The sequence below is a fragment of the Zonotrichia leucophrys genome, chromosome Z (genome assembly GCF_028769735.1).
Source record: "Zonotrichia leucophrys gambelii isolate GWCS_2022_RI chromosome Z, RI_Zleu_2.0, whole genome shotgun sequence".
NCBI classification, from domain to species: Eukaryota; Metazoa; Chordata; class Aves; order Passeriformes; family Passerellidae; genus Zonotrichia; species Zonotrichia leucophrys.
In genome coordinates, this window is record NC_088200.1 from 32,774,199 (window position 1) to 32,835,146 (window position 60,948).

General features: G+C 36.4%; 2 protein-coding genes across 6 annotated transcripts; one reads left to right on the forward strand and one right to left on the reverse strand.

Moving 5' to 3' along the window:
* Positions 1–2,939: 2,939 nt before the first annotated feature.
* SGTB (small glutamine rich tetratricopeptide repeat co-chaperone beta) lies at positions 2,940–24,346 on the reverse strand. 2 transcript variants are annotated; one of them, XM_064735568.1, is made up of 11 exons: positions 24,212–24,346; positions 22,618–22,740; positions 17,451–17,554; positions 16,956–17,025; positions 13,207–13,306; positions 10,785–10,889; positions 7,645–7,783; positions 7,497–7,559; positions 5,433–5,470; positions 5,093–5,176; positions 2,940–3,221 (listed from the first exon to the last, which is right to left on the reverse strand). In XM_064735568.1, the coding sequence occupies exons 2-11, from the start codon at positions 22,715–22,717 to the stop codon at positions 3,110–3,112; spliced, it is 915 nt and encodes a 304-aa protein (XP_064591638.1). In that variant the 5' UTR covers positions 22,718–22,740; positions 24,212–24,346; the 3' UTR covers positions 2,940–3,109. The 2 variants fall into 2 exon arrangements, with proteins under 2 accessions (XP_064591638.1, XP_064591639.1); XM_064735569.1 differs by lacking the exon at positions 7,497–7,559 and having other exon boundaries at positions 2,951–3,221.
* NLN (neurolysin) lies at positions 24,220–60,663 on the forward strand. 4 transcript variants are annotated; one of them, XM_064735560.1, is made up of 13 exons: positions 24,220–24,560; positions 35,732–35,988; positions 38,259–38,407; positions 41,579–41,686; positions 43,875–43,977; positions 44,665–44,825; positions 46,066–46,201; positions 48,293–48,659; positions 50,015–50,216; positions 53,953–54,139; positions 55,127–55,255; positions 55,743–55,879; positions 60,139–60,413. In XM_064735560.1, exons 1-13 carry the CDS (start codon positions 24,220–24,222, stop codon positions 60,271–60,273), a joined length of 2,412 nt encoding a protein of 803 aa, XP_064591630.1. In that variant the 3' UTR covers positions 60,274–60,413. The 4 variants fall into 4 exon arrangements, with proteins under 4 accessions (XP_064591630.1, XP_064591633.1, XP_064591632.1 ...); XM_064735563.1 differs by lacking the exon at positions 24,220–24,560 and adding an exon at positions 24,594–24,610; XM_064735562.1 differs by lacking the exon at positions 24,220–24,560 and adding an exon at positions 25,024–25,095.
* Positions 60,664–60,948: the final 285 nt, after the last annotated feature.

Genomic DNA, 60,948 nt, shown 5'->3' on the forward strand with positions numbered 1-60,948 from the left:
ACAATCTATTCAAAGTTACAGAGCTAGTTCTATCTCAGTATGCATGAGTGATTTTATTTTGCACTTATTACAAAACCAAGAGTGCAACTGAAACAATTTCTAAGCTGAATATTTCATTAAGTGTCTTTATGATTATAGTCAGAATATACTCCCATGCAAGCAGGTTACAGCAGTTCACAACTGATTGCAAAATACTTTCTTCTCTAACAAATTATTGTACTTATGCACTGATGGAACAGTAATGATACAAAACCAATTAGGTGTAAATGCAGATTTGCTCACTTGAATGATAAACTGCAATTGATCTTAAAGCAATATTTACAGGGATTGTGGTTTACCACTTTATCTAGCAGGATGAAAAATTTTAGCGCAAGATACAGTGCAGTTACTACACGGGAAAAGCTTCCTTCCACACCCTGTGATTAAGACATATTGCATGATTGAAACAGTCTAGGCAATTCAAAGAAAAGCAGACTTTAGCATAAATGATCTCTCTGTTCATGGTTTTAGTGGAAAAGCATGTAATGACAGTTCCTGTTACTGGTTTCACTGTTTTTTGTTCAGGCTATAAAGCCCTTTCTGTTAATACATAACAAACAGAGCGTGTTTACTAGTAAAGTATTGTGCCAGTCAGTTGTACCACATTCCTGAAGGCTTAGCTAATGCTGTTAACATTTTAATATATACTCTGGTATTATCTGAAGTAAAACCTAAACACAACAATATTACAGCATGTGAAGTGAAAGTTACAACTCCATGAAGATCACTTCAAGAGTAGTTTTCTCGTAACTAACCAATGCTTCATTCCATTTAACCTTGGGGACTGTTCTCTCATAAATCCAGTTAGCTATGGAGCTTGTACTTAACAGTGAAAGTACACAATTTCTTCTGCCCTCTTTGGATCTTAACATACTTTGTAGTTCTTACACAACATTCTTGACAGTATCTCAAAGCAGAAAAGTAACTGCATGAGGATTGCTCTTGCAAAGTGATAATAATTTGAGTTTCTACAGAGATATTGGCAGCGCTGCCCCCTCCACCATGGATTTTATATTCCCCTTATCATAGTTAGTGAAACACTCTTTGGGCAGTTGAAGATATGAAAGAGAATTAAAAGGAACTGTGAAGTTTAACATACTAGGTACAACGCTTCTCTCCTGACACAACACAGTATTCCAAGTAATACCTGTACAGTTTTTGTAGCCCACCCAAAGCCTCCATAAAGCTTCCTTCTAAATGGTATTCCTGTCCTACTCAGTGTAATTAAACTGAAGTTTCCTTGAATGAATAATGTCCAGGATCTGAGCTACCTCTGACAAAAGATCCCTTTAGGAATTCTCTTTCTTGTCATCAGATGTTGAGTCAGAAGCTGTTACTTGAAAATGTATTTAATGTAAAGCTTAAGGATCTCTACAACCTGGAGAAAACAGTTACACCAACTTAAAGAGAGAATTTTCAAAAGCATTTTAATGCTGTACATAGGCAAGCTAGTCAATAAAGTGTGAAATGTCTTAAAATTGTTCATGTATTAAGCTTTTACCTCTTTATTCAACAGATGATAATATGGATATCCTAGATTTGTGTTTTCTTCAATTCCTTTCATTTCTCCTTGGATCAGCATTTTTCTCTCTGGTTTACTAGCGTAAGATTCATACCACAGATGTACAATGATAATTTGTTAGAATCAAGTTTATTACTTACCCCCAAATTTTGCATTTGCTTCTGCTGGAGGAGCTCTTTTATGAGCACAAGATCAATTGGATATAAAGTGTAAGGTTGAGGACACTTTCTGTGTATTTCTCCGTTTGGGAATCTGTTGTTATTCCTCCAGACTAACTGGCCATGAGAGATCACTTTGCCTAAAAATTCAAAGCAGGCTCCTCAAATTAGATATAGGAAGAGGAAGGCGTGTTGAGAAGGTCCCTGGGCTAAGAACAAGTGTACTTTGTATCTCAAAGCAGTGTGAACAGTAAACACAGTAAAAAAAGTTAACGTACTAGACATACAGAAGAGCAGCAGTCTTGCAAGAGTAATATTAACTGAGCAAGAAACAAATACTATAGAGTTGAAAAATCTTTAACTTGACTATATAATCATCATTTTAGATAGATATGTGTAATTAAAAAAAATCCCCAATTGTTTAAGCCAGTGATTTATCACACAAGAATAGAAAAAGAATCCTTCTAAGGCAGTTCTTTTTTAAAATTTTCAGTACTAGTTATTTGTACAGTCACAGGCTCAGTTTTAGCTTATTACAGTTAAGAATTTTAAGTTCATATTAAATACTGCATACATACGGAATGTAATACAGCTTGCCATGCCTAGGAACATAGTGCCATAATTGTGACCTCCAGGGCTACCATCATGATGAGGGTACATGGCAGTAGAAAACACTACAACTTTTCTTTCCTTTTCCAAGCAAAGTTTCATTTTGATTTCTGTGCATTATCCTGCCCAGAATTATTGTCTTCTCTTTCTCCACAAAGTGTGCTACTCCTTCATATGCAGTCACCTTCCTCTCTTCTGCCCAATGAAAAGTTGAAATGTATTTCCTGTTACTCATGAAACCCCCTCCACAGGATTAAGGAAACAGACTTCTCAAGCATGAATTTTAAGTACTCTCTTTACCAACACTACTTAATGCTCATTATAAAAGGGCACATCAGATGGGCCCATTGTATCAATATTTCAGTATTTCAATACTGTTTAAAGGAGTACAGCCATCGTGATTCTCAGCATATGATTAACACATCTTTTACACTATCATTTTAGAAGTAGCTCTTAGGCAAGATCAGCGCCCTACAAAACTCCTCCCTACTCAGCAGCCCCGGAGGTCAATCTGATGCACATACTGAAATGACTTTGACTTGGGGATTTTGATGAACCACCTATTCAGTGTATTGATTTTCAGAGGAGTAACTATACATAAACGCTATGTTCCAAGTTATGTGCAAGAGATCTGTTTACCAGATTTATTCTTGTTTGCAAACACACACAAAGAATTTTCTGTCTTCTATTCAAGCAGAAGAGTTACAATGGTGCTTTTGCTACTAACTATGGTATGCATTTTGGGGTTATACATCATTCCAATTCATGTGACTTGTTGAAGTCAGGAATGTTCTTCAGTACTGCCACTCAAATACCGGCTCCGGATATGATTTCTCAGTTGCTCTATGAGCTCAGGATTCTGCTGCTGTATCTGCTGTGCAAACTGCTGCCCCCTGTATTGAACAGTGTTAAGTGAGCTCAGCAAGTGAAAGCAGCATTCGTAAGAAAACAGGATATCACAATACAGCTGAAAGGTGCATTACATTAAAATTAAGATTAAAGATACCTTAATTTCCAGTTTAAGGTATTTGCAGTATTATGAATTTATCTGATTGAAGTGTCTCCAAACAGGATCACTGTCATAAATTTATTTTCATTTTTTAGTACTATTACTTCTACTTGATAACATGGAGGAGAAAAGTATCACTTTACAAAATATATTGCCTTTTATGGTAAAATAACACATCTGCTACAGTGATTTACTACCTTCTTTTTGACAGGATCCACTCTTAACTGTTTAAAGTAACTACACTTAAAGTTGGCATGCAAACTTATGTTAATGGTTCCAGAAATAGATTATGCAGCTGCTGACTTGTACTTGTGAACACAATGTCATTAATTGAAAGCAAGCATACTATCAAATTTTTGTATCGTTCATGACTGAAGTAATAACAGATCTATCTATAACAGTTGTAGCTTAAGAATTAAATTAATAGCAGAGACTAATTCCATGTATAAGAGAAGCATAACACTTGCTTACTAATAAAAAAATAATAAGTAAAAAATATAATGTCACAAAAAGCCTAGCTTGTTGTCTCTGTTACTTCTGCATTTTGTGCATGTAGCAAACTATCAAGACCCCTTCAAACTACAGTGCAGGTTGAAGGAAAGCAACATTTTTATAGATGTCTGCAAAGAACAGTTTTTTATGAAAATAGCCCTAAATTTTTGCAGCAAGACATTTCTATGTGTGATGTAAATCATAAATTACTTTTGCCCTCAAGAGGTGAAACTTAAAAATAGTTTGGAATTGGCTAGAATGCTGGAATAAAGTAAATTTGTATGTATGTACATATGTTATGTATGTATGTATATTAGAGATCTTGGGATATAAGCAAATGGCATGGTTTTTTGCAGACACTTCCAGATGGATATCATCATTACAGTATAAAAACCTTGTGTCCTGGGTTTTGTAAAGGTATTCTTCATTATCCTGAGTTCCCTGAAACATTCCTCATCTAAATGAAGGGACTTGTGCTAAGTAAATCTGTAGCTTTTCTAAATAGTATCTGAGATATTAGGTAGTTATCCATACAATCTGAAAGCACAAGTAGGAGTACTTGAAAGGTTTAAAGGAATTTAGTAAGTGGCATTAGAAAACGCCACTTACTAAATGTGAGAGTATGAGAACGTATGAGAACCAGAAAGTGAAGCTGAGCACACAGCAGTTCAGGGATTCCAGTTGATGGCAATGTATGGAGCAAACAAATGCAGTCCTGGAAAATAAGTCTTATAGTTCCTGGTTTTAATAACAAACAGTGGGAACAGACCACTGTTGCAGACATTTTTTCATAGAAATCCTTTCTTTCATATTTGTCCATCTTCTGGGAAGCAGAGCCCCAGAAGATGAATGTAAACAATTGTTATCAGCTGCTGTGGAATGCAATAGGATGCACCTGTGCTTGGCCCATCTTCCATGTGTACAGTTGGGGGCCAATCACAGGAGCAAGCTCAGGGACAGATTCCCTGGAGACAGAACTTTGTTATTCATTCTTTTCTATGTTATTCTTGGCTTAGCAAGCCTCTGCAACTTCTCTCCTTATTCTTTTTTAGTATAGTTATAATGTATTATATATCATGTATCAATAAATCCAGCCTTCTGATCAAGAAACAAGATTCTCGTCCTTCTCTCACCATGGAGACCTCCTCAGGTCGCTGTAATAGACCACACTATAATTCCCTTGACAGTGCTTCTTTTTAAACAGATGTTGCACAGTTACCCTGGTACAAATGTGATAGTTAAAACCATGCAGTTCTTACTTACGCATGGATCAGGCTGGACAAATCCGAAAGGCCGCCAACCCCAGCAGCAGGGCCACCAATGGCATTTGACATCATCCCTGACATCCTGGAACAGTTAGCACAGTGTTTGCATTGGGGTGTGCAGGGACCTTTACTGTAAGCAATAAGCCCCACTCATTTTTTGAATTGCTAAGAGGAACTAACTTGCAAGAAGAAGCTACACTTCTACAGTAAGCAAAATAAAATTACATTTTCAACAATGTATCTACATTTCAAAAATATAGCTGTAAGTACAATGCATCTTTTATTAATTCAAACATCTTAACACATTTGTTTTTATGGTAACCCAATTTAATACTTACAGTTGTTGAATTTGAGGATTTTGCATTAAGCTTGCTGCCTAGAATAGACAACATACAGCTGAAATTATAAAACATTTACTACTTGGCTATCACTGAGAAAATCATGCAGAAGAAACCCACATGCTCTGTTCTATTACAAAATTAAGTTTACATGCAGAGCAAAAAGAATCACTACAGCAACATATTTCATGAATGAAGCTGAAACAATTTGTTATGTGTTAAAGAAAAAATAGTGATTATAGATTTAGACATGAAAAACATGACAAGCCATTTAACATAAAAATCCCCGCCACAGAAAACTAAACAAACAAATGAAACATTGAAGAATTGCAAGGATAAATGTTTTCAACTGGACTTTTTGGACAAAAGTCTGTATTTTGTTGCTTCTCAGCCTGATAAATTAATTTTGTAACTACTATTAGTACCAGGCATTAACAGTTAAGATTATGGCCACAAAATATTTCAAACCAAACTGGAGTGTGGACTTACTTTGTAGTATGGTTTTGTGGTAACATATCTTCTCTGATAACTGAGTATCTTCTTATTTTGTAGTAAGCATGAGGCTACTTAAATTTCTCATTCATTAGATACCTCTAAAATTATATTGCTTTTACCATAGTGTAAGGGTGTCTGTGGACTGATATTATAGAAAAAAATGTGATTTTTCAGTGTTAGTAATGTAATTCCTACAGAAATCAGTGTCTGTATGAATGCACCACCAGTAGACAAAACACAGTATGTGCTTTTAACTGTCCTATTAAAGATATTACAAAAATCAGATATATCCAATATTCATTTTATTGATCAATACATCAACATATATAGATAACTCAAAAGTAAATAAACTTTTTTCTCTAGTTAGTAGTTCGATATAAAATGGATAAAATGTCACATGCAGGTCTATTCTGTGCTCAATATAGGGTTAGTGTCTTCCATCAGTAACAACCCTTCTCTAGTTTAGAAGCCAAAAACTGAGGCTAATACCAATTTTCTCAAGGTCAGACAGTGAGGCAATTTTTTCACCTTAACAAAAAAATCCAAGTAATTACACCTTGGGAAAATAACTCATTCATTCCTAAATAAATGCTCTGTGTCCTATCTAGTTCACCAGGCATCTTCTGGAAACAATGTAAAAGATCATTTCCCCAAAGCCAGCTCCATACATCATTGATTTCAAACAGACAGAGGTTGTTTAAGTACATCATGTGGCTAGTGAAGTAGTACACATAGATGCAGTGCTATTTAATCGTGAATGCCATCAGAGAACTTGCTCCCTCTTTGCTTGCCTACTGTCTCTATTATTTGGACCATGTTACCACACCAGATATGGATCTCTTTTGAATACAGTGCACTTCCACACAAAAGCACTGGCTGAAATGTGCTGTTCCATTGAAGCTACCAGAGTGCTTGTAAAGTTTTAGTTGCTTTCTTAAAGGAAGTAAGTAAGTTTGGGGGTTGTTTTTTGTGGGGACTTTTTAGTTTATTTCACTCGAAATTCCATTCTACACAGTTAATTAATTCTGTTTTGTTAAGAAAGCCATACGGATAAAAAAGACAATGCTGAGGGAGAAGTACGCAATTTGTTATTGTACTGAACATTATAAGAATGCAATATATGCTATTTATATTGATTTTTTTAAGTCTTAAGGTTACTAGGGATAATTTGAAAGAGCAAGAACAGAAAGGTCTCTTGAATAGTTCTCCTAAAAGAGAGTTACTTTAGTCCTTGTATCATTGTTAACTGTTCCATGGAGAATTGAAGAAATTTTTATCATGTTGTTGACAAGAGCTTTCTGTCATAGCATACATAAAACCAGCATAGCTAACCTATATGTGTTTTTTTCTATAAGTAATGGAATCAACTGGAAATAAGACAGGCTTTATTGGAGATACTTGCTTCACTTCTTGTTTTGTGTCTAAAATGATGTAGAAAAGTTTAAATTCAGTGTAATAAAACCATTGTTATAATACTACTCATTAAAATTGCTTGTATTATTGAACAACAGTTTTTCTTAAAAGTTCAGTTTTTAAAACGGGATAATGCAAACCTTGAGATATACTCACCATGCTAATGAAGGCAGGATTGTTTATCAAACTTGCCATGTCAAAACTCAGTCCAGTTCCAGTCTACAAACAAATTGCAATTGAAGCTAAGTTTCCTACAAAATCCCAGTTTAAACTATTGCAAATAAAAGATACAGAGCAAACTTACAGGACTGGACACATCTCTTAGTTTCTGTTCTGCTATTTTCAAATTTGACTTGTAAGAGTCATTCTCTGGATCAAGATCCAGTGCTTTTTGATAACTGGTAACTGCTTCTTCATATTTATTCACGGAGGTCAGAGCCAACCTAATATGAAATAAAGAAATCCTGGTTAGAACATAAATGATCATCAAAAGCTAATGATATATTTTCTGTCCTAAGTAAAATAGTATCTCACAAGTGATTTTTAGCTTGACCATTTAATTAAAACAGGTACTACTGCTTAGTGTTAACACTTTTTTTTAGAGAAGGGGATCCCTCAAGAACACATTTTGCATTGTCTGTTTCATATATATGCAAGTTTCATTAAAAACTCTTTGGTATCATCAAGTGACTTAGTCACTTTAAGACCAGGAGCTGTATCTGGCATCTGTGCCTTTTTGCATAAGCTCCAAGTGTTTTTTCCAGTTCTTTTGACCTAAGAGATTATTTAGAAATTTACATGGGTAGGTAGGGCAAAGATACTCTTAATATGAGTTATGCAATGTTAAGAAACTAGACCTACAAATGCATTGCTTATTTTTATATATATCAAAACTCCATACTTTTAATATTATAATTACTGTATTAAATATTTGAATAGAGAAGATGTTTTATGATTATATTGTTGTCTTTATATGTTCATATAAAATGATTTTTATTATTAACATTTTCATTATTTTAAAATACTGGACCTGCAGGTTTCAGCATTTTTGTCTCAGGATCAATGTAAAGGTTCTCCTTTTGGATCTTGTACTTCAACATCTTGACAAATGAGTTATACAGCATAGTAGTAATATATGTAAATTGCTGTAAGAAACCCTATTTAATGTTTTGAAAAAGACTCTGCTTCAGCAGCTAATGAGAGCACAGGATAGACTTACTACTTTTAAGCAGTATTTTACTTCAAATTTGGTTAGCCACTATGCTTAAAATATCATCTTTCTTTGAACTATTCCAGAAGTCCATCTGGCTGCAGTTTCAATTCTATCTCCCACTGTATTTTCAATTTATACTGACCAAAAAACTAATCTGATCTTTTCCACATTTTGTAGAAGATTTGTGTAACCCACATTCAGATATTTAGTACTTCAGTTCACCTTCTGATGCTGAACTACACACCCTGGTTTGATAAGCCTGTGCTTATGTCCACTAACAGACCTTGGTCTTTCATCTCATGCAAAACAAGTTCAGTGTTTTAGATACATCCGTGATTGTCATGGCTCTCACTAAGAGTATAAAACTCTAGGAATTTCCCATATAGCTCCTGGAGGAATCCACACAGTATTAGTGTTGTCTCTCTTAACTCATTTACCCCCATAAAACACAGTCTCTCCCTTTTGGCCCATTAACTTGCCAAAATAGTTTCTGCCCAGACAAGAAATGCAATCCATTATTTCTGTGATGCAATAGTGCTTCTTGCAGAAAAAGTATTTAATAGAGAAAGTTTCTTGGAGCACAGTACAAGTCAGAACAGCAGACAATTTCTTTCCTCACGCCTCCTACCCAGACAAGTGGTCTTTCAGGATCATGCTGGAAATATCACCTTTAACTGACATTCCCACTTTAAAACGTCTCCCATCTCTGAATATTTGTGGCATTTCTGCATCTTTCTGTGACATACAAAGAATTTCTGTAAGATTCTGAGAAAAACTGGTATGTCTCCATAATGTTGTCAGAGAGCACATCTTTTTCATAAGGACTTTTTGTTGAGAAGGTGTTTTCCACACTGGGGGCATGGGGGTAGGATTTTCACTTATTACTAAACAAGCACAGTTTCCTCAATCAGCCTATGCCAAATGTTTACTCATCTGCTGGGTTAAGCAATGGCTTGCAGCTCAAAATATGTCCTCTATTTAAACAACCAGACAATAAAATAAAGAGAAGCTTGATTGGCTGAGGATGGTCCCACTTTCAGTGTGTATCAAAGAAACACTGGTCTGACACCCAAAACTCTAAAATAATCTCCAGTTAAATCAGCCTGTAGCATCTCTCCCTATCAGTGAAATCAAGGGAGGTTGGATGGTGCTATATGAAGAAACAATCTAAGGAGACTTAAATGAAACAAAACCAATTCAACAACCAATTCAACCTAAAATTTTGAAATCAATTCATCATTTCAAAAGCTCCTTAGTCTAGGTTGGTATTAGTAAATCACCTGTATTGTGGAAAGTTTTTTAGTGATACAATTCCACCATATTTTATCTTAAAATAAATGTCTCCTGCATGGTTTTGACCCAAGCCAACAAGAATTATCATAGACAATTTCAGGGCAAGGGTCAGAATTTAATACAGACCAATGCAATTTAGCAGTAGGTTGTTTGAATGCTGTTTGGCCACTCGATACTGCAAAGTAAATTTTATTAACATGGACATAAGCCATTTTGGGCCAACTGACTCAACAAACAATCCCAAGCATTTTTTAATTTACTGGTATAAATATAACCTCAAAAGATATAATGCAGCATTAAGTCCACTATTACAATGTGCTTGATTATTGAAAATGCAAAGCTAGACATCTTGGAAGAATGGCTTTTCACTCAAACCAACAGCCTGTTAGAGCATTCCTGACATTGTTTTCAGTTAACACTGAAATCCACCCTCAAGAGCCTATACAGTTAATCTCTCAGACATTGCTGAGAAAATCTGCCAAAGAGACACAGCTTATTCTTGCTAATATATCTGCTTCCAAAGAATTATTGAAAGAAAAACTGAGGCTTTATTCTTGCTAGTGTGAAGCCCCAATGCTGTTCTCTAACAGCATCATTAACAAATTCAGTGTACCAACAGCAGAAATTTGATTCCTTTTAACTAAATAGGAGGTAGGGAAAAACTATCATTACTTCCTAAACTAAATCCAGCAAGTTGAGAAATTTAAAGATAAAAACTGCAAACTGATGAAATCTGATGAAAATGCTGGTATCAACCACATAGAAAAAGAGCTGACAGTCTGATAGGGTCACCTTTAGAAAATTGTTATACTTGCACAGCAACAATGTTCTGTAAGTGAATTACAGTGAATTCTGTAAGTGTCTCCACATATTTCAGAAAATCTATGGTAATGTACACATGGGTCTTTAGTGTTTACCTCAGATTTCTATTAGCTTACCCCATTCTTCCATATGCTTTGCTGTACTTCGGATCTATTGCTATGGCACTCTCACAGTCCTTTATTGCTTCCCTGAAGTTGTTGAGCTTACTTTGAGCAGCAGCCCTAAGAGAAAGATGGTAAAGAAATGAAGCTTTGTCAAAAAAGCCAACCAACCAAAAAAACGCAAAAAAACCAAAACCAAACCAAACCAAAGAAACCCAAAACAAAACAACCGAAGCCCAAGCCTAGATATTCAACATTTATGACTTATTTAATCTTACTGACTTTTCATTCGCTATTTTGGCTATGCTTAACTTGCTTTACTGAAGTAGGACAAGCAAATGTTACGAGTTAAGTATGTGCCTAAGTGCATTGCTGGACTATGGTTTTGGAGAACATGTACTCACCTCTGAGGACACAAAGGACAAACAATTCTAAGGAACTGTCTAGGATCTAGTACATGACTACGCACAGAATAAATCATAAAACCTATTATAAGAAGTGATACTGTCAAGTAGTAGTTTATATAAGATCACTGTTAAGGAGAAATACTTTATGTAATTGGCGTTTTCCAGAAGTATAGTTTTACAGCCATTCAAAGGAATACTGTGATTTTTCCCTGCTTGGGATTTTATAATTCATCTCAATAACCTCTGCATTACTAAATTACAGTTACATCTCTATATTGGAGAAATACTAAATGTTGCAGATATTAACACAATAAGATTAAAGACTTGACCAAATTAAAAAGGACGCATTAAATGAAATGAATGTGACACAATTAAAATGAAACACACTAATAAGCAAAACCTCACCAGTTTGGAAGGTTACAAACCACTCTCATTTATTTTTCCTTGGTTAAAAAATTATAGTAAAAATTAATATATTTTCATTGCATAAAGAATATCTCTTTGTTATTAAGAATCCTTTGTCCTGTGACTAGCTCCAAATTGCTTGGGGTTTTCTGACTTTGATTAAAATGTCTTCTGAAAGGGACTACTTATCTGTTTTGGGCTGTTAAGCAGTAGTGGAACTCCACAGATGCCAGTGAAGATTTATATATAAAAGCTGGGGGCAATGCTTGTTCTCACGTGTTTGAACAGAAAACATTTTTCCATGTTCACAAGAAGATTTACACAGCCAGTTAAAATTTTGAGGGCATATCAGTCCGCTCTTTTTTGCACTGCTATGGATAAAAAGCAATCCCACTGAATGCAGTATGTCCCCATGACTCCCTAACAAGCTTAAGATAAGAATAAGGTATACACTTATTGAAATACTCTTATCATCCACAAAGCACCAAACAACTCCTGTTTTCTTTTAAATCATTACATACAATACTGTACTGACTGACACTGAGATTCATTTTGGTTCTCATAAATGTGGTATGTGATGATGTAACACAAAACTTATTTCTGCTTTTGCTAATTAAAACTTTGACATTTAAGCCTGTACTGAGGAAACTTACAGTGATTTCAGGAAGCTTTTGAATCTGGTCTGATATTTCCATTTTGTACATAAAGTGACTATGTGATCAGTTTTCACAAGGAATATAGATTATTTACACTTTTGAACTGCCATCCTAAATATGTAAAATGTTAGCAAACTGCATAATTTCCTTTCTCTTTAAACTTGCCTTTAAACACTGAATCTCTCATTTCTATTTATCACAAACTAAACTCTGGAGCAATGGATGCAGAGCTTCAAAAATAGCACAATCCAGTGGGTACATTGCCACAAGGCCAGATTTATAGCACTTCAGTTAATATATCCTATATCCTTAAATTAATAAAGGAGGCACTCTAGAGGTGGGCTCGTTCCAGTAGGCCCTAAAGTTGGGGCTGCCTTTGCTCTTTGGCTGCTCTTCCAAGCAGTGTTCCGCAAGAGCAGACAGCTGTGACTAGGTTACCATGCCCTTCCAAGCTTACCTGCTGCCAAATCACTAGGTCTTCTTCATTCATGACGGTAAAGAACAGATTAGATAACAAAACTGTAACAGCAGCATTGTTATTTTTCAACAGGTCACACATGAAAATACTATTTGCAAAATGCTTGAAATCTCCAAAATGGTATTCCTGCATTGATGGTTTTTTTTTGCCAGTGGTAGTTAGTACTCAAGGAGACAGAGAGAGCAGCTGAGTCACTAGAACACTAGAGAAAAAGGCTTTTACTACTCTCAGCAGGCTAGAAATCACAGCCTATGTTATGATTTAATACAGACAACCTGACACACACAATACCTTATCTGAAGAGTTGTAAGTAATTTTAAAGTCCATTTTAACTGATATAGACATGCTGAATGAGCCCATTTTTACCCTAATTTTACAAATCCAGCAATAAATTTCTAAATATTTCGAGCTTTTGACCTCCTTCACAACTTATTTTTACAGTAATGTTAACAAAGTCCAGGAGTGAAAGGTGTGTATCATATTGGGTTTACCTGTTGCAGTAATACACTGCATTGTTTGGATCCAGTTCTATAGCCCTAGTGTAACAATCCACTGCAGCACCATAATTTTCTTCCTTCATATGATTATTACCTGAAATGGATTATAAAAACTGTTAAGTAATTAGATGAGACAGTATGTAGTTAGATGAGACAGCTCTGTATGAAAGAAACAGAGCGGCTACCTTTTAGCATCTACAGAAGTGAGTTACGACTGCACTTCTTTGAGATACATACTTTTAAACAGAAAAGTCACAGAACAATGCAAATAAAAATAACTACTATGTCTGTGAAGTTTACTATGTACGCTGCAGTACAACACAGAAACCTTCCTCTTTTCATTTTGGTATTTCAGACTTTCCAGCTAGTTTCTGCTATTAAGGAAAGATCACTTCACTGATTAGTGTAATTGTAATTGCAGTTCCTCTCTAGTAAACTATCTTTGCAAGCCCAATATGCTATTTTAATTTTTTAATCTCATTTTCTTATATGTCCCAACAACTTGCTAGTAACTATCTAAGTAACACAACCCAAAAAAAATCAAACTAAAGTAAAACTAAGTACATAAGCCCCATTTTTGTGACACTAAATAATTAACTCATTAAGATAATAAAAAGTATGTATAGTGTAAGCAATCCAAAAGGATTCAGAAGTAAAATTTCTCACCAAGGGAGCTTAGAACTTCTACTTTGTAGCAAAGTTTCACATTTCATGTATTTTAAGTCCAGTGGAAAAAAACCCAGAAACATTTATGTAACTTTTTTATGGACAGAAAATTCTGGACTAAGGTCTTTCAAAGCAAAAGACACCTTTAACATTCTTTTGTCCCCAACACAAGGCAATCCTGGTAGTTTTCCTCTTCCCTGATGACACAGTAGTAAAAAACCCTAGTTCAGTGCCCACAGTTGTCTGTGGTTCTGCTACCAATTTTTGGCCAGCTAAATCCTACAGGAGCCTTGATTTCCTAGAAATGTCAGGAAAAATATAGACTTCCACTGACTTCTTGTATTTCAGCCAAATATTTAAACCTTCTCCTAAAATAAACAAGTCAAGGGATAGGTCAATAAGTTACTACTGATGTAGGTAACTGCGTAAGCAAAGGCTAGAAAAGTTCAGTCAGTGCAACAGTTTATCTCTGAGAGAAAGCAAGACCGGAGCAAGTCCTCCGTGCTTGCACTAACTGAAGCAACTGTACTTGCATTTATTCGTGAACACAAAGAGCTCTGTGAACAAAACCAGATTTAAGAAACGAAGTATCATCAAAGTAATACAAAATCCCATCCTCTAATATTGCTACATTAGACTGTAATTATAGTAAGCGGTCCCTTCCATGAGAACTCAAACAAACTGTACTTGCATGTATACCTTCAAAATACATGCAGAATGTAGCAACATCTTTCTTGTTTCTAGAGGCCCACTGTTTATGCAGCTTTCCTTTGTTCAAAGGTAGAGATCTGTACACTAAATTATGTTGTCAGACAAAAAAATGTTGCAAGTCAGCTGCACTCAGCAAGATTGCAGCAGTTAGTGTTCCTTTAAAACAAAAATGCCATCAATGTCTATCAACATTAGAATTTCCAATACTGGTCTGAATATGACCCAGTGTACAAGGCTAAGTTGGAGATAGTATCAGTGCATACCCTTCTTGTTATCTCTCTCTCCAGCTGCAACCTTGCTACAGGAAAACAGAAAAAATAGCTAGATCTACTAATTCTGCTGAGATAAGGAAAAACAACTGTATTATTCTATTTTAATGTTATGCAAAATCCTTAGGACAAAAAAATTATAAATGGTTATACTTCTGAGCGTGTATCCTCTACAGTGTAAATACTACCTATTGTTATGATTATGCTGTGGTAATAAAACACAGATCTTCTTACAATCAAGCCACCATTACACTATACAAACCTTCACATAATCTGTGCTCTTACCCATCTTACACTAAGCTGAAGTGTCAAATGATATACAAGGTTAGGAGTCTAAATTCAAGTATTGAGTAGCCTGGAGTGTGTATTACTTCCTGGTTACCAAGAAAGAAAATTTAGCTCCCTGATTTTGTTTTGCCATTCATTAGTGAAAATCTCCAAAGATTAGGGCTGGTTTGAAACTAGAGGAGCAGGCTAGTGGCCACAAATGTGAGGCAAGTTGTTTGTTCCATTGTTGAGGGTATACAGATAGAAATGAGAAAAATCACAGTTATAGAATTATTATATTATATAAGATACACATCAAGTAGAGTTGTCCAGGTTATATAATTTATTTCCTAACTCGGGCTAGAAAATACTCATAACTGAAAAGCACAATAGCGGTGATAGAGAGTATGTGTGTGAATATGCGTAGGATCAAAACAGAGAAAGCAGGACACAAAGTTTTAATTTTATTATGGGAAATTACCAGAGGCATTTCAAGCAGTTCAGAACTGCTTACTAATGCCCCGACAGATGACACTGTAATCGGTCCTTTGTTACCAAGTTTAGACCCTTCTACTTTTTTTCAGCAGAGCTGTGGTATTACTTTGGTAAAACCACACAAACACTAACACGTAGTACACACTAATTTCATTTCCTCAGTCTATTTCACAGATCCTTGTGGACTGAAAGATAGCAAGACTGAAATCACAGATTTAAAAGAGCTGCAACACCCACACCTGAAAAGTGCTGACTATTCCTACGGTTCAATAACCATACTGAAACCAAGAGGTAGTCTTCACTTTCCATGAATTGGTAGTAACAGCAAAACAAAAAGCCAGCACGCACAGCAGGTAGGTTACAACTTACTAACACATTTTCACTTGTGACCTAACCGTGTTTTGAGCTCTCATTCTCAGAATTAAAAAGCTAATGAGCAACTCCAACAATTAGGAAAATTATTTCAGAGGCAGTAGTGAACTGCATTTATGATTACATATGGCCAGTTTTAAGTTAAGAGAGACATGGAATTCATTTGGAAAAACAACAGGACTTCTTCCACATTATTACAGAAATTTTGAGAGGATTATATCTGCCTTGCAATTAGAAGTTTACTTGTTTTTCCTATAAAACTCAGCTACCTGAAAATCTAACAGGTCATAAACAATGGGATTCATAAAGCATCAATCCATAACAATTCATAGCAGTTACCCATGCTACATGCTTTTTATAATTTCTCTCCCCTTCTTTCTGAGGGGAAGTAATATGGATTCCTTCTTGGGCAGCATTAGTGACTTCTGTGGTACAGCTGCTTTTCATCACAGAACAGCAATAAGAGCTGCCAGAAGGAAAATAAACAACTGGCTTGTCTGCAATTTTTATAAAGCACACATAATTTCACATATGTGAAATATTAACCCTAGCAAGTCGACAAGAACTTTTCCACTGGCTTCTGTTGGGTCAGTTTTTAACCAGTGTTTGACATCACATACCTATTTCAATGAGTAGAAACTTGTATGCACAATGCACAAACAGCCAAACAATAGCTGCTCATTCTTTAAAGTTTCTGCTGCCTAGGAGTATTTCTAACTTTACATGTTCTCCCATAGATTTGAAGCAACCTCTAGAGCCAGGAAGAGAATAAACATTATTTCCTTTGCTCCCAGATGGAACAAATTACCTAGCCCTCTTAGGGCATAGCAGTCACCAGAGAATCTAGAAGCTGAAGTTTTTTTGTGGGGTGTGTGGTACCTAGCTGCTGTACTATCACTACCCACAATAATGCAAAAATATAATAAGAGCATAAGTAAATTTATTTCTGTTTTTATTACAAACCTTCATCCTTCAGTTGGTCAGCCTTTACAACACCTTCTGGTAAAGAACGTGAGAGAGGCAGCATGTCACTCTGTATGGGAAAAAAACAAGACTTTTTCCTTTAATATATAAGCCCTGATTTTATCAAAAAACTTTCAGAAAGAAGTGAGAAACATCTGCAAACTATGAATAACCTTAGGCACATCAGGCATTTATCTCTGGGAATTGCAAAATGCTTAAATGAAGAATAAAAAACTTCAAGTGAGAATGAGGCATCCACTCTTTAGTGATTCTCTAAATGGAATTTTCCATGTCTAGCTGAAATTAATTCCTCCCACTGCCCCCAAAGATTCACATTATCCTAGCTTTTATGGAAATGTAGGTTTTTCCATATTTTCCTTAAATTTTCACATCATTTTGACCTATACAGAACTTTAATATTGTTGTATTCATATACAATATGAAACCTTAGTGCATACTAGAAGAGTAACTCTAGAATCTAAATTAAATTCTTACCTTTTGAATAGAATTTGTGAACATTTCTATCAAATGCTGTGAGGATGCAAGATGAGTATCTTCCAGGGAAATCTTAAACACAGTCTCCAGACACTGAATTGCAACTTACAGGAAAAAAAATTAATAACAGAGGTCACCAGTTTCTCAATATAAACATAATTTCACTAATTTATTTATAAAGTTGTGACTCACTTCCTTATTCAGCTAGTAAAAGCAGCTCCTTGGAACATAAAAAAAAATAAAGAGAGGCCACCTGATCCCCACAGAATGAAAAAGATCTAAGATATACACAATCCACACATAGTTTGGCCGTTATATTTAAACCAATTTAAAATTTTATTTTAATTCTTTTACTCTTTTAAAGTTTTTTGGGTTTTTTTTGGCCAGCTAGATCCTACAGAATATATATAATGTAAAATATAATGATTTAAGAAGAGCACCACAACTCATAACATGACTAGAAATGTCCATGTGTCACACACCCCACCTCAAGGCACACAACTAGCATCTATTTCTGTGCCATGACAGCTAGAAGAAAATGGTACATCTTTACTGTACAGAATAAAGGCAAAATACTTATTAGTCTTATCTTTTTTTGGAAAAAAAGTATATTTATTTGAAGATACTTTATTAATCAAATGCTGCATTAATCACAAAACTTGGTCCTGTAAAAAAATATCTGCAATATCCTTTCACATGTTCTGTGTGTAAGGATTAGCCTGCAAGAATATAAATACACTCACCTAAAAATGAAAACTTAAAAATGCAGAGCCATATCCCTAGCTGAAGTTTTAAATATGCTCATAGTTTTAGACAAAAGAAGATTAGTGGCAATTACTATACACAATTCTGTCTATATACATATATATATATATGTACTTACACACAGTTAAACTATTGCAAATGATGTAATTATTTTCCTTATAATCTTAAGAACCTAGTACAATGTTTTCATTAACATACATCGTCTAAATGTTTTAGACTGAAAACTGAGGAGGAACAAAGAAAGGTCTTTGTAAAGCCTAGCTTCAAAAGAAAAATGGGTATTTTTGTACATATTAGGGATAATCACAAGTATCTGAATTCAAATTAAATATCAGTGAAAGCAGATTCTTACTGTTTAAACTTACCCTCAATCCAATGTTAACATAATAAATGTAATTTGAATTATGTTTTGCATTATGATAAAACTGAACACTGATCCAAAATTAGAAAAGTAAAATTACTGAACATTAAAAAATATAAGGCCAATTTTTATCTTATTCATCAAAGCCAGCAGGAAGGGGTCGGAGGGGAGGGGGAAGAGATTTGTAAAACAGGCAGTAAAACCTGGAGAATGTAATTTTTTTAGAAAATTATACAATAGAAATTTCTTACAAACAGTATGGCAAAGTTAGGGTTGATAGCATGTAACAATTGAATACACTGCTAAATATGCATTATACAAATTGGTCCTATAATCTATAAATCAATTGACCAGGTTCTAAATCACCCAGTAAGAGCACTGAGGGATTCAGGTTCAGCTCATTTGTCTCACGCTATGTGAAAAACTTAATTCTTGTAAAGATTATGAATTTTGAAATATATATAAGCCTTTAATAGTACTTTTTATTACCAGGCTGATTATAAAATCAGTGAAACACATATAATTTTTCCTTATATGGTTTAATAGGAAGCCACTTGCAATAGTTTTTTTTGCAATAGTCTTACTAATTTTCCCTGCCAGTTTTTTTTACTGAAATCACTCCCTTTTTTTAATGCCTCTCCTCATTTGTAATTTTGCATAAATTTAAAATACAACCCTATCCCTTATCTTTCTTAAAGCATTAAATCTATGACACCAAATCTCTATGATACAGAAGAGTTTGACAAAATGCAGCAGTGCACATTATGTGTAAACAGAATTACTCTCACTACAGTATTATTACTACTCAGCATTTTCATCAAATAATTAGTTAGTGCTGTAAATTCCCATATTTCTCCTTCAAGTGGAAAATGGAATTTATAATCCTTCTATCTATCACTTATAGTACATGTGATATATATAGATACAATAAAATTAGGACCTCTTACAGGATGAATCAATAGGTTAGAATAACCACTGGCTAAATGCAAGCCAACAACAGAAACCCACATAGAAAGAAACATTGCTAAACAGAAACATTTTCAAATCAGAAAATAAAATAGGTTGTGACAATGTCTGTAACTGTTTCAACACTATACAAAAACATAACTCCAGTAAAGTCAAAGGAGTGGAAACTTGGTTTTTGCCTGAAAAGTTTTTCAGGAGGCCAGACTGCCAGCACCTTGATATCCCATTTATCCAAGTAAGGCACTGTCAAATTTTGCAAACTCAATAATTTCAGGGAAGGACTTGAAGCACCACATGAGCTATTCACCTGAGATTTTTCCTATGTCTGATATCAAAGGCCAAACTTACCTGTGCTCCCAGTTAGCTCTACCATCAATCCACCTAGGTGGCTGAAGCTTGAAGTGGCCACCTGGCAAACCACTTCCCTGCTGAAGAGCTGGGGCTCACCAACACCCACTGTCTGACAATACCAGCACTGGGCTGTGCTGGAACCCAGAGCCACAGAGCTCCAGGACTTCCGCTGTCCAAACACAAGTCTGCATTACCAAGCAACACAAAGGCCAAGACAGCCTGCATCACAGCCAGCTTGCAGGCTGAATAATGAGCATTAATTGGGCTGCTACGGCCCCCTTAGTACTTGCTGTCATCTTGCTTCATCTTACACATAGCCGTACCCGTGTCAAGTATTACATGCATCCACTGCCTTCCTGTTTTGGAAACAATGCCCTACAGAAAATAGTTGTGGTATATCAATCACAGAAGTAAGAAGAAAATCACAGCTTTGAGTATTTTGTAGAGAGTTTTTGCTTTAATTGAACAGAAACAGGTGATATAGAAAAGAAGAAAGGGAGAACGAGATAAAAACCCCTACCCAGTAAAGAGGAAAGAAATGACTGCAATTTAAACAGAGTCTAAAATATAACTTGGAAGAAGGGAAGTTTCTAGTTCATACAAAAGAGTTGAGCACTAAGCACGGGGGATCTGTATCACTGCTCTAGATGCTAGGGGAATATATTTCTCTGGTCTACCTTCCAGTAACTCTGCTTTCTCAAAATAAGACATTTTTACTCATCAAGCAATAACAAATTCCTAAAGGAAATTCACACTCTCATTGACATGTCTGTAGAATTCAAACATGAAATATGCAAGTTATCACTCAGTATGAATACATGCTAGACTTGTATTTTATAAAGGCTCAACTTTTTTTGTGATGTTCTATCTCTTTTTTTTTTGTTGTTTTATGGAAAATGGGAACTGTTTGAATTACTTCTTGGCACAGTCACTTAATCATAGTCTTTTCACAGACACCACGTAGGTACATAAGGTACCAACAAAAATTATCAGTCAATTCTTTTCATCCCTTATGTCTCCACATAACATTAAATACTTCAGTGAGTAAGACTTGGCTATTGCTACTGTACATGCACTAAAGATATTTTGCACAACTAAAATGAGTCTATTTTTCAAAATGCCTGCCTCTTATCCTCTAACACATAGCATATGGTACCATGCTTGTGGCAGAGCACAAATCTAAAAATAGGATTTCACATCTATATTAAAATGGTAACTTTTGCCTTGGCTTTTAAGCACAACTGAAGTTTTGTAATATCTTTTATTTAGAAAAGTGAATCTTAAAATTGATTCTTTCATAAACACATTGGCTAAGGCTGCTCTAAGACATGTTATTGGGTAAATTTTCAACCATAACCCAATTTTTACCAGTTTCAATATAAAAGCAAAAGTATATCTCCTCATTTCTATTATATATGACTTCCAAAAACATTTTTTTTAAATCAAATTAACATTATCATTATCTGACAGGTCAAATTTTTTGATGGCTGCTGCTTTTCAAATGTACAAAATGCTCCAGATTTTGATATAACCAAATCTTTTAGGCTTTTATTCCTTTGGGACTATCCTTTGAATACAATGACACAAAGCTTTCTTTCTTGTTTAATTTGGTGAACAACTAAACTGGACAACCAATAGATAATAGAAAGAAGCACACTCCAGGTTTATCTTTTAATTTACACCTCTGAGAAGCAGGATTTGCTTTGCATCTCAGCAAAGTCTCTCCATGCCTAAGATTTCACAGAAATCAATGATCAACTGCACTGCTGTTCGTAGACTTCTCTCTCCAAATTCCTCCTCTAGCTAACAGACACAACCAAAGACTGCTTGAAACAGTAGAGAGATCTTTTTAAAAGATGCTATGAAAAACTTACTGCAGTATTAAGACTTAAGTCTTCTCTCAATTCCATATTCTGATAGCACCTGATATGATGTCTTCAGTAATTAGGGAAAAGGAATAAGAGCAGTGTGAAGGAGAACATCAAATACTATAAGGTTACAAAAACCTAATGAGCATCTGTCAATTGAGAAATACAGAGAGAATATGTCTACAGATAAATGAACTTGGGTGTAGAGTAGAAGCTACATCATACTGAAAATATCCACTACCACATATTCTTTGGAGCCAGTACCCAAGTGAAAAAGAAAAGCAGAGCATTTATCTTATTTTCTTAGGATGTCTTTTTCCTCACAAATAACATCGAATCTTTGAAAGTAGGAAACAGTTCTTCTCATAAACCAAAACAAAGATAGTAATTGTTTTACTTCCTCTGTAACCAGCAGAGCTACTAACAGAAATTAAATGAAGAAAGAAAGCAAACATAAAAGAGAGAAAGAAGCAGCAAAAATTTGTGGTACACATACACAAGTCATTACCATAGCCTGCATTATGGCACTGCTTAACTTAGAATCATAGAATTGTTCAGATTGGAAAGACCTCTGCAACTGTAAAGTACCTGTTGCTCAAATTAAGGCACTACACATTTGTAGCTTTATAATACTTTATAAATGAGAGATGTCTTACAATTAATAATCTCAGAAACATTAGGATCACAATCTTATTTGCATATAATATTTGGTTTTTATACATACAAAACAAATTTTTTTTGTTATTATACATAAAGGAATTTAACATCTGTGAGGCATTATATACATACACACACATATATAAATAAAAATACACATATATAAATAAAAACAAATGAAAGTACATTTGTTGCTTACCTTCCAAGCTTTCTTGTTCATCTGGAGTGAAAGTATCCATCTGACTCTGTTCTCTCAAGAAATGGATGACTGCATAAACCAAGCGCTTGACTGATGACATGTTGGAATTGTTTTCTGTTACGTCTTAAAAACAACAGAATCTCTTATTTTAGAAAATTAATCCCTACAGTATTCCAACCTCCTAGTAACCTCAGTAAGAAGTACACACGATACATAAAACCTAATCCTTCACCAGAAAGCCCAATAACTAAAGTGTTGAAAATAGTGGTGAATTTGCATGGATTAGGAAAAGCTGCTACAATCATGTAGTCTAGCTATCAGCAGAACAGCACATGTTTCCTCCAGTTCATTCCTGGAAGGAAAGTTCACCAAGGCTAAAATAACTTAGCAACTTATTTTTTCATTTATAGGTTTCTTTTAATGGTTTGCACTTTATTTACGTATATACTTGCAAGTAGGACCACATGCTAAAGTCAAAACCAATAAAAAGTCACTGTGATAAATGCAATGACATAAAGAAACACACTCCAGTAGAAGTTGTTTTATGATATGACTTGGTGTTACCCTTTGATAAAAGATGTTCTGCAGTGTGACATGCACAGTGTTATCCTTCAATGTAAGATGTTCTATGGTGTGACACAGTGTTATCCTTTCATAAAAGGTGTTCTCTGGTGTGACACACTATTATCCTTTAATAAAAGGTGTTCTATGATGTGACATGGTGCTATCCTTTCATAAAAGGTGTTCTCTGGTGTGACACACTATTATCCTTTAATAAAAGGTGTTCTATGGTGTGACACGCTATTATTCTTTCATAAAAGGTGTTCTATGGTGTGACATGGTGTTATCCTTTCATAAAAGGTGTTCTCTGGTGTGACATGGTGCTCTGAGCAGTTTATTGTCACTTTGGACAAAGAAATGGAACACGGTGACCTCAGTGCATACTTGTGATTAGTGACACTACTGGCTCAGTCTGATTTCCATTCAGCATCATCTGAGAGTTATATAACTAGGAGGACAATTTTTAGTCACAACTTTCCTTTCACAACTTATTTTTCCTTAAACCATTTTGATTTAAAAGGACACAATCTTATCCAGTTCTCCAAGCAAAGCGGGTTTAAAATACAGCATTAAATGAATGGCAAGATCAGCACCTGCTCTTCCTACCTTATTTTTTCTACAACCCGCGACCAAATCGGTGTGCGGTCAAACCCACACCAGGCAAATCCCATCGTGGAGACGGGGGAAGCCGGGAAGACCACCGGCCGGGAATGCACAGAAGGGAGCGCTGGGGTCCGCTATCCGCCCCCATGAGGGACAGCGCGGGACCCACTGGCCGGGCCGCGCTCCCTCCCCACGCCCACCTTTCGGTCCCTCCCAGGCTCGGGTCCGCTCTCTCGGGCCCCAAGGACAACTCTGCACCACCCGCGGCGCGGGCCCCTCCCGACACCGCACGGACCGCGGCCGCACCGCCCGGGGCCCGACCCGCCCCACCGGCCCCGAGCTCCACGGACCGGGGGCTGCGTGGAACCGGCGCCCAGCCTTCCCACCCCCGAGGAGCTGCGCTCGCCGAAGGGACGGGCATCGCCCTTACCGTGCGAGATGCGGCGAGTCCGCGCTGCCTCCAGCTGCGAGACACCAGGGACGCGGGGGCGTGAGGGGGCGGCGGAAGCGGATGCGCAGGACCGCGGCGGAGCGGCGCTGAGCGCTGAGCACTGCGCCCGCGGGCGGCGGGAGGGCGGTGAGAGGGCGGCGCGGCAGCAGGCGCGGGAGCAAAGCCGCTACTTCTTCTTCTTCCTCCTGTCCTGCCTCCTCCTCTTCTCTGCAGCCCGTCCTTCCTCCTCCGGTCTTTTCTCCTCCTTCTTTTCTCCTCCTCCCGCTCCGCCGCCGCCGCCCCCCGCGCCGCCCCCCATGCTGTCGCTGTGCGCGGGCGCGGCTCGCAGGTAGGCGCGCAGGGCAGGTGGCGGCGCCGGGAGCCGTGTCCGGCGCGGGGGTGGGTGCGGGCATGGGTGGGGGAGGGCCTGCGGTGTGGGGGAGGGCGGGGGGGGGCAGCAGGGGCCGCCCGGCCCGGCTGGGAGCCGGGTCAGCCCGGAGCCGCCCGCAGAAGGTTCTCGCTCCTCGCTCAGGCCTGAGCCCCGGGCCGAGGCGGAGCTGCCGCGGGCGTGCGGGGCGCGCTCCGAGGGGCCAGGCAGACAGTGGGGCAGGAAACCTGACTGCCTGTGGCGCTTATTGCCTCAGCTCCTGGAGCCATTCCCGCAGCCTGCCCTCCCTGCCGTGGGCTCCGTTATGGCCAGGTGGGCCGGGTGGGCGCGGCGAGGTCTCCTCTTGGTACTCTTTGCACAGAGTCAGAATCACTGCAAGAGAAATTGGACAGAGCACAATGGATTGAGGGATACTGCTGTAGCAGCGGGGCTCTGCAGCAGGGTGTACGTGAAGCAAGACCGGCTCACAGTGTGCTCATAGTAGCTTTATAAAAAGGTGTGTCACTACTACACATTGTAGGACAGGTGAATCAGGTACCAATGTACCGTAAAAAAGCTTAAAAATAGGAGATTACTTATTTTCTTATAATGAACACTAGCTCTAAATCCCAGAAAACCGGTGTGAAAGAAGGCTTGTAGTCAATTCTAGGCAGACTAGACAAATGAACATAATTGCTTTTATTTTGGCCTCTCAGATTTTCTAAAGGACTGCATTTGATACGAAGCACTGAAATAGTAGGAGAGTACATTGTGGTAAGGAGAATGGAGCTGAATTTCAGCATGACATGGAAAAGATGGTTGCCTCACATGGTCTTTTGAGAAATTATAGTCATGTGCTTACTGCACAGACTGTACAGTTTTTGTCCTATTTCACAGCCTTTGTTCATTTCAAATTAGGATTGAGGGGTATTAGCAGATAGAAAATAAGAATCAGAATATTTTCTGTTCTGCTCCTGCTGCTGTTGAAAATCAAGTGATTTATTTTCTGGTGCTAAATAAAGTGCACTTCTATTTTCTTTTTCTAATTTACATTTACATTCCTTTTTTTGTACAGTCATTTTCACTCTTCTCCTTGACCATCTTTGTCTAACAGATTTTTCCATCAAAAAGAACACAAGAAGGTTTTTTTAATTTTTTTCATACAAAAGGTTTATCTTTGGTTGCAGTTTACATTTGGACAATGAGGATACCTCCTTCTTAAGTAAAAATCAGTAAAATGGGGAATGGTTGCTGCACTTCATTAATTGTGATTTTTTTTTTCTCAAGTCATCATTTCAGTGTGCCAAATAATTGTTTCATGAAAGACAGTATTCTTGACTGTGCCATAGTGACCTCCCAACTTTCCAAAGTTAAGGAGCTGGTCACAGCAATCTTGAATAGGTTCTGTCCCAACTTCTATTTTTCCTGAGGGCATCTTAACATGAGATAAAAATGACCGTTCTTAGCAAGTGTCAAGTACTGTGCCTTACATTAAATAAAATGATGTTAGGGTTTGATTCTTTTGGTTAAAATAGGCGGCTTTGCAGAAGGAGGCTTTTTCCAATTTTTTTTTTTTCCCATTCACATTGAAAAGATTTAAAGAGGTACATTTAATGTGATAAAATACATGGGGAAAAACTGGCTAGAAAATTAAGCTAGATAATTAAGCATAATCCTCATTAGTTTATGAGGATACTCCTATATATGAAAAAAATAAAAGAAAACACACTGATTTAAGTAATTTTATTGTTCTAAAAAAATTCTTGAGTTCATCAGTTCTGGGGTGTTTCTTTGAAAATCTTCAAAATGAGGTTTTGAGTATGAAAATCCATGTACATGAGTGAGACAGGTACCAACAAACTGCACTATATACACAATCTAATGAAAGAAAGTGGAAGGATACTGTGAACACTGTCCTTTCTCTTGCTGAGGAAGAAAACCAGCAAGAAACTAAGGCTGGGAAAAGACAGAAGGAGGAATGACACTGGAGGACAAAGAAATGGGAAGAACTTCCGTTGTAATTTTCTTATTTCATACTTACAACAATAATATATCCGTTTCTTTCATTGAAGTATCAGGTCCAACACCTCAGAAATGGCAAAGGCCAAACAAGGTATTTGGGACATTTTTTGCCTTTCCCTGTGATCTGTGGGCTGCATAAACTCTTCTGTATATTGCAGCAGCAATTTTTCCTGTGGTCAAAAGCAACAGCTACCACCTTTCTAACCACAGCAGGCTTCTGAGGAGCAGTTTGTCTATTAGATGGAATTTACAGAACAAAATTATTTCCTGGACTGGGTGAGACATAGCTGTTGAACTGGCAAGCATTTGTGACCATTTATTTGACCCATGGAGCACCAGTTAGTCCATGCTAAAAAATGTTGTTAATGTATTTTGAGGACATACCTGTTCTGTCATTCTCACTATAAAGAAAGAAATGCCTGGCTTGGAAGGATTTCTTTAGAATAGTTTGAAAGTCTCACCATTGTTCAGCAGGAGTCAGGATAAGGTACCTTAGAAAACATGTGAAATTATATGTACATCTAGTATTATCTTTTCAGAACAGTCTAGGAATTAGGGACTTCTAGCAAAAAAACTGTTTTTTCATATGATCTTGTGTAAAAATCTGTCCAGGAATACCTTTTTATATTGAAACTGCCTCCTAAAACTCTTGCTGGTTATGTTGAAAGTTACAGATTAAAAATTGATCCTTGTTCTTTCTATCCATCCTCCTTATGATCATTTAGATCTTTGGAGTATTTCTTCAATTGTGCTTTATTCTGTGATTTTTTTTTTCCCACTCCAAAGAATCCCACTCTAGTTAGTATTTGTACTTTGAGTGGAGTCCATTGCTCAATGCAGCTGATTGTTTCTAAGCCTTCATTATTTCTAAGTCATCATGACTTGGTAGAACAGAAAAAGGTTTTGGGAGAACAGAAGATGAGAGAGTTTAACTGTTCAGATGATCAGAAATGCATGTATTATGCACGTAGCATGAATTTCTGTGCTTTGTTCTACTCCATCTCTACTAAATCCTATCATTTCTTTCTTTGCAGCTGCTGCTTTGTTGTTGTTTCTGTTGAACTGTTTTGTCTCCAGAATGATTAGTTGTCTCACAACTCCTCCTGTGTATGTAAAGTCAGAAGTGTGTGACTTTTATTAAGATTAAAATTCACTTTGTGTTAGTGGTTTTAAACTTTTCTGTGTTGAGACATTCTTTTTCATCTCTTTGTGGCTGCCTTTAGTACACTGCATTGTTGTGGGTAAATAATCATTGGTAAATTTTGTGACTTTATTAATCCCAGCTTTTTGTAGATGATGTATAAAGACATGAAAGAATACAGAACCCTGCATGGAACCTTCCAGGCTTCTGCAAGTCACACAGTTCCATTCAGAAAAATAAGCAGCCATTTTTACCAGCCTAATTTTTATAACCATTTACCTGCAAGAGGACCTACCTTCTCATCCCACAACAACATAGTTTCTTTAGGACCTTTTGGTCAGTGATCTGTAGAAATAAAATAGATTATATTAACTGAACTATAGATTTTTGAGTCTGAATTTTTCTCTGAAGCAGAGACTCTTTTTTGGTAAATGTTGTCTATGTTTAGAGAAGGTGAGGTAGGAATGGTGGTGATTTTACTTGTTTCTGAGCAAAATATTACTGGGCATTTGTGTTTTTCATACCATCTCTAACAGACACTATTTATTTCTTCAGTGGAAAGTTAAATAAGCGAAGTTCTTTGCCATATTGATTATGGTGAAACAATATTTCACATGGCCTGTAACCAGCCTGCGAAGCACAGTGTTACTGAATCACTTTTCACTCAAAAGCCAGAAAAGAAAGCAGGTTTCATTTCCTTTCTTAATTTGTGGTGTTGAGCAGGCTGTTTGGGAGCCTGCTCAAGGAGATAGGAAGACTGAATTAAGGTGGTAAACAGGTAAGGCAGAGTAGGTAATTATCTGCTGTGAAGACACAGAGTTTTTCGTCTTACTAGTGATGGCAAGGAAACATTTCTCATTGCTTTAACTGTACGAGACAAGATTAGTGAGAAGCCAAAGCATATTTCCATGGAAGAGGCTGTACTGATTAGCCCTGGCTATCAATCAGAGAAAGCGTTTACAAACTCCCAGTATTTTTCTCTGTCCTGCAGTACCAGCTGTTTTTCAGATAGAGTCAACAAGCTGTTTCTCATGCGTTAGCTGGTTGCATTCCTCTACTGAGCTATCCTGGGAGTGTGTTGTTTGTACTAAACAGCCCCCATTTGCTGTTTATGGCTCTCATGATGGAAATAGACATGCTTATGCAGCAGCATCTGAGAGAGCTGTAGGACCTTAAAAACAATATTTTTCCCACTGTGTTTCCACAGTTGACCTGACAGTAGAACCAAACAATAAGACAACCTCAGTGAATGCCTTGTCCCTCAGTATAGTGCAATTACTGTGTGCAAGCGTTGGTAAGAATATTCTTTCCTGAGATCCTGCAAGGGAATTATTTTGGTGGAGGTTTGCTGTGACACGCAATGGATACAGTTCACAGAATGCTGTGTAACCTAAATTAGTAGTACTAGTAATTTGTGGTTTGTGTTTTAGGGTATGTTGTTTTTTTTGTATTTGGTTCTTTGGTTGTTGGGTTTTGTTCTGTTTTTTTCCCTAAAACCTTGTGTACCATAATGTTAGAGATCAGGCACTGCAGAAACCATACCCTAGCATTTCTGTGTGTTCTACTGCAGACTACTGTGTGGAAATCACCTCCTTATATGAAAGCCAATCAGACCAGTTTCCAAATTCATTTTGTTTAAAGACTGTTGGAGGAAAAGGGGAGAAGAAATAAGTAAGTTGTGTCATGTTAGAGTACACTGGTTTAGTTCCTACTGAAGGTCTGGGCTTTTTGTTAGCTGCCATAGAGCACTTTTTCAGTTAGTTTTCTCATGTTAATTCTGTTGGAAAACCAGTAAACATTTGTCAGATAGTAAAGTCATGAGCACTGAGGGTAATGTATCAATAAAGGATTTTAAATGTTTGTATGACTTATAGGTTTTGTTGACTTGCTCATTTAGATTGGAAGGGCTAAAAGTATAGTTAATGTTGACTGTACAGTGAACTCAGGTGCAGAGAATTTCTTTTTTCTGAAAGGTGTGACAAAATTAAGGTTTAGTGTCAAAAGCTTCTAGGTTTTCTGTTTCTTCTAATGCAGCTTTAAAAATCAGTTTCTAATGATCATTATGGGACTTTAAATTAGGAAGTACTAAACATGCTATCATTTTGCTACAGTAAGATATGTCTGTGCCAAACACAGTTATGAAACAGAGCCAAATACTTTTCCAAGGAAAATGGCCCAGGAATTCAAGGCATGTATTCACTGTTCCATATACTGTTAAGAGCCAGACAGATGAGAGGACTGAGAAGTGAAATGGAAAAAGGATTTCGTATGTGTTTGTCTGGCAGGAAGAAGCCATATATTGAAGGGTTTTAGTTTCATTCCTTTGGCTTAGCTGAAATAATGTTGCCCTGTGATCACCTTTGAGCCATTTAACTCTGCTGGTTCTGTCTTGGATTTTTTTTATTTTCTGTTCTTGTTTTACCCTGTACTACCCAGTTATCTTATTTTGGTTGATTTTGTCATTGCTTTTCTATTAGATACACAGTCATCACTGTCAGTTCTTGTCTGAAGTTGTGCATCATAACTGAAAGTAATATAAAAGTATATTTTAAATTCAAGCAAAAACTAAGGATCTCTAAATAATATGAATATTTTAACCCATTAAACTTTTCATAAAGCACATCCTGTGAGACAGACCAATGGTACTGTACGTTTTATTAGATGCTGTTGAATTGAGATTTGGTTTTGAAATCCTTTTTAATTTCATTTAATTTTTTTTAAATTCCATTGCATGTGAGGCTTGCCTGTTAAAAACTTTACTTAAACCAGCCTGTCTGCTGGTTTATATATATATAAATATATATATATAAATATATATTTCTATATATTTGGTACTACTTGACTCTGACTTCCAGGGAAATACTGATATATGGCATGGTACTCAAGTACCAAATAGCTTGTCCTGAGGCAAGCTGTCAGGTTTTTTTATTGCCTTAGTAGGGTGTATCTGGTTTTTTGTTTTGTTTTTCGTTTTGGTGAGGCCGCTAGGTGGAGTCAGAACCTTGAGTCCCTGTGGATATTGATTTGCAGGTATCTAGTGGGAACAGTCTTCAGATACACAGTGCTGCTTTCCAGCATGCAGCACTGCATCTCCTGCAGCCTGGAAGACCAGCAAGTGTTGTTTAACTAAGATATGCTGTTTCAAAAAATAGAAAGACCAAAATGTTTCTCTTGAATTTGAACTCCAGCATTTTTCATACTGAATGTTACTGATTGAAATAGCTGTTTATGGCACTAGTTGTGATTTGCAAATCCGATCTTACTCATATCCATAGAAATGTCCTCTGAAGGTCCAGCAAGAAAGACTTAATTGTGTTTATTTGTATTAGAATATTCAAGAACTTGATGACTAAATTACCTGAATTTGTTCTCCCTCTCTCTCTCTCTCACACACACAGCCCTCTGTCTTTCTCTCTTTTTGAAATCTTGGCTCTCACTTCACTTTCCGAAGCTGTTATTCTCTTTTGTCAGGAGAGAATACAGTTTTCCATCCTGTATGAATCCAATATACCCTGACTTTTGTGTGGCTATATGGAACTGTCAAATGTATTTGCAAGTACAATGAATTGGTCTGTATATATTTTTCCCAGAAATACATTAGTTCATTTACTTCACTCTGTAAAATTATACTTGTCATTTTAACTAATACTGTTCAGATGAAGATTAATTTGAAAACTGAAAGTGCCATTAAAAAGTCTTTGATGGAATTAAAATTATCATTTTGTAATCAGACTTATAAATGAGATAGCAGGCTTAAATTTTGACTGTATTATATAATGATTCTCACTAGTGGGAGCCTCTTGGCTTTTGTCTGTATTTTCTAAAGCTGGTGCTATGCCTCCCTGCTGCTTTTTCACAGATTGTGGCTTTCTTGTTTTATTTTAATAGTGTTAATGGAACATGCCAACAAAAGGCTGCTTGACTCACATTTCAATCACAGAAAATGTTTCTAAGCAAAACCAGACTTACATAAATGTTTAAGATATTGCTCAAGTTAAAAATCAAGTCTGTAAATTCAATTGCATTGTTTGTCTTTGCAGCAGTTATGGTGGCCACTGTATTGCTGTAATGGAGTATTATAAAGGTTCTCCTTTGTAAAATCAAATCAAATTTCTGTTGTCCAGAAGCAGCAAGTAATCAAATTGTAGATTTTTTGGTGAAAGAAATTACCTGGCATTCTGCAATTATTGCAGCCTGCAATTTAGAAGCTTTGCTTTCTTCTTTTAAAATCTTTTTTAGAAGTAACTACTAAAGTTTTAAGTGTTATTCAACTTACTCTGCTTTTGGTAGAAAATACCATTCTTACTGCTTTTGGGCTTGGCAGATTAGCTGGTTTCACAAATTATGTTTTCACCATAATTTGTGAAAACAGCTGTGTCTGTAATAATCTGTGTTATAACTGAAAGTCCAAATGAAGTCTTTGTTCTGATGTTCTCCTAAATGGATGAAGCACTGCACAAATGCATAAAATATTTCAGTCAGCCCTGTATGTCATTCCATTAGCATTATTAGATGCCATGGGGCTCACCCCAGAAAAAAGCTGGTGCAAGTTGTCAATAGAGACCAGTTAGATATTTACTATAAAAATGCAATATAAATAAAGTTGTGTTAATTTTGAAGGACCTGAAATGCAGGAACTGGAAGGGGCATTTGGGGTGATCAAATCTAGTCCCATGCTACCTTAGGTAACAAAGTAACCTAATACATTTTATAAGCCAGTCAAGCACCATGTTATAAATAGACTTGCTGGGACTTACTGGACATCTCTTTCAGAGTCTCACTGCTCTGATGCTTATATATGTCTGTTGCAATTCCAGCTTTCATGTATTCCTGACCAATTTATTCTAATTTGTTCTTATGCCTGTATTGCCTGTTTGCATCAATAGCTCTTTTTACTTTAGGACATTTAAGTGGTATGCTTAATGACAGCAATCATCTTGAGACTCTCTTTGCTAGACTAAATTCATGATTTCGTATGTAGTTCTGGCAGTAGTGAAAATTTAGGTTGCTGCTGACACTTTTTACTTTACTGACATTTTGTTTAGGCCAACACAGCTGTTTTGAAGTCACTCATCAAAAGGGCAATTATCTGGCAAAAAGCTGTCACCCCTGAATGTTTTTGGTCCACTTCATTTTTCCTATATGCTCTCCTGAATATTTTCTAAATATCACTGTAGTAACAGTTGTGCTGATGCCATTGATGGAGTGAAGTACAGAGGCAGAAATGAGCATGAGAGGAAGGAACACTGACAGAAATGTCTTAAGGCAGTGCTGTTGCTGGACATGAGCCTTAACCCAGGCTTGTTCAGATGCCTCTTAGTGTTCTGCTCTACACCAGGGAAAACTGAGTATGATAGCTGAAACAGTTTGAACCAAACAGTTCAGGCATTACCAACAGCCTATGCAAGGCAACATCCTTCCATCTAATTAAACTGAATCAGCTTCTGATTGCTCAGTGCAAGCAGTAGTTGGGCGTTCTGTAATGTTGGTGCTGTTTACCTAAAGCAAGTCTAAAATAATATTTGTACCTGCTTGGTTCAGTGTTTGAAGAAAACTCTTCGCTGTTGCATCTGGTTCTTAGAATTATTAATAGAACTTATATTCCAGTTATATATCTGGGAAGTTAAAGGTTTCCTCGGTGATACAATTTCATTTTTTGATCTACATAAATGCTTGCATTTCCTATCAACAGAACAAACAAGATATCAGCATTTCAAAACTGGGCAGTTCTGTGTTTTCCTGTTTCTAACAGGTAGTCAACAACTTGCTGGCACTTATGCCAATAATTTTTAAAGCTCTCAAATTTATAGCTATATGTCTTAATTAAGCTAGCCAATATACTAAGAAAATCAGGTTGCATCTTTTTTTAATATTTAAAAATAATGTTCTTTGGTAATCTGAGACCCTGTATTCCAGTTCATGAACTTCAGTTCAGTCCAACTTTAATTATTAATAAATCTTATTGCACACACTGAAATTGATGTAATATGTTGGTGCTGTGACTGTTTTAGTGTTTGCAGATATGCAGTTGGTCAGAGGCAGGGCTGTATTGTCTAAATTTCTAGGTGAAGATACTGAATGACTGAAAGCAATAGGTTCTCTTTTAAAATATCTGCTTAGTATCCTTCACTTTACCATACTTTTTGTTGCTCAGGCTGTTGTTTTCCTTTGACTCCACCTTACTTTTATTTTGACTTGAGTGTGAAACATTGTGTAGTCTTCCTCATGTTCTTGGGTGTGGGTGGTGTGGGGTAGAGTTCAGAGCCATGAGCCTTTTTCTGAGGAGCTTCCCTTTACATCCCAAGAGGTTTTACGAGACCTTTGTAGCAATGTCTGAAAAACTAGATACAGGGCAGCCCACTGAGAATCTGTTTGTGACTTAATGAAGTACTGTTCCTTAATGGATTTGTAGATTCAGGGTAGATTTCAGTAGATTTTGGGGATGGGAAATGAACGCATTCTGAGAATCTTAATACTTAAGCTTTTGCTTTCATGGCAGCAGCTTCATTTATCCTGAACTTTTATCTGAAAGTAAAAGTTTCAGTACTCCAGTGGAGAAGTTACTAATGCCCTAGTGCCAGCACTCAGTTGGTATCAGAAAAAAAGAACAGAGGTGGAAGAAATGTTCTTTATTCACACATCATTTTCAAAGTGAAATTGTCAATAATCTGGACACAGATCTTCCTGTATGCCACTAAAGGGAAAAATAAACAACTTACCTACATTGGAATGGAAAGATATGAACAATCTGTAGTAATAAGGAAAATAAAGTTTCAACATAAAGCATGGGTAGAAATGTTGTCTTTTGTTTTTGTCTTGCATCAAATAATTTCGGTTAGGCTATTTGTGGAGAAATTCTGTTATAGAATTGTAAGACTTTTGACAAAAAAGTTTTGCTTTCCTTCAAACAGAAGATATGTATGCAGCCCTTCTCAGTTTGTTGGCATTTCATTCTTCTGCTTTGCTATGCCTTCAGGCCAAAATTGACTGTCTTTTAAGCATGTTCCCTGCATTGTATGCCAAAACCTCTCTGTGCACTTTTGCACAGATTTTACAATAAAATCAATACAGGTACAATGGCTAGTGTTAAGAGAAAAGGTTACTTAATGTAAAACAGTGTGAAGAAAACATCCCTTTATTAGCAAGATCTCTGTGTATTTCTTTAGTTATTGTTGAAAATTTTAAGTTGTCATTATTACCATAACAACATGTGATTTAGTTTTTTTTTAATTATGTAGCTGAAATAGGAAGACAGATAATAAGTCTCTGACTGTCAGAGACTTACGAGAGACTGGTAGTATGATAGTAAAAAATGTAGCAAGTTTGACTACTTGAATGCAAGCTTAATTTTAAAGAAGCTGAAATACAGTTGATTAGAACTATAGTTGATAGATTATTAATACCTAAATCATAGTAAAGGATTGTACCTCTTCTCGTAAAAGAATGAAAAAGCCTATCTAAAATCCAACACAATTGAAGGAATAAATTTGCAAATGAGTAGCAACTAGGTTTTCTCCCATACTGATTATTTCACAGAAATCCTGTATAAATATAAAATTATTTGCTATTATGAATACAATCAAGTGATGTTTTTTATGTCTTATTTTGTGCAACTTTGCAGTTATTCTTTGTCATCTACAAATTACTATGTGGGTTTTATTCTTTATTTCAAAAATGTTTGTACTGTCTACTTCTGTAGAGTTCCAGTAACTGCAGTGCTGTTTTCCTTAGAAGGTTGAGTCATAGTTTAATCTGTATGGTTTTGTCAATACCAAATGTTTCATCCCTGTTTGCACTTAGTCATACTCTAAATGAAAAAGATAGAAGACAGATTTATTTTAAAATTAGACTTAATTGATAAAGATAACAGCTCTACAAAGGACTTTGTTCCTCCTTCTAAAAATATTCTGATGCTGGTTTTTTAATGTTTACTGTGAACTGTCTCTTGAACTGGAATCTTGCTATGTAAAGATAATTTTTATACTTTCAGGTCCATTGGGCCACGGCTTGTGTTGAGAATGACATTAGGAGCAGAAATTACTAGCCAGCTCAAGGCTTCTTCATACATAGCAGCAGGACGAAACCTTTTGAGATGGGACCTGTCTCCAGAGGAAATTAGAACAAGAACAGAAGAACTTATCAGGAAGACAAAACATGTATATGACAGCATTGGGATGCTTGAAATTGAAGAAGTAACACATGAAAATACCATACGGGCTTTGGCAGATATAGAAGTGGAATATGCAGGTTAGCATGTGTTTTCTATATTTCTTTGCATAAGACATTCCATCTGCACATAAGGAAGCACTGAGAAAAAATAGTTGTTGCTTCCAATTTTGATCCCTGCTGTTCTTGTGTGGAATGTGTAGAGGCCTCTCAAGAGTCCATAATCTTTCAGGACCTCCCAGAGGCCTGCATTAGTCACCTGTTTTGGTTTTGCATGTGAAGCTCCAGCCAGTTACATTTCCAGCCCTGAGCAGCTGCCGGGGGACACTGCAGCAGTGTGGGCTGCAGTGTCTGTGATATGTGTAGTGCATTGCACGTGGTACGCAGTGCTTTTTTCAGACACTGCGGAATCTGACACGAGCAAGCTGAATGGAGTAATGGAAATGTTGATAAACTGCTAAGGGAGAAAATGTGATGATGAGGGAATTTTGAGTGTGCTATTGAAAGAAGGCTTCTTTACTTGCTCACATTTAAATTGCGGCCTCTGAGGTCTTGAAGAATCCAGGGAGATATTGGTCATGCAGTCACATCTAGATCATTCTGAATGAATTGTCAAGCCATACCAATATGTGGATGGATTTTAATGGTCAAACACAGGTCATTCCGTTAATTTGTTAATAATTGTCAGAGGAACAAGTAGAACACAAACTGCATATTGCATATCTTCATTGAGAAAGATCTTTCAGGTGGTGGCTGCATTATTTATAAAACAGTGAGTGTAATAGATGTCAAATTCTTTTAATACTCTAAAAAATTCTACAGTAGCCACACAGGTGCTAGACACACCCACCTTGGCTGGGAGCAAAATCTTTCACTAGCAAAAAAGCACAGTTGGCATCTCAAATGATTATACTGTAATATTAGTCTGGTTTTCACATTACTTTAAGTTGCACATACAGTGAATTGTCTGGAATCTTATTCTGGCATACTCAGAAAGACAGTAATTTTCAAAAAAAAGCCTGCTGCCAGCTTCAGTGTTAGTTATACCAAAATACCAATTTGGTATACTTATTGTAAATCTTTTTACCACAAAGATTTATGGAAGGAAAATCTATGTTTGCCTCAGAAAACATTGGTCATCAGCTTTTCAGCACAGCCACCAAGACTTGATGGAAGATGAAAGTTTTTCACTAAGTACTATTGCAGGAGTGGGTCACATTTAAGCTTTTAATGCTAATCTTCAAAGCTGTGTGTGAAATTATCACGACCTGCTGTGAAACAGCCCATGGCATCTGAGAGGGATGTATTACCACGGCAAGACTTCCATAAGAAACTTGGAATTTAAGGTCTGTGTGTCCATTTCACATAAAGACCTACCCCAGTAACTGCAGCTCATTATCCAAAAAGACAGAGATGACAATAGACTTTAAATTACACTTGGAAGCTGCCAAAACTCAGTTTATAGTTTTGAAACATCTTTGCATAAGGGCAGGAGGCGAAGGGGCAAGTTTCCTATAAACTTCAAAAAGAATCACATGCCCATCGTTGCGTTTTTGACTCTGTCTCAGAGATTGATAAAATGACTGCATATCACATAAAATTACAAAGCTTTGAATCAACCTAATATGTTGTTACTCTAAAATCTACTTTTGGAAAGGTAAATGGTAGAAACATTGTAATTTGATTTTTAAATAAGCAGATTCATTTGTATTTTAGGATTTCTATTCAATGTCATTATAAGATGTTATATTCCTTTAATAGCAAGAATTTACTTAATCTTAAAAGTGTATTCTAAAAAAGTAGTAATACTCAGCTTGCAATCTCTAGAAGTTCAGAATGCACAGACAGCATATTCCCTGTTTGCCATGTTGTTTCTTCTTAAACACAGAAGAGTGCAGTACATGGGGATTTGACACTGTGCTCATAACAATGTAAAAATAACTTCAGGACAGATGGGCATATTTGAAAGATTCGGAGCTTCTGGCTTTAAATGCTAACATGGAAGCATCTGTGCCAGCTATGAAACGTCAGTCTTCACTTACATGACTTTTGGAAGATGAAGCATTTTTAATGTATTTATATACCATTCAGCTGATTTTGTAGAAGATTATGAGATAATTAGGCTTGGGGTTTATAAATCTTCTGTAAAATATTTATGTGTTACAATGGTGTGTGATTTTGTCCTTCCACCTGTTCAGTTTTGTATTACATGTAATCACTTTATTTGCTATATGTGTCAGGTTGCTTTGGATACTTTTTTCTTATGTCTTTTATAAATTACAGAAGAGGGAAAGCTTCTTATCCTTAAAGCATGTCTATCCTTCTGTGTTCATTGCCTCTTGTCTAAACAGTGGAAAGAAGCATGTTGGATTTTCCCCAGCACGTCTCCCCTGACAAAGAGATACGCTTAGCAAGTACAGAAGCTGACAAAAAACTGTCAAATTTTGATGTGGAGATGAGCATGAGAGAAGACGTGTTTCAGAAGATTGTTTATTTACAGGTAAATAACAGTATGTCTGCATAAGTTGTGACATGTATCTAAATTAATCTAAAATTATTTGGCATACACAATGCTTTTCAAAATAACTTTGTGTTTCCTCTGTGTCTGTGCCACTCAAATCTTTCCAGTGGGACATTGCTGTACATCAGAAAACACTGTATTGTGTGTTCCTACTCTTTGCCTCTCATATCTGGATCTGTGTATCCTTCTCTCTCCATTGCAATGCTTGCTCTCCAGTGCAAAGCTTTGACTTTTGTCTAGTTTTCCAAAGAACTGATACAAGCAATCTAAACTAAAAGAGGGAAACCTGTTAGGAAAAAACTTTTTTGTTTTCTACTGGCTGAGCTTGTTCCAAGAGGGAGGGAAGAAAAGAGGGAGTACAGCGCTTACATTATCTCATATTTCTCTTGAATTTGCGTCCAAAATTCTGCTTTATTAAAAAAGTTGAGAATTTTAAATTTAAAAGTTGTTTTAAGTTATGTAGGTTAATGAGAATATATAAATGGTATTGACCTCTGAAATTACCTCTTTTGATCAGCTAGTTATAGACAATTACATTTATCCTCTTCTTCATCTGTTTCTTCAGCCTCAAAATAAAACTATGTTACAAGATGCATTTAGTGTTGAACCAGCTTCTGTCCTTTTTGTGTTTCTATTTAGCTTCTCTTTTAATTGATCACCTATAGGTATCTCATGTTGTTCGTTTGTACTGCTTATTTTGTAGCTCAAAGAAAGAATATTTGGTTGTATCAGAAAGAATATTTGATTTTGTTCCAATATGTCTGGTGATGTTTAGTAATAATTTTCTTATAAGTGTGATGAATAATGCAAGGATGCTATCTAATGCGATAACAAAAAATATATGTTTTTCTATGTTTTATATGTGATTTTTTCCTCTCAACCCCACTGATTTTTAATCTTCTTCTAACGCTCATAAAATACTGGAGCCCTGTTTCTTGGAGTCACCATTTTGGTTTTTTCAGGCTTGAGTGGGAATTAGAATAATACTTGCAGAACCATACTAAATGGCCTTCCATTACCATTGCCTTCTTTTGCTGTGTTTTCCAGGGAAATTTTCAAGTGTTCTCCTCAAGCTGGGTATTCTTGTGACATATTTGTGGAAGTATGTAATAACCCCACTCTGACTATGTTCTGTTGTGTGTTGGCAGATGGTGCCTCGTGTTGATTTTTTCCCTTCTGTATTTTTATGTTGGTTTTTTCTTCTTCCCCTGCTCTGTTGCTAGTAATTAATTGATTGATTTGTATGATTGATTTGTATGATTGATTTGTATGTGGTATCTACAGTGATTTTCCCCACCCTCATCTAGAGAATGCACAGATACTCTGAGGACTAACCTTTACATGTCTGTGTATCTATCTATTTTTAATTTACAGGACTATCTGACAGTAGGTAGTGAAAACTGATTGCTGTTACTCACTACTATTACTCTCTTAATTTTTTTTCCTCATTTGGTGTTTTCTTATTTCATTTTCCCTTGCAGCAGTTTTTGACCTTTGTAGCAGTTAGAATTTTTGCCTAAGTTTCTGTTTAAGTTTTTTAGATTTTTTTCTTAACTGCAGCATGCAAGCATGTTTTAGCATTAGTTTGCCAGAGAGGCAACTTCTGGGTATATATCCACTTCTAATAACTGTTAAGCTAGTAGGAGTTTTGCTCTCAAGCAAACATGAAATTTCCAGTAGTGCCAGACTGGTCAAATATTTGTATTTCCAAATCATAAAATTATGGTAAATTTTTGCTAAATTTCTTACACCTTCTCCTGTTAGAAACTCTCAGTTTAAAAGTCAGGCTCCAAGAACATGAATAAAGAACTTCCACAAACAGAATTCAGATTTCGGCTGAAATTATTTCACCAAATCAAAAAAGCAGTAAACAATTGGATTAAATCAGACTTTTCATGGCCTCACTGGTGATTTAATAATTCAGGTAGATTAATTTATTTTCATGATCTTTCAGGGGGCCAGATTATAGTGGGGTGAGGAGAATGAGGGCCCTCACACTCCTGTGTTATTTATAACACAGCATACTAAGAGATGAGCAAATCTGCTTGACCTCAGTGACTTGCAGAATGCTTTAGCTCCCCTTAATGGGGACTAAAGTTTTCTAAATTAACAACAGTACTCCTTCTAAATTATGCTTAATTTAAGAGCTGTTGGTGGAGGAAAATGATTGAGGTTTTTACATTTAATTAAAGAAAATGTTAAAATAATATAGTCACTTTCTTTTCCCCACACATTAGAGGGGAAAATTTCTTCATAAAATTAGGCCTTTGAATATGCTCCATATTTTATTCTTTGAAAAACTTGTATTTTGAGTTTTGAAACTTGGAATAAAGGTGAATTTGGTAGTGAAACTATAATTTTAAATTTTGTAACGCCTAACATGCTCATGCTGACTAGTAGAGGCATGCTTAAGAATGTTGCCTGTCTGCTCCACCCTCATGCCCTCAGGAGAGCCTGATGTAAAGAGCTGCTTCAGGTTTTGTTTGTGGAATTCTAAGTAGGTTTTGTTTCTTGCTCTGTCTGAAGGTTTCTTCCTGGAATAAATTAGCAAGGTTCTCCAAAACAACTATGAAATGGTATATAAAATCCTCAACCATGACAATTCTAAAAGTTCTGAGAGTTCCAAAATTTCATGTGTGTAGTACTTACAAGATGATGGTCCTTGTTGGTCCCTTCCAACTCAGAATTTTCTGTGACACTGTTATTTTTGTCACTGAAGCCTGGTTTTGGAGAAGACAAATATGCTCAAATTTTATGCCATCTGATGTCCCAAAGTGACACGTCTAATCTTTTGGGGTTTCAATCCCTCAGACTTTTAGGGTACAGTGATAGCACTGATTTTCCTCAACTATGTAAATGAAAGCTATCTCTACAGGAGAAGCTTAAGTGCACTGTACTGTGAACTGAAAGGGCTTGCGATTATGACAGCATGTAAATGTGCTGAGACACTTGGAAAGAATATTATTTTTAAAACATTCTATATTAATGTAAGAATATTATTGTGTAATGTAACTGTTTTGGTGGAGTTCTTCCCATTAAAATCCGGGATGTTCCCTTTTTTAATATGACTGTGTTCTCAAGTACAACTCTGTTGAAACCCCTCTAATGCTTGAATATTATAAATTCAATTATCCTATACTGTCATTTCAGCAAACCTGTGATCTTGAAAATGTAAAGCCTGAAACAAAGCGATATCTAGAGAAATCTGTTCAAGTGGGGAGAAGAAACGGACTCCATCTTCCTAAAGAAGTGCAGAAAGTAAATATGGACTTTTTTTTTTTATAAAGCAAACATTACCAACTGTTGAAGGGATAAGTTTATGGTTAGTTAGGTGTACTAAGCATATATTTGAAGGTCATGCTTTTGGATCTGCTGAATTACTGCTCTAATCTTAACTCTTCTTACTTCCAGATACTTACATCCTTTAAATTTCAATCACTTGAAGGTTTTTAAACTAATTTGATAGACATCCATGATACACAGTAGACAGAGGTGGTCTGCATCACTTCATAGTCTTGAGACTAAAAGAAGCCTAGCTGAAAAAGTTGTATTATATATTGCGATTGTAGAAATAGATTCCTAGGGAAGATAACTCTCAAAAAGGCTACTAGTGAGTCTGCACTTCTATTCAAAAGTATGTATAACTGTTGCAAACACACAGCTACACTAGTTTCAGTTAACTGATATTGTAAAATGTGTCTAAGATTTTAGACCTGAAAAAAAATCAAAGTAGCTTAGAGGAGAAAACAACCTGGTCTTTGAATTTTTCTTCATTAAGGGAGAACTGGCTTAGAAATCAATTGTCAGACAATGAGGAAGTAAAATTGTCAGTATCTGAAATGCTGTGGCATCCCACCCTTAATGGCAAGGGAGCACTCAAGAGTCATACAATGCTTGTGGTTGAAAGGTACAACAAAATCAAGGGGTCTGCAAAAGCTTACAAACTTTGATTAGTAAATTATATACATGGTATGGAAATTGGCACGTTAGTCCCTGACCTAGCATAAGCACATAGGAGTGGATTTTGGATAAAAGGGATAGAGTGAAGGGGAAAAGACAGTGAGATAAATTAATTGAAGAGAGGAAGAGAGAAAGAAAAAAAGGAGCGAGATTCATGCCTCCAGCATCAATACAGCTGCCTAGGTGTCCAGAGTGCTATGGGCACTGCCTGGGCCTGGATGGGGGTGCTGTTTTATAGACAGGCTTTTCTTGCCCTGGAGAAGAGTTTTGCACTTTATATGTAAATTAGTTGTCATGCACAGTCTGTTCTTTACACTGTGCTGGAAATGGGTCAGAGGGCTTTGGGTCTTTGGTGGTCTTGTTCTCCCCATAAAGTTCATGCCTGGTTCTCCACCTCATTTCTCTGTTTGTGCTGTGCTGAGCTGTGCTTATCTCCAGGAGGTAGATCAGAGACCTTTGTCCCAGAGGAGTGCTGTCCTACCTCCGAGTGGCCCCTTGTCCAGTCACATCTTGTTCTTTCTCACAGCATGTTGTTGCCAGCAGTCCTTGGCTGTTGTTACCTAAAGTCCTTGGTTGGTGGCACAGCCACCCTGCTATTGGTGTTTCAGACATACACACTAGCTCTTATCTTGTGGGATTCTACAGATGCCAGCATAGTTCTCTTCAAATTCTGAGTGATATTTCTGACTATATTATGACCTTTATTTCTGACTGTTGAATAGAAACTTAACCCTTTGTAGAAAATAATCAATCTTCATCCACATCCTTCTGCTAATGAAAGTAGTTTGATGTGTATTTTCATATAACTGATACCTCTAAAGGTATTTTGAAGTTACTTAGGGAACAATAGTTGAAATACATTTAGATTTTTATTTGGTGTGCATTCTCTTACTTGTAACTACTATGTTTGTTTGAACTTGACAATAACATGTAGAAACTTGCTATGAGATACATTAGAAAATGTTTCAGAAGTAGGACTATCAGGGTTTTACAACAGGTTTTAGAATGGCTTTTTCTTGTGAGAGCAGTATGCTTTCTGTCATACCATACCTGTACAATTCCAAAACAGTGTTTTTGAGTAGGTTGCATGCTTTTTAACTCCCTTCATTCTTATTGATCTCAGTGGATATTTTTACATGTAAAATTGTAATTTAGCTGTTAAAATAAAAAAATATTTTAATTTTGGCACATGAAACTGTTTAATGAATCTGTTTAATCTCTTTAGTCCTCTCTAAGCTGAGTTTAAAATGTTGAAGGGATAGCCCTTGGTCACAATATTGCTCAGGACTGAAAAAAACATAAAAGGAACACTGACAGGGTATGAAGTGTGATGCTACCTGCAAAGTGTTATTTGCTCAGTCCTGGTATTTACTGTATGTTAGTAGAGAGCCTGTCTGAAAAAAATGAAATATTATTCATGTGGAAGATAAAAATTGCCAGCTTTGATTTTTGTTTTTCCACTAAGTTCAGTTTATACCCAATACAGGAAATAAAGACAATGAAGAAAAAAATGAATGAGCTATGTATAGACTTTAACAAAAACCTGAATGAGGAAAACACATTTCTTGTATTTTCTAAGGAAGAACTTGGTGAGTAGAGTTTGCTGTTTCTGTTTTTTCAACCTTCCAGTTTTACTGGAGTAACTGATTTTTGCCCCATGCATGATGGTTAGATGAAGTGAAATTCTGACTGTATCTCAGTCCTTTCTGTTTCCTTTTTAGTCCTTCTCCAGAATCAATTCAGAGTTATCTTTTACAGGTGTTCCTGGTGTCTTCATACATTTGTGCTTCCTGAGGTTTTTGCCTTGCATCAAGGTCCTACTTCATTTAGCATGACTTTACTCTGTTCCTTTTCTCAGTTATCATCAAACAATCACTTGTGTAATTATTGGAAAAGCTTTTTTAGTCCTGTAATAAAGTTTAACTAATTCAGAAATTTAAACGAAGCTATAGATTTCATGTGACAGAGAATTTAGGGATTCATTATCTAAAGGCATCACATAAAATGTGCTCTAATAACAGAGATTTTTTTTTAATGGTATTCAGTTTTTATCTGGTGGCTTTACATGTTTTTCTCGTTTGCTCTCAAGTGTTTCCAAATTTTGCTTTGCGTGATGGAACTTGAAAAAGTTTTAGCAAATTGTAGAAAAGGGGACATATTTCTGTGGAGATTTCTGATCTCAAAGTGGATTGCAGCAAAACAAATGGCAACAGTCTCACAAAAATGGGGGAGTAGATAATTTTGGTAAATATTGTTTATTTAATTTTGTTCTATAGATGGTCTTCCTGATGACTTTATTAACAGTTTAGAGAAGACTGAGAAAGACAAATATAAAGTTACCTTAAAGTATCCTCACTATTTTCCTGTTATGAAGAAGTGCTGTGTTTCAGAAACCAGGAGAAAAATGGAACATGCCTTTAACTCAAGATGCAAAGAGGTATGTTGTGTACTGGCTGTTCTACAGTGCAGTGACAGAGTTGAAAAATTGAGCTAGACATTCAAATGTTAGGTTTGAGCTTTGCACATTGTGGAGTATTTTGAAATCAAAACTTACCAGTATGATCTTTAACAGTGCCTTGCTCCAATTTATTCTGATATCCTTCTGAGACCTTAGAAGTTGACAGTCTGTCTCTGTGTGCATATCTTAATGTTCAAGTGGTTCTGTTAAAAGAAGTGGGATCTTGATCTTCTGTGAAATTTCCCTGCAGTGTTCTGTAGATGACTATGGACACTTTCCTCACAGTGGAGAATGTCTGATTGTGACTTCTGTAGTCCTTTGAGATTTTTCAGAATAGAGAGGGGTTATTTAAGCCCAGGTTTTAATTATAAATACAGATGATCAAATATGAAATCAACAGATTGCATATGTGCACAACTAGACAGGTACAAAATTTTGAAAGCATTGAAAGATAGAGTATATGTCATTCAGACAATTGTACCAATCATGCATTAGAGAGCAATAATAGAGTTGAGATTTTGTGCTTGAAATGCTTGGAAATGTGATGAGTACAAGATAAAATGTCATCAGGAACTAAACGCTTTGCAAGTCAACACACATAAAGAGATTTCTTGATAAAACTATGTGGCAATCTTTGAATCTGGTGTTTAATTTTTTTTCCCCCAACAAGTCTCACTTTTCCAGAGCTGGAGGTTTACATAGTTATGTTTTCAGGTTCTTGAGGATTCTTTAAGACATTTAAGTCAAGTTCTGGGATTTTCTATTTCAGATCTTTCTCTGACTACTGTTGTTAGAGTGGCAAAAGAGGAAAATTTGCAAACCAGCTTTGGATGTTGGCACAATAATTAGCGATCTGTCTTCATCACTAACAAGCAATTAAATCTGCTGCCAGCAATTTCCTTATTGTCTTTCATATGTAAATGGTTGATAAAGGAAATAAGCTCTTCACAACCTGAAAGAAAATGGTGTATATTTTGATCAATAAAAAAGATAAGTTGTAATAATAAGGAGAGTAATGAATCAGGTTGACTAGGAAAACCAGCTACCTGCAAACATCAAGAAGTATGCCAAGAATCTTAGGTTATATTATATTTTAATCTGAAAGTGTTTCATTTGAAATATTTTCTATTTTTTAGGATTACAGATATTATTGAGATAATTGTTTGTTAACATGTGGTTTCTGATTTCATTTTGCAAATGTGCCTACTTTCTTTTTTAGGAGAACACAAAAATTCTGCAGCAGTTACTTCCACTAAGGGCAAAAGTAGCAGAGCTTCTTGGTTATAACACACATGCCAACTTTGTCCTGGAGGTAAACACTGCCAAGAGCACAGATAACGTAGCAACCTTCTTAGGTTTGTTCACATTTATAAGCAATACTTGTATATTTAATGTAGTAATATGTCCCCTCAGCCAAGATGAATTTAAATACATAATTGGGTGACAGCACCCATGACATTTAGCCAGAAAAGGAGCTCTGCTGCCTCTGTTCTGGCATATGCGTTTTTTAGATTATAGCTGTACAAATGAAGTTGTTCCAAATCAGGAAGCACAAAGCAAATTGTGAGAATATTAAGGTTTAATCACTTGCTTATATTGATTGTCACAAATTCTTTGTGGCAGCCAGTGTAAGCAAGGGATTAAACCTTTCTCTGCCCCAAAATGCAGTTACCCTAATTTAGAACCAGAGTAAAATGTGCAGCTTAAGCAATTTTATCAGTTCAAGAGGCTGCATCAGAACTGCTTCTTTTCATTCCCAGTTTTTTGCGAATCAGTAGCCTTGGTGTCTGTTTCTAGTACAGCAGCATTAAGTATAAAACTTTACTGTATGACATGTTGCAACTTCCATGAACTGAATTTAAAAATTATATCTGGAGTGAAGGATTAAATCTGGAATTCAAAAGCCCTGTAATGGAATTTGATCTGAAAATAGAGGTATCTTGAAAATTTTAAACACAGTGGTTTATGAATGAACAGAGTCCTCCTGTCATTGTCACTGGACTCTTGGATGTAGAATTAACCTCTCCTCTCTGGTAGCTCCATTGGATATGTGTTCCTTTATTACTGTGTCCTAACACCACTCAGGAGTGTATATTGATGTATCATACAAGTAACCCCCCCAAAGAAATTAGCACAAAAATGAGGTATGTTTGCTGGTAGCGGGGTGTTATGCTTCAGTAAAGAGGTTCTAATGCTCCTCTTTCTAAACCCATAATTCTGTTGCATTTCTCCTGAAATGCTCATTCATCCCATAATTCTGTTGCATTTCTCCTGAAATGCTCATTCATCAGATCAGATCAATATTTGGCAATACCAGTTTTCAGTATACTTGACAATTAACAAACACTTTGTTTTGATTTATTATTACATGTTAGGGGTTTTAAGTGTACTTGAAGTATTTTAGACTTTCTTTGTCTATTATATTATTGTGATACTGTGTTTTTTCATTTATTTTGAAGCTGACACACATAAGCTAGCATATCACGCGTCATGGTAATTCTCACAGAGGGAGAACATGCATCAAATTAATTGTCACTTTTTATTTGGCTCTTTTGATAGATCCTCAGCTACCAGCATGACATTGTGTTTTGCTCTACTTTGTTCCTATCTAATCATGTTTTAAATCAAATAAGCTGATCTTACATCTAGGACGAAGAGCATTCTCTCCTATAACATATTCTGAATTTAGCACAGTACAAGCTGCAAACAATATTTCAATCATGCAAATGCATTTAGTGTGTTACAGCCTTCCTAGAAACAGAAGTGGCAATTCCCAAATTTTACACTGTAGATATCAACAATTAACATTACTGTGAATTCTTAATGAAGAAAAATTTTCTGATAAACCAGAAATATTTACAAGAGAATAAGTTCAGAATGTACTGTATGGAAGTGTCAGTAAGCTTAAATATTTTATATTCAGTATGTCTGCTGCCACAGAAAGTGTATTGGAAATAATTTGAATCATAGACTTCAATATCCAGAAGCTTTGCTGGTGTAGAATCCAGACATCATATAGGCAAGAATTCTTGGGTCTCTTGGATCTTTTATAGAATTTTAGCTAGAAGTATTGAATTTTGTGTTGCACTTCCTTCCAGTAACTATCAATAGTTTTAGTCTTTGGCTGTTGCTGAAGAAATGTATGAGGAATACTGAGATTACATGACATAAAATCAAAGTGTTCAAACATAAGTATTTAGTGTTACTTTTCATTTATGATGACTTGAAAAAGTCTAAATTCAACTAAACCCTTCACACCACTGTTTGGCCTACATGGAATCTACTGTATCATGTATAGCATTTAGGACAAGAATGCAGGTGTTGCTTGTTGTTGGTGAATGAATGGGAAACACCCACTTCTGAAGTATGTGCTTGAAGTGTCAAGTGCATTTTATAGGAATAGATAAGGAACAAGGAAGTTGACTCTAAGCCAATCTTTCTTTCAGATGATTTGAGTAAAAAGCTAAAGCCTTTGGCTGAGGAAGAAAGACAATTCATTCTAGAACTGAAGAAGGAGGAGTGTAAAGAAAGAAACTTTGATTATGATGGAAGAATCAATGCATGGGATCTTCATTATTATATGAGCAAAACTGAAGAGCTGAAGTACTCCATAGATCAGGAAAAACTGAAGGAATACTTTCCAATTGAAGCTGTTACAGAAGGCTTACTGAATATTTACCAGAAGCTGCTGGGACTTGAATTTGAGCAAATAGAAAGTGCTCATGTTTGGCACGACACTGTTACTCTTTATACAGTAAAGGATAAATCAACAGGAGAAATGCTAGGGCAGTTCTATTTGGATCTTTACCCCAGGTAATGACTTAGTGTTTTGTTTACGTGTTTAAAATGGAATATATCTTAATGGGTTGCTGCTTATTTAATTAAAATTTAATGCATTTGGAAGTATATATTTGTTCCACTGACAAGATTAATATTGTGTTCATTAAGTTGTCCTCTGGACTGTATTCAGATTTTTTACACTTTTTTTTTTAAGTACTTCCGTATTTCTTCCTTAAATTCATTTTTATGAAGCATTGTTACTTCATTCATATTTTTGGTAGTATTGCTCTCTAGTCAGTTGTCCACAATTTTTTGCATCTATGAACTTTTCTCCTTCCTAGCTTACTACTGGGTTTTAGTTTTCTAAACTGTAGGTAAAATTTCTGTTTAAGTGTTACAGCAGTTTGTTGCTCAGACCAATTATATTTCTGTCTGCTAAGGTTCCTAGTTTCTCCTAGTGCCCCTTTAAACTTTATGTGTATTTTCTACCCTGTTGTCCAGACTGCTGAATCAAATAGATAATAGGTTGGTGTTGAGCACACATTCAGATTTACTTCCATGTTGATCTCTGTAGCTCTCCAGCTGTCTTTGTAGCGATTTACAGTATCATCTGTGTTTTGTCAAAGATTAGGAGACTCAACTGGTTTGACAGGATTTTTTCTGGACTAGTCCTTTTTGGCTACTTGTCACTACTTTTTTTTTTTGCTTTGGTGTAGGGTTTTTTAGATTAGTATTTATCATGTGATAAATTTGCTGACGTCCTTTTTAATGTAAGTTGATTTAATGTTTTCTGGCCTAAGAAAATTAGGCTACTCAATAAATATAGTAGTAAATAAATTTTTCTTTTTAGGGTAACATACCTATCTCCTTCACCTGTCACCTTTATGTATATCATGGGAATTGCTGAGGGAATGTGTCAATAAGACTCCTCCGACTTAATCTGAGTAGTTAACTGAATAGTTTAGGGCAAAATTTTCAAAATCATTTTTCTTTAAACTCTTGCATCGCAGTGAAAATGCTGTTTACTGTATTTTTTTACCTCCTGTAATAAAAAAAATTGCATCAGTGAACAGAACCTAGTTCTTCCTGTTGCAGTAGCAGTTTACAACACAACTGGCATCTGAAGTATATATACTTTCAGCTTTTCAGTTAAAAACAGGTTCTTTTAAATGCTGCTGGAAATCTTGAAGTGTTGTGATTTCAGTATGAGAGCAGAAGGGGCTTTTTTCCCCTTATGCTCTTAAGTTATTGAGTCTTAGAAGTCATGAAAATATGTACATTTTTGTGTAGAGAAACTGACTGATTGTCCCTGTTCTTGAACAGGCTTCACCATTCTGGTGAGCAGGCTTGTGGTTTGAAGATAGTATCTGATGTATTTTCTTACGCAGAGAGGGAAAGTATGGGCATGCAGCCTGCTTTGGTCTACAACCCGGCTGTCTTCTCTCTGACGGCAGCAGATTGATGTCTGTAGCTGCTCTGGTCACCAACTTCACAAAGCCAGTGTCGGATCGACCATCATTGCTGCGACACGATGAAGTAAAGACTTACTTCCATGAATTTGGTCATGTAATGCATCAGATATGTGCGCAGGTTAGTGGTGTTTCTACTCCAGTGTAAGACTTCTTTCTCAACTGCCTCAAAACAAGGTATAGTTCTGTTTTGATGGTTTCTAGTTTTAGTAAAGCACATATGCAGAGTTCTGGTTATTTTTTTGAAGCGTCAGGTTGGTTTTAATTTTAATATTTATTTAAAACTGAAACAATAAATACACCTTTTTATGAAAAACATTTTGGTAGGAACATGTACTTTTGCATTTGCATTATGCAGGAGTCCATTCATCACAGGTACAGGTACAGTGAAGATATTCAGTCATGGCTTTGTTCAGACGTCTTTTTATTACTTCTAGTCTTGTAGATGTATGACATTAGAAACCAGGTATTAGAAACAAAACAATGCTGCTATACCTAGGAATGAAAATAATTTCTGAAGCTAGTTGATCTGCAGCATTTTGGCATCTAGTACTGTTGAGACCTGTCTCTCTTGACATCACAAGCATAAAACAGGTCTCACCTAAGCTATTTTATTTTTTGCTATCTGACAGGTTAGGTTTATTGCAGTGACCAGAAAGAACTGAAGGTAGTTTCAGATTTTCCATCAAGGTACCAATAAAGTTTTAAAATTTCTGTTTTCATTTTTACTTACAATGAAAATTGATACTGCCAGATGATACATTTATTATTCACCTAATGAAAATTTTGTATTTCAGAAAGATATGAGAGTCAGTATTCACACACCAAAAAATTCACATAGTTAATTACAAAATCAGATTTTCTGTTGCATTTCCTTCATCTTCTGTATAAACAAATACAAAATAATAAAGTCAAGGAAAATTTACCTATATTAGATTTTAATTCTTGATCATGATCCTAGAGACTGCAACTGCAGAATAAAGAATAATCATCACAGAAATCCATATATTAAATCCAGAGTTAATAATTGCTTAGATATTTTTTAATCATCTTAAAAGTAGAAATATAATTATTATTTTATCAACCCTTTGATAGGTGTTTCTGATATCAAAAACTGAGTAATAAAACCTAGGCAATATAGAAGTGTAACACATTTGGCATTGGTATAAAACAGTAAAAAACTGACAACATTTTGACTGCCAGTGAGGATGTGCCTCAGTGTTTTGGAGCTCTTTCACAGCAGCCAAAGCAAACAAGTCCAATGCACATGTACTTGAGTTGCTCTGGAATTGCACACAGATCAGAGGCCTGCTTTCCATTTGTCTCTCACACTGCTCTGGTGTCTTCTGTGTGCCCAGCTGCCATGCTCACTTCTGTTGTATTGTATGTGAATAGCTATTTGCATGTGTGCAAACTTGCTAGTCCTGCAGAAGAACATCCTGTGTTCTGGCTTCGTGTGTACAATGCACAGTCTTCTTTCATATGATAATTTGTTTAAGCATGTTAGAATTTTGCAGTTAAATGCTACGCAAGGAGGAGACTGGGAAGGATTGTGAGCTACCGATAAAGGTCTGATTATGTAATATAGTGGAAAACTGAGTTATACTGTTGGAGAGTGAGATCAGGGCAGGGATGGAATTTGCTGGTGTTCAGGGAGTGCTCTTGAAGTAACTTGTACCAAATGTCTTGATGGTTTTGTTAGTGTAGTGCACTTGGGTATGGGTAAATGAAGATATCTGAAGGCCACTTGCTTTTTGCTCTAGCCACTTCTATCATTATTTCTTCCCTGAAGCTGGTACTTCCTAGCTTTTCTTCAGAGCTGCTATTCAGCAAGGACATCAGAAAAGGGCCATCCTCCAACTGTGGATTTGTGCAACCTGCAAGAGTAGAGGGAAGTTTTACTCCTTTTGTATTGTTCTTCTGAAGACATAAGAGGAAGATGCATGCATGTGACACAGATGTCAGTTCAAGGTTATGTCCTGTATTATACATATTTTTTTTGGTAACGCTGCAAGAAACTAAGTTTAAAAGCCTGTAATCCTGTCAGGATCTATTTCCCAGCAGAGGATGGACTGTAAGAATATCAACAGCTCTTAGAGAGGACAACAGAGAATTTCTTTTTCTTTTAACGCTTAAAATGTTTTGTTAGTATGTTGATGAGAACGAAAATAAATAGAATTGGACTGGCAAGAGAAGATAGACTTATTACAAGACAAGGGTGGAGTGATCATAGGAATGCTCTGCAGAGGGATCTGGGCAGGCTGGATCATGGCTGAGGCCAATGGTGTGAGGTTCAACAAGGCCCAGTGCTGGGTCCTGCCCTTGGGTCACAACAACCCCAGGTAGCTCCCCAGGCTGGGGCAGAGTGGCTGGAAAGGAGCTGGGGGTGCTGGTGGCAGCAGCTGGACATGAGCCAGGCTGTGCCCAGGGGGCCAAGAAGGCCAATGGCATCCTGGCCTGGATCAGCAATGCTGTGGCCAGCAGGGCCAGGGCAGGGATTGTCCCCCTGTGCTGTGCCCTGCTGAGGCCGCACCTCCAGTGCTGTGCCAGGCTCTGGGCCTGCATGTACGGGAGGACACTGAGGTCCTGGAGTGAGTCCAGAGAAGGGCAACAGAGCTGGGGAAGGCTCTGGAGCACAAGTCTTGTCAGGAGTGGCTGAGGTAGCTCTGCATGTTTATCCTGGAGAAAAGGAGACTCGGGGACGTTATTGCTTTTTACAGCTGCCTGAAAAGAGTCTGTAGCCAGGTGGGGGCCAGCTTCTTCACCCAGGCAATCAAGGACAGGACAAGAGGAAATGGCTCAAGTTGCACCTGGAAAGGTTTAGACTGGATATTAGTAAATTTTTTTTTCTCTGAAAGAGTTGTAAATCTTTGAAATGGTTTGCCCAGGGAAGTGGTGGATTGATTCAAAAAATGTGTGGATATGGTACTTGAGGACATAGGTTAACAGCTTAATGTTGAACAGGGTGGTGATGCTGGGTTGGTGGTTGTACTTGATAATCTTAGAAGTATTTTCCAACCTTTATGATGCTATGATTCTATGAAATTAAATAATTTCTATGTATTTGAACAACTGTCTTCTTAGAAATGTTTGGATTTTAGTGAAGATTCTTAACTGTACAAACTTTTCTTCAAAATTGGTATTGGAGGAGCTTCTTAAACATGAAGTTATTGCTGATGCTAAAATTAAAAAAAGTTCTGGTCTGTTTTGCTTTCAGAAGAAAGATTCTTTTATCAAAGTGTCAGATTTGAAAACTTTTCATGGATAAGGTTGCTAGGATTTATTTATGTCAGTCTATCAATTACTGGCTAAAGTTGTTCTGTATGTTAACCACATATATTACAAATGATGACAAATAGGGCAAAGCTTAATAGAATAAGTTGGTTAAGTAAAGTCTGTGAGTCAGTGGGGTAGACTACAATACAATAAACTTTTTAAAGTGCATAGTTAGAGTTTATTATTTTACTTTGGAGTAATACAACAAAAATCTATGATAATTTACAAATTATATCATTGTCACAGGACAGCATGAAAACATTTGTATTGCTGTCATAACCTTAAAGGTAAAAATCAATAATACTAAAAAGATTGGAGTACTGTTCTGTACTAGTAGATAATTCACTATATAACTGCTGAGTACTTTACCCTTTGATAATAGTCTTATGTCTGATTTTTTTACCTCCTTTCTTTAAATTGTATTATTATTATTGTTGTTATTATTATTATTATTATTATTATGTTAAAATAATTCCTTTTCCTGTGATTTAAACTGAAATTTTGACATCTGAAATATTATATTCTGCTAAAAATCTTGGCTTCTATTTTAATTTAATTAAATGGCTTTTTGTTTTTCCTAGACTGATTTTGCAAGGTTTAGTGGAACTAATGTGGAAACAGACTTTGTGGAGGTACCTTCACAAATGTTTGAAAACTGGGTGTGGGAAAAAGAGCCACTACAACAGATGTCAAGACATTATAAAGATGCAACTCATGTTGGAGACACTCTCCTGGAGAAACTTGCTGCCTCTAGACTTGCTAATACAGGTATATCTGTGTTTTCTCCCCAAAGTACATGTATAAAAGTATGTAGTTTAAAAAGCTGACAAACATAAGAAGCCTATTAAATTTCTTCTGTGTGTACACTTCCCACTGTCTTTTTGTGTTTATTTGTGTGGGAACCCCACTAAAAAAGGCTATGATGACAGGTAGAATTCTTTACAGGAACAGCAGCAGCTCTGATTTTCCAGGCCACCTCCAGAACTAAAATATCCTTCCTATCCATGTAAATTTTAACCTGTAAGCTTTTTTTGTTTAAAACTGGTGGTGTGTGTAGTAGATGGAGGAGAGTAGTCTGGTGTAGACATGAGTCTGGAGTAGTCTCATGTAGTCAGGTGTGGCTTTTGTGGTTTTTTAATCTTAAATGTAGTCCAGAACAGGCACTGTGCAAGACACAGTATAGCTACATGTATTTCTACATTTGATTTGCATGCAACACTTAGCAGATATGAAAGTTACTTGCAAATTTACTGAACAGACATAACATATCCCATGTCATTACCTATCATGTCATTATTATTCTGTCACTCTCACCTCTTTATTCTTGTAATCAGATCTTCCATTTATGCTACCAATTCGTCCTTAAGCTACTCCTGTTTATTTTGTACTGCTTTCCTATCCCGAACAAGAAGTCTTTGTCCTGAGACTCTAACTCCATAAGGATTTTGTCTGAGTAAAGGTTCCTATCTTGTAGCTTCTTAAAAACAGCTTAAATTAAAATTTGCTTTTAAAATATCTGCTTTATTTTAGTTTAGATCTATGAGGAAAGTAATAATCAAAAGAGGGGGCTTAGCATGATAATCCTTTATTAAAACTATGCTTCCCAACTCTTTGTAAGTGGAGTGATTCAGATGGAAATTATATAACTCAAAAATTCTAATAATTTAGTATGCATGTTGAGATCTTTGAAGGAAAGATGAAAATCAAACTCCGACTATTTTGATGCTGGTTAATTAAATGTTTTTACCTGATTAGGCCTTCTAACCCTCCGTCAGATTGTTTTGAGCAAAGTTGACCAGGCACTGCATACACAGCTGTCTGTTGACCCAGCAGATGAATATGCTAAATATTGTATGGAGACTCTAGGAATTCCTGCCACCCCAGGTATGTCAATATGAAGCTTTTTTGCAGCATGCCCAAATGGTTCAATTTAACATGCCTTTCTTTTTCAGTAATGTTCAGAATACAAAATACAGGGCTGTTCATGGAATAATCAACTTTATAAAGCTGAAATAATTATTTTTAAATTTAGGATGATCTTAATGACCTCTTCTAAAGGAAGATTCTGAAGTTAAATATGTAACTTAGCCTTTTGCAGGATGTATTTTAGAGCGACATGATGTGAATTCCACTTTAGATGTTCTGTCACATCTCTATTAGATGTACAAGTAGCCTAAAAGGGGAAATTGCGTTTCCTTTGTTATCAACAGACTGTGTTCAATAATTTGAGGCATACTCAGACCTTTTATGCTAAAAGTTTCAAAGTAGTTACATAAATTCCTTATTTATTTATTTATTGTTGAAGTACTGTATGCATCAGAGAAATAACTGAATTTGATTTCAATAACTTGATGTTAATCTGCTTTTCAAGGAACAAACATGCCGGCTACTTTTGGACATTTGGCAGGTGGTTATGATGGTCAATACTATGGATACCTGTGGAGTGAAGTTTTTTCTATGGATATCTTTTATAGCTGCTTTAAGCAAGAAGGAATAATGAATCCAAAAGTAGGTGGTGAATACTTTTCGATAAACTCTTCTGTTGCACTTTGTCTCTGAAACCACATTTATTGCCATCACGACCCCTAAGTATAATGTCTCAAGTACTACTACTGTACCTGTTGAGTTCAGATCAAGAACAAAAAAATGTGTAAAGGTAACTAAGAAAACCATCTTAAAATTTCCAAGAGCACTTGAATTTTAATGCAATTCTTACATCACCATATATTTAATACTGTAATACTTTTGAGATATTGTCTAATGCCTTCCTCTGAATGAAAAAACATTCCTCCATTGCAAGAGCAGATGCATATTCATCTGCTGTGAAACCTGTATGATAGTGGTGCTCTGATTCTTTTAAATTTCCATTACATTCTGTGTACCTGAACTATATGGTCCTTTTATGTAGTTGCTATTTAGAAAACTGAATTTTTTTGAGCTTCCTCTGTCACAATACAGAGTAACATGAAAGTTGTTTCATCTTCACTTTAAATCCCAGGTCCATTTTGAAGTCCAAATCATTTGCAGGTTCTAGATTTACTGGGTCTTTTTCCCTAGAGTAATTCTCCAGCCTCTTCTGCCTCCGGCAGAGAAAAAGGATAATTAGTGATGTGGTTAGTAGCCCTGCCAATTCTAGCAATGTTTTTCAGAGATTATAGTATTAGACTTCAGTGGAGGTGCTGCAGATGAGATAGGTGAGTTCTGTCATTTTGGGTTTCCTGATCTTCTTAAGTGTGTTCTTGATTCAGCTGCCAGCACTAGTTCTTCCTTTTAATAGAAATTCACAAGAGAGAAATAAAGGAAGGAGTAGAAAATGCATGACTGTCCTTTTCCTCCCCTGGAATTTGCTTTCTTTCCTCCCTGTACTTATCACAACAACCAGAACTTCTAGAACTGTCTATCCCTCTAGAGGATGGAGACAGTGAACAAGATTAGGTTTCGGTCTGGACAAAGAGGGGAGTTGAAAGAGAATCATGCGAATGGGGTAAGACTGTGAAACTGAGGCAGTGCTTAGCCCAACAAAACCCAAAACGGGTTTTATGAAGAAAAACAGCCAACGTCACAGTTTGAGAGAAGAAATGACATGGAGTTTGGAGTTTAAGATTGACCTTGAAGGGGTAGGGATTCGTGACAGGTACATATGAGAATAAAAATACCTGCTTATTCATTGGGAATATAGCCAGTCATAAATAAGAACAGTAGAGAAGAAGTGTCAAGTTAAATGAGTAAATAAAGTAAATTTTAATGAAATGTTGTTCATATCGATCTTAAAAATGGTATTTCAGGAGGGATCAGACTTGCTGGCTTTTATAACTGCTAGCATTTGGGAAAGATGGTTAAGGGTGCTGGTGCCAAACTTGTGGAACTTTGTGTCAGTTTTTTGTTCTGGCATGTCCATATCCCTCCAGTCCCATCACACTTTTATTCCTTTACTTTTACTCTCTAGTCTCAAAAGTCTGATTTAAGTGACTCTATAGTCAAAATCCTGAGCTATAGTTTGGCAAAATGGCTCTATTACCTTTACTTCTCTTGAGGGATGTCTTTTATTCTGATTTTTTGGTGAGAATTTTTGTTTCTTTGTCTGTGTATGGGAACCCTTGAGAATAAATTAATTACACTACACGTGACTATTTTTGTGGAACAGCTGAAAGACAGCTAGTGCCTCTTATTGTGAGGCCTGTTACCCAGGCTAAAAAGTGAGGCAGGAAGATGATTAATTATGTGTGTCACTTGCTCTCTGGCATATGTGCACACAAACACTTTGTGTGAATGCTGATATAACTTCAGGGATAGCTGTGGAGATTTTTTTCTCTCCCTCTTCAATGTTATCTTTTCAAATTAGTTATCTTTTAACCCAAATAAGTGTGATAGCATCCCACAAGATGGGACAAACAACTTTTTATAAAAAAATGCTAGATACCAGTATGTTTTTTGTACTTTTGTACTTCATTATATCTAGATTTAGACTAGTATTCTGAACAGCAGAAAAGGAAAATGGTTAAAGTATTATGACTAGGCCTTACAGAAATTTGGCTTACTTCTTCCTTTTTTAATTAAACCTCTCCTTCTGTTTTGAGCAACAGTTATAAAACTTAAATTCAGAAATTGAATGTATTAAAATCCTTCCACAAACTATTAACTCTAACTTTATTGATTGCCAACCTCCTCAATTCTTGCACATTATCTGAACTAACCTCTGGTCTCCTTAGAACTAAGCAGTATTCTGACTCTGAAGGGATAACAGCAAAGACTCAAGTCTACTCAAAAATAATTGTAAAACATAAGGAAAAATATATTCATTTGCTTCTGAGATTCAGCAAGCTAACAAAAATTGTGAGGTGAGAACAATGCGTCAGTGATTTTTTAAACTTATTTTTATTTTATTTTAGATTTTTCCAGCTGTAATTCAGACAATGCAAATGCTAACTCAATTAAGTCATGGAAGCACATCACTTAAAAACACCTTTACTTGTTTTTACACTACAGTCTCATAGACAGGTGTCCACCAAGGAAGGCAGGAACCTCCCTTGGAATGGAGAATAGGACCCCCTTCTCTCCAAATTATTGTAAATTTGAAAATAAGGGGCTTCAAGGCAATAATATGGAAAAGGAATAACAGTTCTTTACTGATTGATGTATGTGTATAACAAGGCAAACAAGTGATAACAACAAACAAACCAGAGCACCCAATCAAGTCTCCTCCCGGTGGTTTATCCCATTTCCCCTCGGTGCAGTTCCAGTCACAGCCAGCAGGGGCGCTGCTGGCTCCAGGCCGGGCAGCGCAGTGATTCCCCCACGCCTGCAGGGGGCGCTGTGCCGCGGGCTCAGGGACCATGCGGGGAAGGCAGCTCGGCCCAGATGAGCCGTCATGAGTGGCAGCTGGTCGCGATTACCGGGCTCCCGTGCAGAGGTGGCCCATACGGGGACACCCCACACACGGGCTCTGGACCCCCCACCAAATGGCCGAGAAACTAAAAAAACAAAATTAAACAGACTTGCAGTGCAGGAGAACTGCAGCAGACAAGGATCTCGGAGTTCAGCATGCGGGAGTGGCTGTGGCAGCGCGAGGTGGGCAGAGAGTCTGGTGGGAGCCAGTCCTAATGTTTCAGCTCCAAGTGGTCAGGCAGCAGGGAAAAAGCAAACAGCTTCCTTCTCCCACAGACCCGGAAACCAGACTGACCACAAGTCCAGCCCCAAACCTCCAGGTCCCCTCACCTTTTCTCTGTGTTGACAGATCTAACCCGCCTCCAGCCAGGGCCATTCCAATGGCTTGTTGTGACCCACAGGCACATCTTTTGTTTTCTTAAGTGTTGGTAGTTATTGTTTCCTAGCAACATATGGGACAAAACCCTATGAAAGGAAGAAACAAAAGGAAAAATCCTAACCCCCAACAAGTCATGAGGAAGCAATGTGTTCTTGTTGAATTGTGGGAGAAGTGTATATGTATACACTGCTTAAAAGGAAGAACATTGTCTTCTTTAATATCAGAAGCATTTGGGAAATGTGCATGCAAAATAACATTTTGTCATTTGTGGTCACATCTCAGAAGGCCAGAATTCTCCAGATATATACATTCCTAAAAATACAACTTCTTGTTAAGAAACTCCTAATTACTTGTTTTCTCAGAAATTTCATTAATTTTTTTAAAGGAATCAATTTTTTCTGAAGCAATAATGTTTCTTCTTTAGATTAAAATCTGAGTTAAGCCTCATTTTCTCTAATATACTACAATAGTTGTATTCTAAATGTTTGTATGTATGATGTGTACAACTGTGTATATTACTAGGATGTGAGTGCCATGCCATTCCACAATGCTGTGGGTTGTCTTATCTCTGAAGTATCTTCTGTGTTATCCAAACAAAGATTAAAGAAAGAGAAATCATCAGTTAGAGAAAGGATGTTGGGTTCCCTTTTCCTGCCTATCAGTCACGGGGTAATCCTTCACTGAAGATTTTAAGGATGTTGTGTTTTTGTTATGCTTTATAGAATGTCTTCAGACAAGTTGTGATCATAGCTTCAAAACCAGTGTAAAGCCACAAGAAAAATAATTTCGTTAGAACTGGTCAAATTTCTGCTCTTTTGAGTTCTTCCACTAGATCTAAATTATACTTGTGACATATCCTGGTATATCCTAATTTGGTATTAGGAAAATCTGGAAGGAGGAAAGTTGTTTTATCATGAATAAATTTTTTAATATGTAACAAATACAGAAAAGGGGGCAGTGGGCAAGATAAGAAGTACTAATATTCTGCTTTGCTTTCTGTCAGGCTGGGATGAAATACAGAAACCTCATTTTGAAACCTGGAGGATCTTTGGATGGAATGGATATGCTACAAAATTTCTTGGAGCGTAAACCAAGCCAGAGAGCTTTCCTATTGTGTAAGGGATTACGTGTTCAGTGAAGCTATGATTCTTTGGTAATGGCATAAAGTATGGAATCAGCTGGAAATGTCAGTGTATTTCACATTGTATCACTCTAGGGAAACTAGGTCATTTTTTGATGATTTTTGAAATTGTATAAATAAAAATGTGACTTTTAAAACAAAACTTCATAGGACTACAAAATTCAACGTCAGGGAAAAAAATTCTGAGATGTGCAAAAGCTGAGGAAATTGGATGGTGATTTTTAATTTTTTTTATGAAATAATATTAATTAATACTGATCAATATAAGGAGTTAATGCCATGTTTTTCTTTTAAGAGACACATTTAAATTATGCCTTGTGAATTAATTTTAAAACTGAAGGGGATAAAAATAATATAACCAGCAATAAAGGAAGCAGATTCATTCTTATTCTCTATTCTCTTTTGTATTGATGGTTCACCAGTGTCTCTGATGGATAGGAAGTGTGTTTGATTTTGTCATTGTTTGAATTCAGTCCAGCTGCCTGACAAGTTTCAAGACTGACAACCTGCCCCAGATACCTTTACAGCAGAGATGTTTGTGTGGTACTTTTTGACCTAATTCTGATCCATGTTGAATTTTTGTACCATTTATATACTTACAAAGTATAACTAAAAAGGAAAAAATCAGCCAAAATCAGTGACTTTTTCAGTTATTCCAACACTCTTTCTGTT

What these genes read in the sequence shown, in the direction of transcription:
- SGTB (XM_064735568.1), bottom strand. Translation starts at nt 22,717, where the DNA reads ATGTCATCAGTCAAGCGCTTGGTTTATGCAGTCATCCATTTCTTGAGA. An exon ending in TGAACAAGAAAGCTTGGAAG is followed by an intron (nt 17,555 to 22,617) that starts GTAAGCAACAAA and finishes TTTTCCTGTAAG; the next exon opens with TTGCAATTCAGTGTCTGGAG. An exon ending in TGACCAACTGAAGGATGAAG is followed by an intron (nt 13,307 to 16,955) that starts GTTTGTAATAAA and finishes AATCCATTTCAG; the next exon opens with GTAATAATCATATGAAGGAA.
- NLN (XM_064735560.1), top strand. Translation starts at nt 24,220, where the DNA reads ATGCGGCGAGTCCGCGCTGCCTCCAGCTGCGAGACACCAGGGACGCGG. An exon ending in TAACGTAGCAACCTTCTTAG is followed by an intron (nt 46,202 to 48,292) that starts GTTTGTTCACAT and finishes TCTTTCTTTCAG; the next exon opens with ATGATTTGAGTAAAAAGCTA. An exon ending in AGGAATTCCTGCCACCCCAG is followed by an intron (nt 55,256 to 55,742) that starts GTATGTCAATAT and finishes CTGCTTTTCAAG; the next exon opens with GAACAAACATGCCGGCTACT.